Source organism: Malus sylvestris, chromosome 7, assembly GCF_916048215.2.
Source record: "Malus sylvestris chromosome 7, drMalSylv7.2, whole genome shotgun sequence".
Taxonomy (NCBI): domain Eukaryota; kingdom Viridiplantae; phylum Streptophyta; class Magnoliopsida; order Rosales; family Rosaceae; genus Malus; species Malus sylvestris.
In genome coordinates, this window is record NC_062266.1 from 10,040,442 (window position 1) to 10,112,530 (window position 72,089).

Sequence of the window (72,089 nt, forward strand, 5' to 3'; positions counted from 1 at the left end):
CATAATTAATTGGGTGGAGTCAATTGCATGTCATATGTTTGTACCATACTTGATCAATCCCGAAACTACTGAGTACCGGTCAACGTTATACCGTCAATAACCCAGAAGAGTTTCCCTCAAACCAGGAGGCCAATCATAGCGTGACACGTGTCGACATCAGAAGCCAATCATAGCGCGACACGTGTCAACATCAGAAGCTAATCACAACACGACATGTGTCAATGTCAGAATGAAACTAGAAACTCTCTTCTATAAATAGAGAACATTCTCTCACAATATTTCCTAATGTCATTTGTACTAAATCATTCAGTAGTACTCATTAAAGGAGAGCTTAAATCTATGTACTTATGTAAATCCTTCACAATTAATGAGAACTCCTTTACTCTGTGGACGTAGCCAATCTGGGTGAACCACGAACATCTTGTGTTTGCTTCCCTGTCCTTATCCATTTACATACTTATCTACACTAGTGACCAGAGTAATCTAGCGAAGGTCACAAACTTAACACTTTATGTTGTACCAAAGTCCCCACTGATTTTGTGCATCAACATCATATACTAGCCACGTTTTTTTCAAGACTAGTATTATGCAGATGCTTGCTTTTATCTATTATATACACAAAAGCTAAATGGGCTGCTTCGGTATAAAAGTTGAAATGACTATGCCATTTATAGTTCTTTTTGAATCAAAGTGATAATCTGTTCATAACATACATTTGATTTAAATGGTTGAGAATTATGATTCACTCATGGATTTCTAATTTCCCAATAGGCCAATACTACTTGCACAGATTAGGTTAATATGTTCAAAGAAGGGAATTGGTTTTAAGAGAAAGTATATACGATCCTGCTTGGTATATCCGCGATGGGGGACCTTACGCATTCTGGGGATGATAAGGATTTGATTGGATATCACTTGATTATATAATGTGAATCTATGTTTATTAGTCGTGATTTGACTTGTGTATGGATGATATCTGTGAAATGTGATTTGAAGGCTTGATGAATTGTTCGATGGAAAGTAATTTGATGTGCATATTTGAAATGAGATTTGATTTGCATGATTGGCCTGATGTGATGAAATGTGAGGGTTAGGAGTGGACCATAAACCCATTGTCATGGGGTTTGTTGCTTCGAGACTTATTTCACATATCGTATCATTATTTCATTTCTTGTTTCATTGAGCTTTTGTATTTTGAGTACTTGTTTCGTGTTTTCTTCTTTGAGCGCTGCTATATTTCTTGGACTTACGCTCGGTTTAGTTGAGTGGTCTGGAATCGTACCCACTTGGATCCTGTTAAGAGATGGTCCGGAATCCCTCCTACTTCACGATTTCGTTGAGAGATGGTCTGGGATCGTGTTCACCTTGGGGTTATTGAATTTGGATTGAGATAGCTTCAGAGATGTAAACTTCGGCCAAACTGTGTCGCCTTAACCTTACTTTTCATTGTGTTGTATGAGAGTATGATTGTGTGCTGTTATGATTTGTTTCAAATGAACCGTTGGATGTCTGAATGACTCATTTGGAGTTACAAAGGCTTGGTATTGATTCCTTATGAATGATTTATATTAAAGAGATGTAAATTGTGATTAATGGTTGACTTTATCATTATTATCACATCCTTGTATTATTGTCACTCACCCAAGCTTTGCAGCATATTTGAATTCTTGATGCCGATGCACCATTTCCATGGTGTAGGCATTGATTGTACAAATGTCAGGTCTGAAGAGATTACAAGAGGTCGCTTAGTATTTTGGTTAGATTCTGTTGAGTGGTCTGGAATCCCTACTATTGCTCATTTCTGTAAAGGTAGTTCGACCTTAGAGTCGAGTGAATATGAATTGTTCACAGTAGACATTGTGTATAAATTAGACTTATCATGTTAGTACTTGGAATCCAGGTGGGGAATTATGTATGGAACCTTTATTAAAATTTGTGAATTGATATGGGACCTTGTTGATTGAATAACATAGTAATTGTAGATATCATGCATCTGTGATTTTAGGATTGATTAAGTAGAACGATTGCATAATGATGTGGGATATGATTGTTATTATTATGATTAGTCTCGTTACTTGAAATGGCTTGAGAATAATATTGTGCTTTGTTGGTTCTTGGATATGTTACATGCGGTAGATTAAGGTTTCATGTTGAAAACATAGTGACTTATATGATGGGTGGAATGGAAACCTTGATTGTCATATTGGATTGTTATGTAGCCTTGAATCTAGTACTTCCATACTTGTCAAGTTCTAATGATTGATTGATTGAAGAATGTTATATCTTTCGGCTTGAATGTACATTGGTAAATGTAGATGGGTAGTGATAGATGAACTACAAATGGCTTGATCCCTGTTTAGGGTACGTAGGCAGTCTAACGAGGAGGTTAGATGCAGCCATAAAGCTTACGAAAAATTATTACGCAGTTGGATCTTGAGTTATGCCTTGTACATATATCGGAGGCGGGATCTGTTAGATATACGGATGCTGGATGACGTCACGCGTCGATCCTGGACGTACCATATCAATATTTTATATTTTTTTATAGAGATAATAAGACAAAAATGAATAGTAATATAAAATATTAACGTGGCTTAACCGTGACTACACAAACAGGAGGGCACATGAAGTGGGAGGGCAGACAATCCTTGTCCATCAGTGATAAGTGCAAAAGAAACCCTACTGGTGCTGATAGATCAGGAAATCAGGGCAAAATGAATAGGCAACAATTATTCCTACCAAACTCTGACAAGGGAAAGAGAAAGGAAGACCTCATGTTATTTAATTCGTAAAATACAAAGGGCAACTACTTAGTTACCATGAAAGCGGACATTAATGGCAAGGTATGTTTCAAATTGGGAATTAATGGAGGTATACAACTTCTTACTAATATGTTTGTGATCCTTGTGTACTTACAATTAGGGTCGAAAAGCTGTGAGGTGCGAATGATAGAAAAGGAAAAACAGAGTGAAAATTTAGGTAGAGCCTCAACGGTCTACCTCGGATACATATATGTTTAAGGTGTTGGTGAAACAACTCATAAATAGAGACAAATGGCAGGAGTATAAATGGAGGAATTGATGGTCCACTTGGAGAAGAATATGGATCTATCCACACTAGAGTAAGGGGTCAAATTAGGGGGTACTGCGTTGGTTAACAAAACTCTTAACAAATTGCTTGGGGGGGGGGAGGAGTAGAAATGGAGGAATTGATGGTCCACCGGAGAAGAATATGGATCTATCCACATTGGAGCAAGGGGTCAAATTAAGGGGTACTGCGTTGGTTAACAAAGCTTTCAACAATTTTTTTTTTTGGGAGGGGGGGTTAGAAATATCATGGATCTATCCACACTGGAGCAAGGGGGGTCAAATTCGGGGTACTGCGTTGGTTAACAAAACTTTATACAATTTTTTTTTGGGGGGGGGGGGGGAGGTTAGAAATATCCTTAGATCATTTTGGAAGGAGATGGTGGAAGTTGAAGTCAAGTGGATCAGAGAAAATACCTTCATTATCACTGTCCAAGATGAAAGTATGACTTCTAAAATTCTAAAACGGGTGCCGTGGGCAGTCATGAAACATATTTTTTCTATTAAAAGATGGCCACATGAGCTAATATGGAAGTTGTCTCCTTTTGGGTACAAATTAGGGGGTACCACCATATCTAAACTAGAGGAAGTTAATATGGAAGTTGTCTCCTTTTGGGTACAATTAGGGGGGGTACCACCATATCTCAACTCGGAAGAAAATGTGCGGTGTCTGGCTTAAAAAATTGGGGAGTTTGAGGAATTAGAAGCCCCAAGGAAAGCTCGGGGATTTTTGAGATTAAAAGTAGCTGTGAACACCTCAAACCCTCTGACCACTGGGTGTTGGCTTCCAAGGGACAATAATAATGACACTTGGATTGAATTTCGGTATGAAAGACTGCAAGACTTTTGTTATCGATGTGGTAGAATTGGACACTCTAATACTGAGTGTTCCTTTAAACCCATGAGGGGTGGTACGGCTGGGTACAAAGAATGGACAAGAGCTGCACCAATTCGAGATTTCATTAAACCTCCAAGACTTGTAGCTATTGCCTCGAGGGAAAGAAGGGATGCTGGTGCAATAAAAGTGGGATCCAGGCCCCCCAACTAGAGACGCATGGAGGACATTATTAGGGAGGCCAACACGAAATAAGCACATGACACAGTGGACCCTAACTTAGCGATACTGCATTAGGACAAAGGAAGAGGGAAAAAAAAGGTGGCATAGAATGCAAAGAATGAGTGAAGGACAAAATCTCAACCCAACCCAGTGGATAATGGAAGGTTGTGGGCTTCTGTTGAACCATCGCTTTGTTATGGGCTTTGAGCCCGTGGAGATGCATAGCGAGCAAGGAAGAAATCCTAACGGTCATGATTGAGGAAATAGAGGAAAAGACTTACACTCAGACTGAGGGAGGAGTTGTTAGGTCACAAACTCAAAACCAAATTCTACAGATGAAACAGAGGGCAGAGACAAGTATGAAATTGAGCTTAAGAGAGGTGGTATTCTTCGGGAGGAGGCGAGTGGCATCATCAATAAGAGGGAGTTGGAAAATAAGAGCAAAGAGATGGTGCACTCCCCAAAGAAAAAAGCAAAAACAGAGGAGAGTAGACGAATAAAAGAGAGGAAAAAGAAGGCTCCAGAAAAACTAAGGAATATAAGCATAAGAGAAAGATGCCTAATGATGAAGATAACGATCTACGAGGAGGAGGAGCTTCAAAAAGTCCCGGTAGAGTATCAGATATGTGGGAATACATGGAAGAGATCTCTATGGGGGAGAAACATGCCCAATTGGCAAAGAAAGCGGGAAATTCATCTCTAGGTGGTGACGGTTGGCCTTCAATAGGCACACGGTCACCATAATTGATCTATTTTGGAACTACTAAGGTCTTGGGTCAGACACAGTAATTTATACCCTTCATGGGCAAATTAGGAAAAACAGACCCTCTATGATCTTTCTTTTGGAAACTAAAATTAGATATCATAGAATACAAGGTATTAGGCGGCGTATGGGTTACTTTAATGGGTTCAATGTCGCTCCGGTAGGGAGAGCTGGTGGTCTAAGCCTTTGGTGGGATGATTCAGTGAAGGTGGAAATAGTGGTGTCCTTGAAACACTTTATTGATGATAGATGCAGCTATGTTGACTCTCAGTATGTGTTCCGATTCACAGGAGTCTATGGAACTGCATACCGCGCGGAGAAGTTGGACTTTTGGAGGGGAATGATTCAGAAATTTAGCTCAGATAACATTGCATGGCTTTGTGGCGATGATTTTAATGAATTCTTGTGGGACCATGAAAAGTTGAACGGTGCAGAGGTTAGATATAACAGGCTAAAATACCTGGAGGAATTTATGACCAAGTTAGAGGTTATGAACTTGGGTTTTAACGACCCTAAATTCACCTGGAGGGGCATTAGAAATGGAGAGATTTTTCAGTGTGACTGGTACACAGGGTGGTACACCACGTGTTATTATACAAATGGTGGGATATGTGTGCTAAAAAGTTAATAACTTAAAAAATAAAATTTCCCACAATTTCTATTGAAACACGTGATGTACCACTTGTGTACCCGTCATAATTAAAAATTTCTCCTAGAAATGGACAATTGGTGAAGGCTCGGCTCGATCGAGGATTAATTAATGGGTGTTGGCAGGTGCTTTGGCCAAACACTACAGTCACCTATGGTACTATCTTGGGGTCTGACCATTGCCCTGTTTTAGTTTGATGTGAACCAAATGATGGGAAAGGAAAAAAAAAACTATTTGATTTGAGGCCTGCTGGTGAAGGAAGCTGATTGCCGAGAGGTTGTGAAAAGAATATGGGAAAATCCATGTGAGAGAAACACCTTGGAGCGATGGAATTTGAAGATTGTTGATGCACAACATCTGGTGGATCTTGGACCAACATAAATCCGACCGTGAATCACATAAACGCACAAGAACACAAAGATGTATCGTGGTTCACCCCAATGTTTGGGCTACGTCCACACTGATGTTAATTCCATTTCACTGTATGAATGTATGGATTACAATAGATCGGTAATGGAGCTCTCTGTGGATGCAGCCCTTGCCATTTTACTCTCTGTTTGGCTGATATGGTATTTCCTTCTATTGTTGTGAGGAGAATTGTATGAGAGTGATGTTGTGTCTTTGGATGCGAGACCCTCCGAATGAGGGTGAGGGAGAGTCCATTTTATAGAATAAGGGTTTTTTCCCCTCTTTCATGGGTTATGGGCTCAGTAATGAGGCCCAAAGACGAGGCCCAATATATGGTACCAACAAAGATAAATGAGTGTTGTTCTAAATTGATAAGTTGGAGTATAGACAAATTCAAACAGTGAGGTTGGCATATCAAGGAGATGATGAACCAATTGGGAAGCCTCTAAGAAGATTGGAGAGGTAATTTTCAGGAAATTGAAGCACTGTCGAAAAAGTGGACCACCTATGCAGTCAAGAGGATATTTTTTGGTAGCAAAGATCAATAGTTAAATGACTTAAGGAGGAGGATGCTAACACCACGTTCTTCCATCAATCTACTCTACATAGGCGAATGAGGAACAAACTGGCATCGTTAAAAAATGATGATGAGGAGTGGGTGGATAATCCAAGTCAGGTTTGTCGTATAATTGACATGCACTTCATTGATCTGTTCACTCAATGGGGCAGCGGGATTGGGGAGCCATCCTAAATTGTATCACCCCAACAGTTAGTGATGAAATGAATGTTTCCCTCATAAACTTGGTTTCAGTGGATGAGATAAAGGATGCGGCAATGCAGATGGGGGGACTAAAGGCCTCGGGTCCAGATGGTTTTCAAGGTATATTCTATCACTCCTATTGGGACACCATTGATGAGGATGTGAATGATCTAATTGGGAACCTGATGTATGGAGCTCATAATCCTAATCGGATTAATGTTACTCACGTAGTGTTGATTTTGAAAGTGCAAAATCCCGAGTCTGTTTAGCAGTTTCGCCCCATTAGCTTATGTAATTACTCATATAAGGTTATTTTGAAGGTTTTAGCAAATTGCCTCAAACCTCTTCTACTAGACTTGATCTCCCCTACCCAAAATGCATTTGTGGCCGGAAGAAAAATACAAGATAATATCAAAATCGCGCATGAAATCTTCCATTTCCTCAAAATGGGAAGGACAAAAAAGTAAATTTGAGCTTGGAATCAAGTTGGATATGCACAAGGCTTATGACAGAGTAGAGTGAGATTTCTTAATGGCGCTGATGGAGCAGATGGATTTTGACAACCGGTGGAGAAGTCTCATAATGAGATGTATTTCTTCAGTGAATTTTGCCATTCTCCTGAACGGACGGCCTGGGAAAAAAATCGCTCCCTCACGTGGTCTTAGATAGGGGGACCCATTATCCCTATACTTGTTTCTCTTGGTTAATGAAGTATTGTCACTTCTTATTCAATAGGCCAGTGATCGGAAGTGGATTGAAGGGGTGAAAATGAACCCAACCGGTCTAACCATCTCCCACATCTTTTTTGCAGATGACACTCTTATCTTCCTGAAAGCAGAAAAGGAAAATTGTTGACACTTAGTCCAGTTAATTGATGCCTACTGCTCGGCATCAGGGCAACAAGTCAACAAGCTCAAATCAAGTGTTTTTTTTTTTTTGGAACATCCTAGCAATCTTGTCGGCAGAGTTGGTCGGCATTCTCGGCATGGAGATGGTTGAGGACCTGAGTCTATACTTAGGTGTTCCCGCCATCTGGGGCTGCTTGAAGAAATGTGGATTGGGATATGTAAAAGGAAGACTATTGGGGAAAATACAAGGGTGGAAGCAATCTACCTTCTCACAAGCTGGACATAAGGTTCTGATAAAGGCTGTGACGCAAGCAATTCCGGCATACCCGATTAATCTATTTAAATTCCCTATGTCTATGTGTAACTAGTTAGATTCAATGATCTCAAAGTTTTGGTGGGGGGGAAAAAGGAGGTGAGAATCGAATTCACTGGGTATCAAAGGAAAAATTGGGTAAACGAAAAGCTGAAGGAGGCTTAGGTTTGAGGAGTTTTGTGGATTTCAATGATGCCCTACTAGCTAAACAATGTTGGAGATTGATAAAGCTCGCTATTTCCCTAATTGTTCATTCCTCGAGGCTAAGCAGAGTGGAAGAGCTTCTTAGGCTTGGTCCAACCTTCTTGTCAGAAGTCGATGGCTTCTGTCCATTCCCTCAAGTAGACCTTCTCATTTGGGATCGATGCAAGTCACATATAATACTCTAGTGGAATCTTTGATCTGCCCAGAAACTGAGGTATGGGATATTGATTTTCTAAAACCATTTGTGTTGGATTGGGAGTTTGATGCGATCTTGAAGACTCATATTGGGAATTTGATGCTCAGGGACATATTGGTTTGGCCTTTCAAGAAACAGGGACATACTCGGTCAAATCCGGATACCATTGAGCCTATGCGAGGAACCGACCCCAAAGGATGCTGAGGTCTTCCACATCTACTTCCATACCCAACTCGCTGTGGAATTTGGAGACCACACCAAAAATTAGGTGCTTTATGTGGAAAACTCTTCATGCAGCTATTGCTATTATGGTGAACTTATTTAAAAGACGATCATCTCCATCACCTCTATGCCCCTTATGTAGTTCACATAAGGAATCCATTGAGCACTTATATGTCCGTTGGTGGAGTTGATTTGGTTTGGTAATGCTTTGAACCTCAGGATAAAGAGAGAGGATGTAATGACATGGGCAAATTGGCTTCTTGCTATCTTTGCTTCTGCTAACAGATCAAAGCGTGAGTTGAGGAGATTGATGTCTTATGTTGCCTTTACGTGTTGGCATATTTGGAAAAAAAGATGCAATTTTGTCTTCAACCACCAACCAATCAACCCAAGACAGGTAATTACGGCATTATCCATCTCGGTTGGAGCTTTCACCGAGGCTTCCTGTTCTCAGTTAATCGTCCTTTGCCCAACAATCCTATCTCGGATAATCCGGCTCGTTGGATCCCACTTGGCCCGGGGTTTATAAAAATCAATGTGGATGCGAGTTGGGTGGTGAGTACGGGTGTGGGGTTTGCAGGTGTCGTGGCGTGGGATTCGGAGGGCAATTTCTTGGCTACCAATCCTGCATGGATAAGAGTTGGGTATCTATATGGGGTGGACTTCAGTTATCATTGAGTCTGACTCGATGGAATCTATTTCTTGTCTCAGAGATAAGCCAACAATGGGCAGGTGGGAAGCTTTTCCCGTTCTAGTGAAGAGCAAAAGGAGGGGGGGAGACTTTCCATGACTGTCACTGGTCTTAGATTCCAAGACTAGCCAACTCGGCTGCGGACTACTTGGCATCGCGACAATGTAGGGAAATGTGTGATTTCATCTGGGTCAATTGACCTCCATCTTCCCCAGTCCATGTTTTGTGTAATGATGGTTTTCCTTGCCCTCCCTAGGTCTTGTTCCGGTAGTATGAGGGGTGACGCTTTTAGCATTAGATGCAGTGTCGTGGAATCACTTACCTTTTTACACTACTTGGTCTGTTTGCCTTATTAGGCTACTTGCCTCTGTGTAGGCCTTCTATGTATCAATTTGTCATTTTTGTCCAGATAATGAAGCATCCTGTTCACCAAAAAAAAAAAAAAAAAAAAACTCCACTTGATAATATTAAATAGAACTTTAGACTCCAAACTGCAGATGTTCCTACTTTATTATTACTCTCAATTTTGTCCTATCCCTACTTAATAATATATATACACACACCATTAATTATGTTTCATTCTCTCTTTTTCCCTTTAATATGATTTGCTTGATCTCTTTCTTGTTTGTTTGCAATTTTCTCTTTGTTTTTTGTCTCTTCGTCATCTCTGAATTTCTTGCAGTCTCATGTCTTTTGTTGAAATTCTTCAAGAACTCGTTGCTATTTGATTGTACTAGTTCACCTAATTGTGTTGTCCTTAATCATCATATGTGGTTGTTTAGAGTTGCAGCCTAGTAATCATTTTCAGTTTTAAGAAACAAACCCACCACTTTACATGGTAGCAGCGGTGGTAAGAATTGTTCTTCTTTTCTCATAATATTGTTCAAACATACATGATATCCATTTTTTTTTAGGAAAACTAATGAAAAGGGCTTGAAAACTTTGAGTTTTAATGATAAGGACAAAATAAAGGGTAAAGTGAATAGTACCAGGATTGACTTTTTAGTGTAAAAATGTGGTTTTTCGTTAAAGTGAACAGTACCGGGTGCTTTTCGTTAAAGTTCCCTTTTTTTTTTTGGTCAAAATGATATATTTTCATTTCATTAAGTTGAATAGAGAGATTTACATATTCCACAAGAATATTAAACGAAAAAAAATAAGGAAATGAAAAACCCCATAGCAATTCCCCCCACCCCTAGCTGCCACCGTAGCCACTTCACCGAGGAACACTCGTTGGAAATTGACTCAAACTACAGAACCATCTTCCTAATATCTAAAAGGATACTCCCAATCTCCGTGTCAGGTTCCTTGCCATGTTTGAGGGTTTGTAGAAGAATAGATGAGTCCGACTCGATGATTAAGTATAGAAGAGCATATGACGATTGACAGAGAAGAGGAAAAAATGGAAGGTAAGGGGAGTATGACAGAGTCAAAACACAATTAACTAATGAAGAGACAAAATTAAAGTCATAATAATTTAAAATTTTCAGATTTTAATTTCTAATGTATATTTGTTTAAACACTTAAAGAAAACTAATTGTCATGACATCTCAACCATTAAAAGTGGGTTAATCTAATGATCTAAAATTTGTGTCAAATCTTGTGTATGGTGTCAAGGATCCGCCCCATATAATATATATAGATATGTGTGTGTGTGTGTGAAAGAGAGAGCTAGCCTAGCGTGTCACGGATTGTAAAGTTCTTGGAGTTTTGCCCATAACACAGTTTTCAGCTGCTTCTAGAATGCTTCCTACTACTATTTTCTGTGATATAAGATCCACACCAGGATGGGCCTGGGGAATCACATTTGTTGTCAACTACCAATGATTTAACTTTTCTGCATGTAATTTCTTGGCTCTGTTTACTGGGCAATAGATGTCGCAATGTTTCTGTTCAGTTTTGTACAGAAGGGATTGAACTCTCCTTTTACATGCATTGTCGACTTGTGGTTTGGTTTGATTTTTTTTTTTTTTTTAACCAACGATATTATCTATAATAAAAGAGTTAGGCTTAGTTTTTTCACAATGAGCTATTAATGATGTGGTCAAATTCACATTTGGCGAAAATTGAAGACTCTTAACTTATAAGTGAAAAATTGTTTTGGTTTGATTTTGTTTTTTTTTTTTAACAAACGATATTATCTATACTAAAAGGGCTAGGCTTAGTTTTTTCACAATAAGCTATTAATGATGTGGTCAAATTCACATTTGGCGAGAATTGAAGACTCTAACTTATAAGTGAAAAATTGTTTTTTGCGAGAATTTAATAGATTTATAAATCCATGGATTTTTATGGAGTTTAATTGATTTATAGAGATTCCATATAAAATTTTAATTTAATTATCTCGAAATCTAATGAGAAGATGTAAGATTTGTAGATGCTTAAAATATACTACGAAATCTTTCTAATTCCCTATAATTCCTCATCTTTATCAAATTGTTTAAAATCAATCTTTAAAATTCTAATTGAATACATCCGCATTTCTAGCGATTTTAATAAACTATTTTAAAATTATAATTGAATACATCTTGAATTTTAGATAATCACTTAAAATCTTAATTGAATATCCTTAAATTTATTAAAAGATTTAAAATTCTTGAAAATCTCAATTGAATTCGGAAAAGAGATACCGAGCGGAAAAGAAAGAGAGGACAACGTCCCCTTTTTTTAAAAAAGAAACGAGAAAAAAAAAAGCAGAAAACAAGGAAAGAAAGAAAGAAAGAAAGAGAGAGAGAGAGAAAGAAAGAGAGAAGAGGCAACAATGGCAGCAGCAAAGATAATGCTATCTATGTTGTTGGGTGGATTTGTGATATTGCTTTTGTATCTCTACGAGTCTTTGGTTTTAAAGCAAAGGAGGCAGAGATCAAAGCTTGAAAAGCAAGGAATCAGAGGACCTCCCTCTTCATCAATTATCTTTGGAAATATCCCGGACATGAAAAGGTTCAAGCTCGAGGTGACGAAGAAGTCAACAGCTGCAGCACCCAGCAGGAGTCCGATCTCGAAAGACCATCGTGTTTCCATTAATCATGATTGGCCTTCAACCCTTTTCCCTCATCTGGTGCAATGGCGAAACGAATATGGTAGATCCCATTTCTGTCAATATCTTAAAGTTTACACTCTCAATTGTTGGTCATTGGTCGGAGAAAATTGGAGTACTCCTTTTCAACTTTGACTCAATTTGAGCTTTGGTCCTGAACTAAAAATCCATGAGTATTAGTTTACTTTACGAGCTTGTAACAATGCAAGGCAATGGTCCTTTTGAAAAACACCGTTAGAACTTTTGTCCACAATAATGGATTTAAGGAGTAAATAAGGGACGAAAGTTCGAACTGAGTCATCCAAAATGACCATTGCTTCATATTCGGGAACCAACACTTTTTAGTTCAGGACCAAAGCCCCAATTCACCTACAGTTCAATACCAATGCTCAATATGGTTGGTAAGAAAGAAAAGAATGAAAAATTGGAGAATCTGCTCTTTACAGCTTTAGGCAGTGAGAAATGCTTTTCATTAATCATGGAGGTAACTCTCCAACCGTACATGCTCTAATTTGACAATTTAGACTAGAGCAAGTCTCTAACTGATATGTAGATATTCATACACAAGACCAGAAGACTAGAGAATGTAGCACAAAAGACTTTGCAACTATCCAATGTATCTCATTGTGCACACATTAATTTGTCAAAGCTCGTATTTATTTATCCTAAGTTACAAGAAAATAATCAATTACAAGACATTAACAAAAACATTTCAGAGTTTACAAGGATCAAAGGCAATCCAAAATTACAACTTGAAATATAAGAAGTCCTGCTAAAATTAACCAGAATTTTTTTTCCTTTTCTTTGGACCAAATAGTAGTACACATATATGTACTTTGATTGTCAGATGATCATTGAAATATAACAAGGACTCTTATAGATGTAATTTGATTTAATAGAGTTCTCTTTCTTACTATTATCTTTTAGTTTAAGCAGATAATAAGAAAGCTACCCAAATCTTCATCATATATTCAAATCTTGTATATATGTATTGGTTGCAGGGCCAATCTTCATGTATTCAACTGGAATCATTCAGCATGTAAGTGTTTCAGATGTAGAGATGGTGAAGGAACTTAGCCTGGCATCTTTGAACTTAGGGCAGCCTGCTTACAAATTGTCTAAGGATCGCAAGCCTCTGTTAGGCCAAGGCATTCTATCTTCAAACGGCCCGATTTGGTCACACCAAAGAAAGATTATTGCTCCTGAGTTCTACTCCGACAAGGTTAAGGTGAATCACTAAGTCTCATACTAGAAGAAGTAATTGTAAATGTAAGATATCACTTGGATGTATGCTTTTTATGATGCATTTTTGCGTATTTTATTTATAGATCCAACTTCACTGTTTAATTTCAAGGGTATGGTGGATTTGATGGTGGACTCGACAACAATGATGGTAAGAAACTGGGAGCATAAAATCGAAAGTGAGGGAGGAAGTTCAGTCTTTAGAGTGGATGATGATTTGAGAAGCTTGTCAGCAGATATCATATCTAGAGCATCCTTTGGAAGTAATTATTTACAAGGGAAAGAAATTTTTTTAAAGCTCAGAACTCTTCAGAAAATCATGTCGAATGGAAACATTGGGGTTCCCGGTGCAAGGTATATCTATTTGTTACAAGAAATCTAATGTTCATGATACTGCATATTGGCATGATCTCATCTGTGTGCTAGATCTCATCAGTCGAAGCATCTAGTTCAAATAGTTTTACTATGTACATGGGGCATACATATTCATGACTATATCTGCATTCTGCATTCGATCCTTGTCATACTAATCTTTCATAATTAATTAAATGTCTCAAAAAATGCTAGATACCTGCCAACGCAAAACAACAGACAGATAGGGAGATTAGAGAAAGAGATCCACTCAATGATCTTAAAGGCTGCGAAGCAACGCAGTACTGAAGCTACTCATGAGAAGGACCTTATGCAAATGATACTAGAGGGGGCAAAAAATTATGATGATGCTGATAACCTATTTTCAGGTTACTCCCGTGATAGTTTCATAGTGGATAATTGCAAAAGTATTTACTTTGCTGGCCATGAAACCATCGCCATCACAGCAACATGGAGCTTGATGTTGTTAGCTACACATCCAGAGTGGCAAGCTCATGTCCGTGCTGAGGTGCTTGAAATTTTCAGGGATGGTATTCCAGATGCTGATATGTTTCGAAGCATGAAAACAGTATGTTACTTTACACACACAATACATCTTTATGTATTTTAATCACTGCAGATGCTCTTTTAATGATCCTGTTTCAAACTCTTTTCGCAGTGCTGCTAAATGCGCTCTTTATAGGGTTTGATATAAAAATAGATAAACGTTGGGATGACAATCATGACATTAGCTCAAGTGCTTCTTGAAGAAGCACATGTTAGGTGCTTCTCAGGATGTGGTTATAGGCGGTGAATATGTGTTGAATATTTGTCAAAAAAGTATTTATAGGGACTAGTTCTAGTAATAAAAGGAATACTCAATAAAACATATATACTTGGGTAATGAAAGCATGCAGTATGTTACTATATGTGTACAGATTCATAATAAGTTTTTACTGAGGCGATTGCTTGAGTCTATAGGCTACCAAGTACTGATTTCATGTTAAACCCATTTATATATGTTGGCAGTTGAATATGGTGATTCAAGAAACCTTACGGTTGTACCCACCAGCTGTGTTTGTTGTAAGACAAGCCCTCAAAGATATCGAGTTCAACAAAATCGTAGTTCCCAAGGGAACAAACATTCAGATTCCAGTTCCAATATTGCAGCAACTGCCTGATGTCTGGGGCCCTGACGCCCTTCAATTTAATCCAAAAAGATTTAGGCATGGAATTGTTGCTGCCTGCAAGTCTCCTGAGGCTTATATGCCATTTGGATTTGGTCCTCGGATTTGTGTTGGCAAAAACTTAGCAATGACAGAATTGAAGGTGATTCTATCTCTTATTCTTTCCAAGTTTTGCTTCTCACTCTCCCCGGCATACCAGCACTCGCCAGCTTGTAGGTTGGTCATTGAACCTGAGCATGGAGTAATTCTCCATCTGAAGAGAGTGTGACAGCAGTTGTGTTTCTGTATTTCACTGTAAACGTTGAAACAAGAAGTTATCTAGATGTCTTTCAATTTGGATGAATTCAAGTTATTAAGGTATTACTTTATTTTGGTGTATGTTCTATGATGTTTTGTTGGCAGAATAATAACAGAACTTGTTCAGTGAAAAAGCTTGTTTTGTTCATAATATAGGTAAGACGTCTTTCCATCGGCTTGCAATTATAAGGACAGAAATTATGAGATCATAAGATTACACGCATTCATATGGATCATAGGTTAGATAAGTTTAGATGGGTCACAGTATTTATATTTGCTAGGAAAGTATGACTCCTCTAAGATGTGCCACATGCCAAAGTATGTTGGCAACGACATTATATATTTTTTACCAACACCAAAAAAAGTGGAGACTAAACATGTCACCGTGCCAAATAGTCAGAGAGAATGGCACCCATCCTCCATTGTTGTAACTAACTAAGGTCTTATTAATAATTACTTTTTAAAATTATTTATCTTTTTTAAATCTAACAAAAATATATGTAGGGTTGTTTAGGGAATATTGGTGGGTGAGGAAGAGTTTATGTGTTTTTTAACTTTTTATGGAGGGTGGGAATATAAGGTGGGGGTATAACACCACTCTATAAGAAAAACTATCAGATGCATGTTTCCTGGTATTTCTTTTTGGTCAATGAACACTAAAAAAATAAAAGACAGATAAATTATTCAAGGACGTGGAGTACAAACGATCCCTATGCTTTTCTATAAAGACATCTTCAAGCTCTCTCTTTCTGGCAAACTTCTTCCTCATAATTAATTTTCTACCTTAGCACTCTGGAGCACCAAACTATGGTGATTTTTCTTTCAAAGTTTCAGAGGATAGTAACCACCTACAGAAGAAGTCTCCATCCCATTAGACATGGAATATTATTCAGTTGTAATATCCATTCACTGGTAGAAATCACCTCAAGAAAGATCATCAAACCATCATCTCCAACTCCTCATCACAATAGATTTCTTAAGCTCTCTCTTCTGGACCAACTTATTCCTTCTACTGTAACTGCAACTATCATATGGTTATACAAAAACCCCAACGGTTCTAATTTTGCTGCCGAAACTTCAGAGACAAAATCTGAACGGTTGCAAGAGTCTTTATCAAAAGCTTTAGTTTACTTCTATCCACTGGCTGGCCGGCTCAAAAGCCCTGCATTGGTGGAGTGCAACGATGAAGGGGCTCATTTTCTTGAAGCCCGGGTTAGCTGCCAGCTTTCAGACTTTCTCAAACAACCTGATATCAAGTTACTCGCCAACTTTATCCCCGACAATGATCCTAAAACCGCCCAAGAAGCCTTGGGATCTGTACTTTTGTTTATTCAAATCAGCGTTTTCAACTGTGGAGGAATTGTTGTTGCTGCATCACCTTCACACAAGCTTGCAGATGGAACATCACTCCACACATTCATGCGAACATGGGCAGCGATAAATCGCGAAGATAGAGTGCTCAGAGCTCAATTGGTGCCACCGGAGTTTACTGGAGGGTCTTTGTTGCCTCCTAGAGAGTTGTCCCTGCCATCCATCAACGCCAGCATGGAAATTCAAAGTTTAACTACAAGAAGGCTTGTATTCGATATTTCGAAGATAGCCAGCCTCAAGTCGAATAATGGGGGTGTGGTCCAGACCTTCATCCCATCAAACATAAATCTAGTTTTGGCTATCATATTGAAATGTTCTATTGCTGCTTCCCGTCAATTGAAGCCTGAGAGTTGGATGAGACCAATGGTGCTGACCCAGATGATAAGCTTGCGAAGAAGTATTGTCCCGGAGATATTGGAAAATGTCATGGGGAATTGGTTTTGGTCACATCCAATGTTATTCAAAGAAAATGAGACCGAACTACACGAGTTAGTGAGCAAAATGAGGCAAGGATTGACAGACTTTCGGGCCAAGAAGGCCAACAGATTTAAAGGCGAGGAGGGATTCTTGGTGGTATCTGAGTCTCAGAGAGAAAGGGCTGATCTTTATAAGAGAAATAAAGGCTTATATGGATATTGGGCCACCAGTCTGTGCAGGCTTCCTCTGTATGAAATCGATTTTGGTTGGGGGAAACCTGCTTGGGTCACCAGCCCAGGTGTCAGAAAGAACCTAATTCTGTTGGCTGACACAAAACAGCACGATGGTATCGAAGCATGGGTGACCTTGGATGAACAAGAAATGGCCATATTTGAGTCTGATCCGGAGCTTCTTGCATTTGGTTCCGTGAACCCCAGCATTTCCCTTGGTTAATCACTGATAGATACATGGATTCTCACTCCAGTATGTTGATTGATATCTTCCGAGTTATCAATAAAGCTATCCTCTTTGTTAAAATATATATATATTCAAATGCAAATAAATTTGAAAACAGTGATGTGGAGTATTGTGGGTTTCCTGTTGGTTCATTTTTAATATTAAATAAATTATATTGATTATAAATTGTCATTATCTGGTTGTTAGTGGGAAAGTAATTTTTTTTGTCATTATTTGTGGTTGGTGGAAAATACAGATGGAGTCTTTAGCCCTTCATCTTTTGTAACTCTTGAAATCATTGTTCTTTGTTAAGTTGTGTATATTACCCTATTCACTAAGATCATCTCCAACTCTTGGGCTAAAAGTCAAATTTTTTAGCCCGAAAAATTTGACTTTTAGCCCAGAAACATCTTTTCTGCTCCAACCCTTCTGCCCTAAAATTTTAGCCTGAAATTATTAAAGAATGAACTTAGGCTAATTTTTTTTCTTAAGTCAATTTAAAAAATAAAAAATAAATATGTAGATTATTGTAAATTAATTTTATGAACATTTTAATCTAAAAAAATTTAAATTTCGATAAACATTTGGCATTTAGCCCAGGGGAAAGCTGGGGGGAATTTGGCCCAGAAATAACATTTGGCATTTAGCCTAAAATTTTAGCATGGGTTGGAGAGTGTTTGGGGGGGGTAATTTCTCTAAACCTGGGCTAAAAGCCAAATTACTCCCCCCAAACACTCTCCAACCCATGCTAAAATTTTAGGTTAAATGCCAAATGTTATTTCTGGGCCAAATTCCCCACAGCTTTCTTCCCGGGCTAAATGCCAAATGTTTATCGGAATTTAAATTTTTTTAGATTAAAATGTTCATAAAATTAATTTACAATAATCTACATATTTTTTTTTTTTTAAAAATTGATTTAAGAAAAAAATTAGCCTAAGTTCATTTTTTAATAATTCCGGGCTAAAATTTTAGGGCAGAAGGGTTGGAGCAGAAAAGATGTTTCTGGGCTAAAAACCAAATTTTCCGGGCTAAAAAATTTGGCTTTTAGCCCAAGGGTTGGAGATGGTCTAAGGGTGATAATAAACATATAATTCTTTATTGTGAATAATATGTGGATGGCCTACATGAATAGTTTGTTACTATTTATGTACAGTATTTTCACTATTCATTTGTGGAAAATTTGTAAAGTGAATAGTGTTCTCTTTTGTTTATAAAATGAATGAGATGTGAAGAAGGTTGAGAGACTCACGGAAGAGGAAGAGAGAAAAGAGATAAAGAGGAAGAGAGAAAAGAGAGGAAGGCGAGAGGAGACAATAGAGAGAGTTATTTTTGTACTCTTATTACTTCAGATTATAATGAAAGCATCACTGTTGCCCCGAGGACGTACTCCAGTCATACTGACTGTAGAGGAACCTCGTAAATTTTGTGTCTTGTTTGTTTATTTCACTGCACACACCGTCGATTTTACAACACGTTATCAGCACGAGAAGCTCTCATGTTAGTGGAAAGCACAACGCCATAAATCCGGTGAATCATTACCTACCTCTCACCTCTGCTAACCAAAATATCACAGAATAAAAGAAAGAAAAAAGGGCAAAAACAATGGAATGATGCATCATCACATTTTGAAAAGGCATAAGACAAAATAATAAAATAAAAGGAAAAATGATGGTGCATTAGGCATCATGTGGAAACCAAGGAAGAAAACAAATATATAAAAAAAAAAAAAAAGCAAAAGTTTTTGGAATGATAGCATGTGAATGAATAAGAAGAAATAATAAAACAAAAAAGGGACAAAAAGGTTGTTGTGACAGCCAAGGAAGAAAATATCGGTAATATCGGAAATATCGGTAGTCCGAAAACACGGAAATATCGATGGAAATATCGGGATAATATCGATATCGATAAAAATTACATGGAAACCACGGAAATTGTAAGAAAAACTTGGAAATTTTTATTGAAACTTTGCAGGATGTTTATTTAGTCAATTATCTATTAGTTTATCACAAAAAATTAGAATGAAATGCATTGCATGATGGATTTAACTGATTTAAGTTGATTATATAGCGAGCTGTCAAATATTGTGAGTGTAGAAAATATGTAGTAATTAATGAAAGAAGTTTAAACACACCATAATCATTTATATATAATGAATTAGTACAATATTTTACACTTTATACATTGCATGGTAAGATACATGAGTGACTAAGTACCACATAGAGTTCCTATGAGATTCAAAATTTTCACTATCTTCATCATCTCTATGTGTAGAGTAAGTGTATTGTGAAGAGTAGTCAGCAACCATGACAATGACTTTCAAGAACCGAAACCCAAAAGTCAATAGGAAACCGAATACTTCGGTATTTTTCGGGATTTCGGGATTACCAAACAAATGGGATTTGGAAACCAATCCCATATCGAAAATTTCGGTATTTTTCGGGATGGTTTTGGTTTGGGACTTTTTCGGTTTGGTTTGGGATTTTTGAGAATTTTTTCCAACCATACATGTAAGTGACCAAATAAAAAATAGAAAAATTAAAAACCACATGCCATTGACTAAGTAATTAATTGACACAATTTAAAATATAATACCACAAAAAATTTGGAATATGTGCAAATTTGTTTCTTGCAAAAAGAATTCAAAAACAAACCATATATATAAATAGTTTAGCATGTTTTCACAAAAACATAAGTGGTATACTGGTCAAGGCACTGAAGGAGTTAGATGGGAGGAGTTCGAATCCCTTTATGTGCATGTTTGAGACTTTTCAGAAATTTTCAAATATTTTTTTGTTCATCTCGCGATATTATCTATAATATCGCGATACTATCGATATTTTCGCGATATTATCGATAATATCGATATTATCGCGATATTATAGCGATAATTAAAGAAATACTCGCGAAATATCGTTATATGAAAAAAACGATAATATCTCCACCAACCACAACATTACAAGCTCTTTACTGCAATTTATTTATGTGAATGGTGTTGGTTTAAAACACTTTCATAAGTTTTATTTACTTTAAAGCAATTTATTTACCATGGACAGTTTTATCGCCTACTGCTTTAAGTTTTGATTTATGTGAATGGTGCTGAATTAAAGCCCTTGTCACAAGCTTTATTTACTTAAATGCAATTTATTTACTATGACTGGAATTACCCCCTATTGCTTTAATTTATTTATTGTACTTATCTTTTGTTATGATGAGTGTAACAAGGACCCGAAGTTTCTTGATTAGATCATAATCTGCAGTTTCTTGATCCTTATCATATAAAAATGATTGGACCTGAAGTTTCATCATGCAAAAAGATCGGGCATGAAGTCCTTTGATCCTCAAGATCAAGACATGAAGTTCCTTGATGAGTATTGTAAGTTTGAAGTGCCACAGTGCCTCAACTTAATTGTAATAAAGGACATAAGTGTCTCAGTGACATAAGAGTCTTAGTCTACAAACTATTAAATAAGGACTAGAAGTTCTTCATGTCTATACTCAAAATGGTTTAGCAGAAGTATTTATTAAGCGAATGAAATTGATTACCTGTGCTCTGCTCATGAAAATGAAATTGCCAGTTTTCTACATGGGGACATGTAAACTTTACATGATGCATTATTAATTCGATTGAGACATGTTACCAACCATCAATACTTCTCAGTACAACTCGTGTTTGGGAACTAAGCAAGCATTATACATTTACGAATTTTTGGTTGTGTTATAATTGTGCCTATTGCACTGCCACAACGTATTGAAATGAGGCATCATCGCAGATGATGTTGAACACCATCTATCATTCAATATTTAGAACTCTTGACTGGGGATACATTTACCGCGTGGTTTGCGGACTGTCATTTTGATAAGACAATATTCTCGCCGTTAAGGGGATAAAATAACATCGTTCCAGAAGAACGATGAGAAAATATCATTCCAGAAGAATGATAAGAAAATAACGTTCCATAAGATATCATTCCAGAAGAACGATGAGAAAATAACATCGTTCCATGTGAAAATGATTTATCTGTTGCACGCCTGAAGCGTGGCAGACCCATAGACTCAAAAGGTTCAATCATTCGAAAAGAAGAAGAATATGGCATTACTGAACTATTGCATTCCCGAAGCATAACTGTTGCATGCCAGAAGTATGACAGTTGCCACATGGATATACGTCCCACAAAAAACAATCCGCGGACATGAGAATGTTGATGTCTCATGCATAAAGCATGATAAACGTATAGGTTCCAAATGACTCAACTCCCTGAAGTGGAGATTAAAATTCAAGCTCTATAACGCTCTAGATGAGGTTATAATCCACATTCTCTAAATTACGACTATCCTAGAAGAGATAGTGTAATGCCTTTGAAGAGGCAATGGATATCCAAAGGAAATGAAAAGTTTTATGCATGCGTATGCACATGATAATATGGGATCACAAATTGATGATAACCAATGGTAATTTTGGTTTTTACAACTAGCTACTAAATTCATCAATGAGCTGTGTTGATATTTAGTCCCGTTCTTTTTCGTCAACAAAATTATTGGCCAAAATGGAGAAGGGCAATTCCATTACAATTTTGTAAGAACGTGGAAAAATGGACCTATATATTTGAATATAATACAAATAGCCAAAAGATGTTGAACCAAGGAGGTTACATTGGGCATTTGTAATACAGTGAAATACACTCACATGATATGACACAAGGTATTGAAACCTAAAATTATACTCTTGTAAACAAGTTCATATGAATGGAGAATTATATACGAAGGGTTGTCAGTCGCCTGCATCATATCTCCATAAGTAAATCCCTCAAGTATACATGGGAGCAAATTGCTCTATATAAATTCCAAAGGAAAATGTGTCATGAAGTGTAGAAAATCCCTGAATGATTCAAATTGCTTGAAGTAAGCCCCCGAAGGGTAAGGCATGAAATATGTATTCAATACCAATGAATGGTATAAATTGCCTTAGTGAGTACTATTATTATAATATTGTTGCAACATACTAAAATCTCTTGCAAGAAGTCAATGACATTAGATTAGAACTCCTAAAGAGTTGATGATATTAAATTGAGACTCCTGAAGAGTCAAGAAAAATTATAAAGTGTTGAGAGAAATATTGTCTCGAGCTGCAGATCGAACAATCTACCAACACGAATCTTATCCATGATGTTTATGATATTAAAGAAACATATGGATTGAAGATTATGAGTTGAATACTCAAATGTTGTAGACACTAAGAATGATCATTTATCTTCGTGAGGGTAAAGATAAATTGATATTTGGTCAAGAAGTACCATATCTTAGTGAAGTATATGCTTTATTGCATTTGGCACAATACATTGAATGAAATAAAGCTTATCTATTAATATCTCCGAGAAATTACAAATATGTGCATACACATAAGTTAAAACAAACAAACAGGATGAATCATTCACAAATGTTGCTCATGTGAAGCCTCAGTGCTCGGCAGTACCCTAGAAGGGGGAGGCATTAGAGATTGATCATGTGGCACCCCAGTACTTGGCAAAACACCAGAAGGGGAAGACATCAGTTGCTTTCGGAATCTAGCAACGAACTTTTGGTGATCACTTTGAATCTGACTTTTAGATTCCTGCAGCTGGTCAAGCTTTCTTTTCATGCTCGTCTAGTAATTATTTGCAAGCACGTGTAACACTCTATTCTCGTGCTTGAGCCCTTTGATCTCTTGTTTAAGACTTGCCACCTCAGCCATCAATGATTCAACTTAGCGAGTTTGAGCAAGTAGGCGTTGGCCAATATTGGATACAGAGCTCGCACACTGAATACTGAGAGCTAAGGAGTCTTGAATGGCCAACTCGTCAGACCGTTTTGAAAGGATTCTATTATCCTTTGGAGTGAGAAGATTCCTAGCTACCACAGTAGCGGTTATGTTATTCTTCATCACATAGTCCCCAACTGTAAGAGGGCCATTAGAAGATAAGAAGGACGGACGTCATATATTATCTTGACGCTGCTCTTCTGTATCACTCTTAAGACTCAAATCTAAACAAATGTTAGATGGGCAAGCCATTTTCAGAAATGATGAAGGAAAAAATGAGGTCAAATAAAATCTCAGAAGTACAATAAGGGGAAAATTTGTACAGGCAACAACTTTCTGAGCATACTTTTGAACACAATGGATGTCTCTATAAAAGAAGAGACAACATAGCCACTTGTTCAGAGATCGAAGAGGCACAACTCTCCGAAATTCAAAAGCTAGATTTTCATGAATAAAGTTTGTTGGCTTCAGATGCAATCTCAGCTTTTTCTGCTATCGCGTGAAACTTTGTCAAAGATTTCTGACAAAGTTGAAAACGCGTAAATCTTACTATTCTAACTACAACACTGTTGCCGACAAGCGTGGATGACAAAGCCACATCCACACCATTACCTGCTATTGGGGAAATCTCTATATATGTCGACCTCCGTTCTCCATAAGAAGGCAGACCTGCAAGAATACCTAACTCTTCCTCATCACCCAGAATGCATCTTTAACAGAGCATCTCGAAATACTCAGTTTTCTTCCTCTCCGAGAATACCTTTTCAAAACAAGTCATGCTAGAGCAAGAGTACCTTAAATCATCAAGGACGAGAGCAAGAGTATCTCATATCATGCAATCTCCCTGTCTTTTCCTTTGTCCTTGTTCTTACCTGCAAAGATAAGGATAAAGAAAGCGATATGTCGGAACCTCCACTCAAACTCCCGGTGAGGGACCGACTGCTTGGAACCTTTCCTGATTGCTTACCTAATATTGCTCTCGAGTAGCCATCTTCAACTGTTGTTGGAGCTGGGTCTCCAGTCACCAAGAAGTGATGAACCATCCAAATGCAAGGGTTGCATTCCACTCCTGCATCAGAAGGAAAATACTGCAAAAGAATATGCCACACATGCATGAGGGAAAACCAGGGAAAATACTACTTAGGCAAAGGGAACAAGTAAGGCAAGTGAAAATGATACATTAAAGTATATGGAGACAAGCGCAACAAACATGTGCTGATTCATCCCCGACAAAGCCGAAGATCACTTGCCACGTGAAGCTCTTCACGGTACAACTTCATTCAAGATCAAGCTTTAAAAGTCCTTGAAAAAATCACAAGTTTGATTCAAGATCAAGTGTCCACCACCCTTGAATTAAATTTAGCTCCAGATAAAAGAAGTAAATTCAGATCTTTAGAGGAAGTCTAACAGAAGGCCCTCCAGCTCAGTTCAAGAACAAGCCAGTGAAAAGTTAACAATAAGTAAAGCACCTCTTTCGGCGACTCTTCTTACTAAGAGACTAAAGCAGAATGATCAACGATCAACCTAAATGATTTGAAATTAGGGGGAAATTCTCATCAGGGGGAGCATCCAAAATAGATCAAGATTTTAACGAGTCAATCAAAGACTTATGACCATCCAAGGGGGAGTGTTGTGAATAATAGGTACCCTACATGAATAGTTTGTTACTATTTATGTACAGTATTTTCACTATTCATTTGTGGAAAATTTGTAAAGTGAATAGTGTTCTCTTTTGTTTATAAAATGAATGAGAGGTGAAGAAGGTTGAGAGACTCACGGAAGAGGAAGAGAGAAAAGAGATGAAGAGGAAGGCGAGAGGAGATAATAGAGAGAGTTATCTTTGTACTCTTAGAATTTCAGATTATAATGAAAGCATCACTGCTGCCCTGAGGATGTACTCTAGTCATACTGACTATAGAGGAACCTCATAAATTTTGTGTCTTGTTTGTTTATTTCACTGCACACACCGTCGATTTTACAACATTCTTAGCATTTTTCCCATTATCTTTTTCTTTATTATCCCACTACCCAATTCTAACAACTACAATCTTTATTCCTCCATATATATATATATATATATTTTTTTTTTTTTGTGGAGAAATGTTATACAATTTAGTTGGAATGTTGCATTCTAGAGGGGACAAGTCAAAAGGTATACTGCTCCACCTGTTTGTGACTTTTGTAAAATCGTAATGGGCTTGAATCCCTTTAAAGGGAGCGAAATACCAGCACCTCAGCCTATTTCTTAATGTGCTTCTTAGAATTTTCTTGTAATTTTCCCAACATTTCCTCTTGATAATCAAGTGAAAGTGTTGTTCATAGAGTTGATCCATTTAGAATAGTCGTTGGAAAACAATTTGAAATATTGTAAGAACTAAGTTAGAGTGTACAACTTGCTATATTTTCATTAAGGATTGTTGATGAGTAGATTTTATATTATATATTTTACCCTATTCTTAGTATATTTTGGTTAATATTTTGGAAGAATTTTGATACTTTGAATTGTCTTTTCAATATAGGACTTTTGACTTCCTCTTAAGAAAAACAAGACCAAATGGACGAATTTTGGAGTAATTCTAATTGGAGGATGTTTGTGAATCACTCAAATTGATCGTGTCAAAATTTAGGATTTTTCCACCAAGCGGTTATTTTCTGGCGATAAAATAAAGGAGCGATGTGCGGTGCTGGAAAATGATGTTTTTGGGATTAAATTGCGTTTTTGGAGCTCAAGATGACCTCGGATAGTTTCGTGGCCTTTTGGAGAAGTGTTCAGAATATTCCAAACATTAAATCCAGCTATATTGGGTCAGTTTTGGAGCAACTTATGAGTCCAAAACGTGGCTGTTCAGATTTTAGGCGAATTTTATCATTTAATTTAGGGTTATGTTTCCTATTTTATTGGAATATTATTTTTAGTTTCCTAGTGGGAATAAAGGACCTGTTTTTAGGGTTTGTGAGGGGGCTTAGTAGATATATTGTTTGGCCGTCTACAGTTTTTTTGTACGCTTTCTTTTATGCAACTTTGGAGACTTGCTAGGGTTCTTGGAGATTTTCTACTTTAAGGTGTTTTCAATCATTTTCTTAATAATATTTTCTATGATTTCAATTATAAATATGCGTAACTAATTCCTTTTGTTAGGGCGAAGCCTTGAGCCTTAGCGTGAATATGTGATTTTTATTTAATTACTTATGATTGATTGCATGCATACTTTGAATTGTTAATCACCGGAATAAAAAATATCTAATTGTCTTAATGCCTGATCACCATTAGGATCTTTAGAAAAGTAATTTGATGCAATTTTGGTCGGAAGGTTCCTTGAAATTGACGTTGGTTTCTTGTGATTAATAATTGTAATTTCACTTAGGATGAACACCATGTCTTAAGGATTGCATGGTTTTTTCAAAGGGTTTTCATAAATCATAATGAGTCTTTCATGTTCAGATTTGATCCGAACGTCTGAACGGGTTGCAAGTTAGATATACGTTCTATGTTGGAGGTTCCAAGTAGAATATAAATTAGGAAAACCTAACCTTCAAAGTGGCATGTGTAGATCATAAATAATTGGTAAAAGTTCATAGGATTGCTAGGTGATGGTGGAACCCTAGTGTTTTCTTAATTTGATTTCTCCCAAAACTGTTTTCTTTTCCTTCTAGTTTTAATATTGCAGATTGTCTTATTTTTATTAGTTAAATTCGTTTTATTAAATTAGGCCATAAAAATCAATCATCTCAAGTTCTACTTTACAATCATTAATTGGAATTTGATTTGTTTCGAATTATTCAATAATCTCTGTGGAGAATGACCTTGCGAGATCTGTTTATACTACAACAACCTTGTGATTCTTGGAAGTATAATAGGAGTTTTTAGCCGGTTCACATGTGTAGTAAAATCCCTATCAATTGTCAAAATCACTTTCGACATTTGATGGAAGAGCTCCTCTTTTCTTGTTTACCGTGTGTTTAATTCATGATCTTAGTGTAAAATACGATTTTTTGGGAATATTTATACGACTTTTTTGAAATATGAGAATATATATCGTGTACAATATAAATGAAAGTATGATTAATTTCAACACGCTTATTTATTATGACCCATTATTATAAAACCATCATCTCCAATTCCTCATCACAAGCTCTCTTTTTTCCTTCTACTTTAAGTGCAACTATCTTATGGTTATACAAAAACCCCAAGGTTTTAATTTTGCTTCCGAAACTTCAGAGACTACAAAATCTGTATTAGTGTTTGTAGGTATTAAATCTTAAAACAGGAAATTTATTTTTTAAGAAATGAAATATGAGGGAACTGAGAATTAGAGGAGTTCGTTGCTCATTGGATTCTATTGCATAATCATTCACACGAAGTGTGTTATTTTACAAAGAACAAAAGTGGCCGTTGTGACTCCACACGAGCCAACGGGAAAAAAAATACCCCACGTGAGCTACACATGACTCACTTAAACAGTTTAACTGAAATGACAGGTGGCAAAATACAAGGCATTGGGATGTTCTAATCTGAGCTGTACATTGAACTAAGAATAATACATTCCTTGAGAACAAATTCATATAAAACCAGAAGAAACCTTCAACTCCAAGCAATGTGATATGCGGACAAGTTTATTCTTCAACACTCCCTTCTAAGGTTGTTGCAGATTTGACTCCAAGCAAGCTCTTGAGCATATAAGAACTGTTATTTGGAAAAGCTTTTGTAAAGATATCAGCCAGTTATTCCTCAGACTTGTAAAAAACAAGATTGAATATGTTGTTTTGCAAAGTATCCCAGATGTAATGGTATTTTGTGATATTGATTATTGATGGAAGACATGATTCTTTTGTCATTGCAATGGCATATGTGTTGTCATAGTACAAGGGAGTTGCATCAGTTTTCGCTTTTCTAACATCCTCAAGAACAAACCTTAGCCAAACAGCCTAAGTTGCAGCTTCTGAAGCACTAACATACTCAGCTTCAGCAATTGACAATGCAACACTGTGGTGCTTCACAAATGCATAAGAGAAATGCCACTGCCAAACATTATATCAGGCCTTGTTGCAATAAGATCTAACAAACTCCCAACAATTTGCCTATATATTGCTTTATATGCAAGTTCACTCCCATCATCATTGTTCAACTTCTCATTCGCTGCTAAAGGAATACTCACATGTTTGCAATTGATGAGTAGATTTTATATTATATATTTTACCCTATTCTTAGTATATTTTGGTTAATATTTTGGAAGAATTTTGATACTTTGAATTGTCTTTTCAATATATGACTTCCGATTTCCTCTGGAGCAAAACAGAACCAAATGGATGAATTTTGGAGTAATTCCAGTTGGAGGACGTTCGTGAGTCACTCAGATTGATCGTACCAAAATTTGGGATGTTTCCACCAAGCGGTTATTTTATGGTGTTAAAATAAATGAGCGATGTGCGGTACTGAAAAATGATGTTTCTGGGCTTAAATTGCGTTTTTGGAGCCTTAGATGACCTCGAATAGTTTTGTGGCCTTCTGGAGAAGTGTTCAAAATATTCCAAACATTAAATCCAGCTATATTGGGCCAGTTTTGGAGCAGGTTATGGGTCCAAAACGTGGCTGTTCAGATTTCAGGCGAATTTTACCATTTAATTTAGGGTTATGTTTCCTATTTTATTGGATTATTATTTTTAGTTTCCTAGTGGGAATAAAGAACCTGTTTTTAGGGTTTGTGAGGGGGCTTAGTAGATATATTGTTTGGCTGTTTACAGTTTTTCTGTACGCTTTCTTTTATGCAACTTTGGAGACAAAGAGAATTGCTAGGGTTCTTGGAGATTTTCTACTTTAAGGTGTTTTCAATCCATTTCTTAATAATATTTTCTATGATTTCAATTATGAATATGCGTAACTAATTCCTTTTGCTAGGGCGAATCCTTGAGTCTTAGCATGAATATGTAATTAATGTTTAATTGCTTATGATTGATTGCATGCATACTTTGAATTGTTAATCACCGGGATACAAACTATCTAATTGTCTTAATGCCTGATCACCATTAGGATCTTTAGAAAAGTAATTTGATGCAATTTTGGCCGGAAGTTCCCTGAAATTGACGCTGGCTTCTTGTGATTAATAATTGTAATTTCACTTAGGATGAACACCACGTCTTAAGGATTGCATGGTTTTTCAAAGGGTTTTCATAAAACATAATGAGTCTTTCATGTTCAGATTTGATCTGAACGTTCGGACGGGTTGCAAATTAGATATACGTTCTATGTTGGAGGTTCCAAGTAGAATATAAATTAGGAAAACCTAATCTTCAAAGTGGCATGTGTAGATCATAAATAATTGGTAAAAGTTCATAGGATTGCTAGGTGATGGTGGAACCCTAGTGTTTTCTTAATTTGATTTCTCCCAAAACTGTTTTCTTTTCCTTCTAGTTTTAATATTGCATGTTGTCTTATTTTTATTAGTTAAATTCGTTTTATTAAATTAGGCCATAAAAATCAATCATCTCAAGTTCTACTTTACAATCATTAATTGGAATTTGATTTGTTTCGAATTATTTAATAATCCTTGTGGAGAACGACCTTGCGAGATTCATTTATACTACAACAACCTTGTGATTCTTGGAAGTATAATAGGAGTTTTTAGGCCGTTCACATGTGTAGTAAAATCCCTATGAAGAAAATGGCGTCATTGCCAGGGATTATTTAAAATAATTCGTTCTAATCAGATTTTCAGTTAGTTATTGTTGTTTATACATACAAAAAAAAAAAATTTCGTTTTTATTTTATTTTTACAAATCACAATAGGGCAGTGCAAATTGCAATCTGTGCATGGGCAACACCTGTTCAACAATGTAGAAATTGTTTCCTTTTGATCTAGAACTCGAGCAGACTTTAAAGAGACGCAGGGAGAAAAATTTGCAGTGGGTTCCTTCTTTGTAGGGGACTTTTCTGCAGTCTTTAATTTCTGGGGATCTGCACAGTAAAGAAAAAATGGCATTCGTTATTCCAGAGGTGGGTCGGCCTTTGGGTGATTCTTTAACAGCTCATACCACTAACATACCAAGTTGCATTACTTATCCGACAGTGGAGGAAGGGTCTACATTCGAAATAAAGCAGCACATGTTGAATATTCTACCTACATTTCATGGGTTATCAACCGACGTTCCAAAAATGCATATTGCAGAATTTTTAATGGGATGCAAGAATTTTTTGGAGAGAGGATTTTCAGCTGAATCTATTAAACTCTGTTTGTTTCCATACACTCTAAAAGATCAAGCAAGGAGATGGCTCCTCACACTCCCATCTGGAAGCATTAGTACTTGGGCCTAACTCAATGAATTTTTTTTAAACAAGTATTATCCAGCTTCAAAGACTCTTGACATGAACTCAGATTTCATATTTTGCCCAAAAACCAAATGAAGAGTTTCATGAGGCGTGGGAATGGTTCAAAGAGTTGATTAGAAAATGTCCACATTCCGGTATTAACATTACTGATCAAATGCATATATTTTTCAAAGGGTTAAATATGACTACAAAAACTCTTGTCAATGCTTCATGCAGTGGTTTGTACAAAGATAAAAATGCACAAGAGGCTTGATTGTTATTTGAAAAAATGGCAGCAGATACACAACAGTGGGCAGTTGAGCAGCCACAATCTAGGTCCGTTTTTTAGATGTCCAATGGTTCACCATATGTGTCAGCACAAATTGAAAAAATGGAGAAAAAACTTGAAAGATTTGATGCAAAATTTGACATGTTATTACAAAGAATTTCGGGTTCACAGGTTACTGTACAGCAGCCTTTACAAGCTGCCTGCAACATTTGCAGCATGACAAATCATGATTTTTTGAGTTGTCCACATAAAGATGCTTATTCAGAGTTTACAGCGGAACAGGTTAATTCATTTAATAATTTTCAGCGTCCCCGAAATGACCGTTATTCAAATATTTACAACTCGGGTTGGAGAGATCATCCTAATTTAAAGCGGGATAGAGATCAGCATGCTAAACCACAATTTCAACAATAGATATAGCAACTTGCTGCACCTAAAGCTACTTGGGAGAGAGCAATTAGAAAATTAGCTAATATTACCAGTCAAGAAATCCAAAATCTGAATGCATTAATAAAAAATATGGAAAAACAAATTGAGCAGATTGTGTTGTAGGTTTCAGAAAAAGCACCGGGTACATTTCCTAGTTAAACAGTATCTAATCTAAGAGGATGAGAAGAATGCAATGTTGTACGGACTTTATGGTCAGCAAAATAGCCCCAAACTAAATCTGCAATTTTTGCAGATTCTGCAATTTATGCAGATTATGGGCTTCCACTAGATAAATCCGAAAATACTACAGAAGCTACCACAAAAACTACATAACGCATTTATGTGCCTCCAATTCCTTATCCCGAAAGGTTGAAGCCTAAAGCTAAAGATCAACAGTTAACAGATTTTATGAAGACCTTGTCTAAAGTTCAGATTAATCTACCGTTAATTGATGCAATCAAGAACATTCCATCTTATGCCAAATTTTTTAAGGATGTTTGCACAAAGAAAAAGAAGCTCGTTGATTTTGAAAAAGTGATTCTAACAGAATAGTGCATTGTGGTCCTATTGCATAAATTGCATCCAAAGAAAAAAAGATCCAATGAGTTTTACTATCTCTTGCACCATTGGAAATTGTGATTTTAGTAGTGCTTTAATTGATTTAGGTGCTAGTGTAAACTTAATGCCTTATTCTGTTTTTAAACGTTTAGGTGAAGGAGAGCTAAAACCAACTTCCAACATTATTCAATTGGCTGACCGTTCAATTACCTATCCTAGAGGGATCATTGAAGATGTTATTGTGAAGGTTAACAATTTGTATTTACCAGCTGATTTTATGGTGTTGGACATGGATGAGGATTTGACAACACCCATCATTTTGGGCAGCCCATTCCTAGCAACAGCCCAGACTCTTATTGATGTTAAAGCCGGAACACTAACAATTCGGGTCGAGATCAAACAGTTGTTTTTAGGTTGTTTGAAGCAAGCATACATTTCGGTGATAAGCACGAATGCATGCGTGTTGATGCATTAGATGATTTACCTCAAGCCAAATTTATGAGCAAATCATCAACTGACCATCTGTCCATAAAACATCCGAATTTGACTCATGATTGCATAAGTCCTAAACCACAGCAGAAAAGGGTGCTACATGATGACCAGCCAATTAACATTAAGAAAAAACATGAAAATTTGCTAGGCATACCAAATTTTAAGAAAATACAGCCTAGTAGGAAAGTATGGTTGTTAAGTTCCTATTTCAAATCATCTTAAAGGAAACAAGAGTCTCGATGGAAAGGTCATTTTCTAGTTACTAAAGTTTTTCAAAATGGTAATGTGGACATCACGGCTGAGGGCAAAGATTTCCCATTTAAGGTTACCAAACATCAACTTAAATCATGCATAGGGAAATTTGGTGCAAGCGAGTCTTTGACTCTGAAGGAACTAGTAATCTAGCCACCGGACTTCTGCGACGTCGAACTACAGACTTAAAATAAAGCGCTTATTGGGAGGCAACCCAATTTTTCTGAACTCTTTCCTTATTTTATTTCTTGTTTGATTTTTTTTATTATTAGTTAAATTTCTAGATGCATTTACATACCTAAGTTTTAATAAATAAAAAATACAAATTATAAAAATAAATAAATAAATAAAAAATAAAAAAAACTTGAAAAATCCAAAAATATTTTGCTTTCTTTATTTACACAGTTGATTTTAGCTTCGTTTTTAATATTCACATATATTGGTTAATTGCAAGTTGCACTCATGGAAACGAAGGGAAAATAGAGACAGATTATCCTATACTGGAATCATGCACTCAGCAGCAAGTCTATATTAACATCAACCACATCTATCCTATGCTGAAATTAAAGTAATTAACATGTAGTCATTCACAGACGCAAGTTTGGGGGTGATTGTTGCAAATCCAGTTTCATGGCATAAATTTTGAGGAGTTATTTTCTTCAGCTTAATTTTGTGATGCATGGATGCAGAGCACGGTAAATCACATGTCCAAACACCACAAAACTGAGTACAGCTTTTATTACCATATCTACAACAATTACACTTGCAGGGATTTTAATTTTACCTCTCATATGCACCAATCAGGCCTCTTGGATGCTCTTACTGTTCTTGTTCACTGAAGCGGGTGTATTCCTTTTCTTCCCCTCGGATCTATTATGGATATGCCTATCCTGCACAAAGAACACCACAATGAAACCATGCAGGGATATAAAACATCATCTTTACAGATCAAGACTCAAACATAACCCAGGATTAGTTTAACCTTAGGATGGGAGGCGGATTCGGGATGTCCAGGCTGTCATGTCTTTTTCCTTTGTCCTGAAGCCAGCTTGTCGCCTTACACAGCTCACAACAGCAAACTTGCTGACATTATGACTTTTATGATCCAGGTTATGTATCATTTAAAACACACAATATTGTGAAAGTCATATTTTTTGTAGGTCTTATCCATTTTGTTTTATGTTCATCAGATCTGGGATCCTTTACATTTTAGGGTCCATATTTTTTGCGGTCATTTAGTCTTCGTTAAGTCTCACGCATTTCAAGTCCACTTTCATCATATACATGTTAGTCCGTATGTTGTTAGTTCGATTCATGTTCAACCCGCATATACATATGGTTTTTGTTAACATTTTTCAAAGATCCATGGACGAAATTACTCATGACATTTAAACAAGAGCAGGGATGAGTTTATACCTTCATAATCGATAGATCAAGACTTTCAAGATGTGTCATGCTTTATGTCCAGTGGATTTTCAGTTTCAGAGTTCTTTCTCTTGGATCTGTCACGGATTCGAGTGTTCTGCACAAATACCACACCATTATAATTACATGCAGAGGTAATGAAGTTATTTTCTCACGACATAGGGTTCATTGACCTACGAAGTACAAGATTTTTACTTTTTGCAGGAATCGGATCTACATTGTAGCTGGTTTTCATTTTTCTTGTCATTGTTAAGGTTCCAGACCGAGGACCTGTGCCCACAAATGAAATAAACATAAGTATACACATGCAATATGGAGTATCTGAGACATAAAAACAACCGTATTGAGCTGCACGAGTAAAGTTAAATAGATGCACATATCTTACCTTCACATTTCCATTGCAGAAGCTGAAGGGTTTCAGGTTTCAGCAGAGACAAGCGAGTGGTGTAGATCGGCTCAGATTTGCAATCATTAAAGGTCCTCACACCGATAAAACCATATGCATGTGTTAGTTGTTGTTCCAGTTCTCTAAAACAAATAAATTAGACAATGAAACCAAAAGATTGGAGGATGATTTTACCTTTGGGTTTCAGTTTTTTCGATTTTCCACCACGGCTAGGTACTCATGGAGATGTGTTTGTTGCTGGGTTATGGAAGGCTATGGATGCAGCGCTTAGAGAGGATGAAGGAGCTGCTGCGAGATGGAAGGGTTGTAATAATGGACGCTGGTGCGAACGTGCTATGAGAGAGGAGGGGGCTGATTTTCTAAAGAGACCGAAGGCTCTTGCGTTTTTTGAGAGCAAGGAAAAAGAGAGAGAGAGCAGAGATGGGTGGGTTTGAAATGAGAGTAATAATTTCTAATTTTCTAGACACAGAGAGTGGCTTCGGTTTCTACAAACAACATCATTGTTATTCAGAAAGGGATGGGAATGGACAGAAAAAAGCCGTTCGGCTCTTGGCTCTAGGCAAATGTATCAAGAGCATCCAATGCTTATTTCAGAGAGAGAGCGTTTCTGGTGCTCGTGTGTGTAATGCGTGTGAACAGCACACTGGGCTGCTTTGTCCCTATTTTCATGGGCTTTTCTTCATGTTTTCCTTGGTTTTTCACGGCCCAATGTGCGACTCCTCATGAATTTGGATCCCTTCATGTCATTAGTCACACCAGGTGCATGTTTTCCTTTCTTTACTTATTTATTTATTTTGTTACTTTTCCTTGGTTTTTCTTTAGTTTTTTTTATTTGTTATGTTTAGTCAGGTTTCGTTTTTGTCTTTAATTTTATTTTCTTTTATTTTGTTGTCTTTTATATTTTATTTTATTTTCCACACCTTGAGGACAATGTGTGATTTAAGTTTGGGGGTGGGAAAGTAAATTTTAGGCTTCCAATTATTGTGTCAGTATAAAAATTTTCATTCTTTTTAAGTTAATATCCAAGATTATTTTAAACATTAGAACAAATGGACAAGGTGAAGGTTAATCCCACATTAGAGTCTTTTCTATTTATCATTGCTTAGACACTAATTCATGAATTATACTTTGACATTTGCACTTCACACCAACATGGTTTGTGGGGAGTGAGATTGAAACACTTACTTTTAGTCTAAGTTTATTTTTAATTTTTGTTTTAAGTAAAGTCAGTTATTATTGTGAATAAAGTAATAATTGTCTCACCCGAGACTTTGCCTAGTAACCAAGCCAATCCTGCCTAATCAGCAGTGATTCTCGCGTCAAACGGTAGAGTTTTGGCATGGGGCATGGTGGTTAGTTGGTTTCGTAGCCTTTTCAACTCGGGTTAATATTTCCTTAGGGGTGTTCTACACCTAGTTCCCTAAAGCCCTAGTGGTTTGGGAGTCATTGACCTAAAACTTGCTACATGGGTTGGATCGAAAGTTTAAGTGAACCGACATTGCACGACCACTACTGTTATTGAAAAAAAAAAGGGAAAAAAAATTGAAAAAGAAAAAAGAAAGAGAGTTATATTTAAAGTTAGTATGTGTGAAATAAAAAAGGACGAGAGGTAAGGGTTTTAGTCGGGTCTCTTTAACTATGTTGGTTCACTTTATACCAAAGGAAGTTTGTGAATTCTTTTCTAATTGATTCTAAATGGCTTAGACTCTATGGTGGGATTGGTTGGAACATTTGAAAAGATGTTTTGATTTTTAACGTGTTCTATGGATTGCAACTTTGAAGGTGAAAATTTTTGTTAGTTAGTTTCGGTTAAGTCTTTAGTGTGTTAGTTTTTATTTTTGTTTTCTAGTTTTATTTTGCTTGAGGACAAGCAAAAAGCTAAGTTTGGGGATATTTTGATGAGTAGATTTTATATTATATATTTTACCCTATTCTTAGTATATTTTGGTTAATATTTTGGAAGAATTTTGATACTTTAAATTGTCTTTTCAATATAGGACTTTCGACTTCCTCTGGAGCAAAACGGGACCAAATGGACGAATTTTGGAGTAATTCTAGTAGGAAGACGTTCGTGAGTCACTCAAATTGATCCTATCAAAATTTGGAATTTTGCCACCAAGCGGTTATTTTCTGGTGATAAAATAAAGGAGCAATGCGTGGTGCTGGAAAATGACGTTTCTGGGCTTAAATTGCATTTTTGGAGCTCAAGATGACCTTGAATAGTTTCGTGGCCTTCTGGAGAAGTGTTCAGAATATTCCAAAGATTAAATTCTGCTATATTGGGCCACTTTTGGAGCAGCTTATGGGTCCAAAACGTGGCTGTTCATATTTTAGGCGAATTTTACCATTTAATTTAGGGTTATGTTTCCGATTTTATTGAATTATTATTTTTAGTTTCCTAGTGGGAATAAAGGACCTGTTTTTAGGGTTTGTGTGGGGGCTTAGCAGATATTTTGTTTGGCCTTCTACATTTTTTCTGTACGCTTTCTTTTATGCAACTTTGGAGACAAAGAGAATTGCTAGGGTTCTTGGAGATTTTCTACTTTAAGGTGTTTTCAATCCTTTTCTTAATAATATTTTCTATGATTTCAATTATGAATATGCGTAACTGATTCCTTTTGCTAGGCCGAAGCCTTGAGCCTTAGCATGAATATGATATTTTTATTTAATTGCTTATGATTGATTGCATGCATACTTTGAATTGTTAATCACCGGGATAAAAACTATCTAATTGTCTTAATGCTTGATCACCATTAGGATCTTTAGAAAAGTAATTTGATGCAATTTTGGTCAGAAGGTTCCCTGAAATTGACACTGGCTTCTTGTGATTAATAATTGTAATTTCACTTAAGATGAACACCACGTTTTAAGGATTGCATGGTTTTTCAAAGGGTTTTCATAAAGCATAATGAGTCTTTCATGTTCAGATTTGATCCGAACGTTCGGACGGGTTGCAAGTTAGATATACGTTCTATGTTGGAGGTTCCAAGTAGAATATAAATTAGGAAAACCTAACCTTCAAAGTGGCATGTGTAGATCATAAGTAATTGGTAAAAGTTCATAGGATTGCTAGGTGATGGTGGAACCCTAGTGTTTTCTTAATTTGATTTCTCCCAAAATTGTTTTCTTTTCCTTCTAGTTTTAATATTGCAGATTGTCTTATTTTTATTAGTTAAATTCATTTTATTAAATTAGGCCATAAAAATCAATCATCTCAAGTTCTACTTTACAATCATTAATTGGAATTTGGTTTGATTCGAATTATTCAATAATCCTTGTGGAGAACGACCTTGTGAGATCCGTTTATACTACTACAACCTTGTGATTCTTGGAAGTATAATAGGAGTTTTTAGCCTGTTCACATGTGTAGTAAAATCCCTATCATCAATCTTTCAAACCAAACTTTTCAAGAAGAACCAATGCATATTTCTTTTGATTTATGAAGATTTCCATGCTCAAATTGAATGATTATCATTCCTAGGAAGTGATCTAGCAATCCAAGGTCTGTCATCTCATACTTTTTCATCATGTCAACATTGAATTCATCGATCAGTTCATAGTACTTCTAGGATACACAATGTCATCAACCTAGCTGGAGACAATGAGTTATTACCTCCTTGTTTGAATTTGATGTACAAAGTGGTATCACTGGGACTTATTTGAAAGCCACATTTAAGCAAGTAAGGGTTGATCCCTTCATACCAAACTCTAGGAGCTTGTTTCAAACAATATAAGGCTTTTATGAGCTTATACACTTTATGTTCAGAACCTGGAACAATGAATCCTTTAAGATGATCCACATATATTTCTTCATTTAGCACTCCATTTAAGAAGGCTGACTTAACATTAAGTTGATATAATTTCCAACTTTTCTAATTTGCAAGTGCAATGAGGGTCCTTATAGTGTGCAATCTAGTAAGAGGAGTACAAGTCTCATTGTAATCCACTCTAGCTTTTAAGACTAACTGCATACCACGTAGTCGCACACGATATTACATTGAGGGTGAATATTTTGATGGAGATTCACCACCATCGTCGTCCGTGTGTGGAGGAGATGGAGAAGCCTGGAGACGAAGAATTCATAAGGAAACCTCATTATCTCGAAAGGACTGGACATCAGTACATGTTTTGCACAAGGTGTCAGGCGATAAGAGAATGGGTGATGGGGTATCCCAGTGAGATTTCAAACACTCGAACCACATGATGAACATATGGGCAAGTGTTACTTTCGTCACAATCAGCAAACATCAGATGAGGAATAAAGTGGTGACAGAGGAGCCCTTCATTGGGTCCCCACACTTTATGCTGATCAAACCCCTTCGTATAGACCACATGAAAGCCTTATGAGGGGATGGATGTTATAAGACAAGTTACAGCAAGCGTGCGAAGTTATAGAACGGGTTGCAAGAAGAAAGGTAGCATTTTTTAAGGTTTATAAAGGGTGATGCGGTTTTCTAGGATTGCATTTTTTTCTGAACATGAACTTAGAAAAGGATTAAAAGTTAGGCGAATAAGGCACAAGAATCATGGTAGAAAAATGGGAAATGTTTGAAGGAAACAGTTGCTTGATGAGGCTATATAAAGGAAAACACCAAGAGATATCATCGTTGAAAGTGAAGAGACGCGTATCTCGGGGTTGATATACACGAAAATTGATGATAATTAATAAAATGCATGGAAAAAAGTTACCACGCAAAACAAAGGTGTTCGCCATCATGACAGTGGATCTTTTTTCATAATTCCAAAGATTATGCGATGGTAATCGAAGTGACTCAACTACCCATCTTTAAATGATGATCCAAACTTGATGATAGGAATTTAAAGACCAAACGGTATATTTTACAGCTTACTTCGAAAGGCATGGTCTTAAGTAACAATCCATTCTTAAATGGAATAGGTTGCCTCTCAGATGAATAGTTAGGGGTAATTGTGGGACCATAATTTCTTGGGGTGGAGTAAGGCTGATTTGAATACTACTAGCTCAGAAGTCCAGTCATGGACTCACCAGCTCTGAGCGAAATTGTAACAGATGAAGCAGAATGCCATCATCGTTATGCTCCGGGGCACTAGGAGGAGCCCAAATGACTCCGTTTGATGACTATGCTTGTTCCGAAAGACACGTAATTTGATCCTTATATGGACTTAATCAAATCCTATAATTCTTAGAAATCTTACAATCTAGGGATAGGCATGCGCCGCAAGTAATCACACTCCTAAGAGGATGCAATATCTATTTACTAGATATCCTCTCGGATTCTCCTGGTTGAGAACAAGGATTCTATCCTAAAAACGTCTTTCTCCCATAGTATAAATACACTCATCTAGAGTTCATATACGGTAACATAATCTATACACTTGAGTTTTCTTACCCACTGCTTGAGTCTCAAATCATCCACTATCTTGACCGTTCGAGAGCCTTTCGCTGATACACATACCCCTGAGACAATTTTTGGCTTAGGGTTGTTTATTGTTTTGCAGATTGTTCCAAACTACACGGATTTGTGCTCAACCACCACTTACAGAGGTATGCAGATTCAATGCCAACACAGCAGAGTCCTAGTGACTCTATCTGATACAGCTCCACTCAGAGCTGGTAAGTCCATAATCGGACTTATGAGGTAACTGTAAAAATCACGGTGCCATAATTTCCCCTAACGATCCATTTGAGAGGCAACCCATTCCTCTTGAGAATGGATTGTTATCCAAAGATCATGTCTTTCAGAGTAAGCTGGAATACGTACCGTTTGGTCTTCAAATTCTCGAAATTTGGTATGACCTATTAAAGGGAGGTAGTTAAGTCGTTCACAATTCCCATCCTTTATTAACCTTCATGATGATGCACACATCCGTTTTGACAACACATCTCTCAAAAAGGAAATTGTATATCTCATTGATTAACCTTGATCCCCATTGATGTTGATCTGATGATGACCTTTTGTCTCATGCGATGAGATCTTCTCCTGGTCTGCCTTTAAATAGCCTCCCCAAATCACAATTCTCTTCACCTTATGCCATTTGTGCCATAATGTTTGTTTTTCTTTTCTTCAACCCTAGTTTTCCCTTTAGTTCTTTGCCAAAGAAAATTTAATCCCAAAAAATCATATTGCCTACTACAAGTCCCTACACATTCTCAAAGATACCTCTTTATTTCCTACAACTCGCTTTATAATTTTCCAAGCTTATTGCAACTCATTCTATAACATCCATCCCGATGTGGTATTCACGATGCAAAACTTGCATCGGAGTTAATCCTCTGGATTGGCTTATCACTCTTATGGGGATGATTCGTCACCGCTTTCTTCCCCGTTAGACGCTTGCTGACGGTGTGATGCTTCTTTGTTTAAACACTCACCCGTGTGGCACTCATGTGGTTTGAGCGTTGAAGTTACACGGGGTGTCCCTTCTCCAACCTTATTCTTTTCTTGACTCCTGGTGCAAAATCTACATTGGAGTCAAATTCCTTTTAAGGTGGTGGGATGTTCTTATGAATTCTTCGTCTCCATCTTTTTCCATTTCCTCTATTTGTGGACGGCGATGGTGGTGGATCTCCATTTGAGTACTAGCCCTCAATGTAGTGTCGTGCTTGGAATGCAGCAAGGCGGGCATAGCATGCCGTTGGCTTAACGGTGGTATTCTATATTGGATTGGTGATATTGCTTTGACTCTCAAGCATTTCTTTCGCTAGGGGTGAGGTCTTGTCTTCCTCAAACTGTTTGTACAAGTTTGATCTTCTTTGTAATTTTAACAACAATGAACCATTTGTATGAGAATCCTCTTGTCTTATGTATATATCTTATGGCATAAAAAACTTTCAATCCGATAAATGTTCCAAAGTAAACGAACTTCGAGAAATAAAATAAGCAATGGAGCAAAACACTTTTGTAAGTGATGTACAAAAATATTTGCATGCACATAAATTAAATCACAAAAATTATAAAAAATTAAATTACTTAAATTACTTAAATTAATAAAAATTAAATTAGTGAAGAAAACACCTTCAAATTCGTTCTTCATCGATAATCATATACAACAACCCTATAGAAAACAAATTTAATTTTGTTAGTTTGAATTCACTATTGAAAATTTTTAATACAAAATCAAATCGCTTACTAGATAGAGCAGGATAGATCGAGCAAAAGAGATGAGATCGAGATGGAGGTGGATTTGGACGTGGACGTGGACGTGCACTACTAGAATTATGCTCATTACACACCATTTTTTGCCCACCCTTTGCAATTGGTGGCCATAAATATAAAGTTGCTACTCTAACTTTTTTTTGGTGGCTTTACAGTGGGATGCCACTGATATAGTGGCCTTAAGAAATCAGCCACCAATGATTGGTGTCTGTTAACTAACTTTATTTCTTAAAGTTACACCAAAGACTTTTTACATGTTTTTTCAACTTTGGGACTTGTTTTTTTTTATAGGAAAACTAATGAAAAAGACTTAAAAACTTTGAGTTTTAATGATAAGAAAAAAATAAAGGGTAAAATGAATAGTACCAGGATTGACTTTTTAGTGTAAAAATGTGATTTTTCGTTAAAATGTGATTTTTCGTTAAAATGAACAATACGGATGCTTTTCGTTAAAGTTTTATTTTTTTATTTCTTTTTCAGTCTTCTCCTTTTTATCTGTCAAAAATAATTGTTTTTTCATTTAATAATCCTATTCTACAGTAGTTTCACCCCCAAATAAATACGAAGTTAGACAACCCTAATTTTCAACCCAGCCGTTCTCTCTCTCTCTCTCTCTCGTCCCTGAGCTCAACTCCTCGCCTCCTCCCTAACCCTTTCGATGGGATCCACGGCTCGGTGTGGGATTTGGTGAGGGGAAGGTATGCGGATTATAGAGAGAGAGAGAGAGAGAGAGAGAGAGAGAAAGAGAGAGAGAGCGGGGGATTCGGTGAAGGGAAGGCATGCGGCTTGCAGAGAGGAGGGAGGGAGGAGAAGACGAAAAGCAACTGCAGCAAGTTCATGGACAGGGTCACAGCAATGAAGACCCCTCGGCAGCAGATTCAAGTCAATCTGGGTAAAGTCATGGCCTTCAACCCTCATTAAAGCTTCCCTTTCAGCCCCTTCTCCAGGTTTTTTTTTACTTATATTATTCAATTTATCTCTATGTTTTGTGGTTGAATTCGGCTTCTGGGATTGCGAAATTCTTCGATTCCAAGTTTGAATTCTTCAATTTTGATTTATGGCGGCAGTTTTTATTTTCTATTGGGGCACTCAATATCTTTGTGATATTAGATTAACATAATTAAACTATATTTTCTTTTGGTGGGCATGTCTAAATTTCTGTATATGCGCTGTAGGGATGTCTTATATGGTGAAGTGTTCAAAATCCTTCTGCTAATTGATTTAATAGGTTGAATCTGTATCCAAGGATTCCTTCCAATATGGTCTAAACTATTTTGTTTAATTAACGAAAACAGTTCACTTCTCTCTATGGTGTTCCCTTAGAGTTTATGTTTATCGTGGAAAGCACAGAAGACCCTGCTTATCGGGCTGTATCTATGCTACTATCAGAGCTTAAGGTATACGCAACAATCCTCTCCTTATGGCTGTACCCTAGTGGAAGTGATTTCTCAAAATAAAAACTTTCAGTTTTTGGATCGATTCTGGATTTCAAATATTAATTCCATTTTCTGTATGCATGTCGAAGATTGGGGACGAGGAAGATGAATCAAGGTTGTTTCCAACCTGGGCCGAGAAGAATGGAAGCCTTGCAAGGTTGTGGGTGAAACTAAGGTGAAGAGGGTTCTTCTAAAAAATATATATGCCCTGAAACTAAGTAAAAAACATATATGCCCTGAATATAGCTGCTTGTTCAGTAGTTGTAGTTATAGGCATATTTGTTTCTTTGTTCTCAATGGATATGGAATGCGTTTTCTGCTGTGTACCGTGTGCATATACGCAGTGGTTCAGATGTATTACTCTTTTATCTGTTTTTTCCTTTTCCTTTCCTTAGTTTCTTCCTGTCTTATTACCGTCTAATCTTTATTAGATTGAGATCTACAACTCTTATTTTGACCAAATATTTATGCATTTTTATTTAGTTCTTAAACTTTTAATTTACTTTTTGTTGTCATTTTATTTTCCTTTACAGGTGTGTACGAAAAAGTTTATATGTTTTGTATTTTGAGCCTTGCATGTTGGCCTTCGTCGAGATGATTATAGTTTCTAACAGCACAAAAATGTAATTCCTTTTTAGTTTCTATTTTGACTTGAGTATTTTGCAGTGGGAAAACTATCAAGCTCGACGATGTTACTTTCCATCAATGTGTAAACTTGACGAGGTTTAACTCAGAGAAGACAGTTAGTTTTGTGCCACCTGATGGTGAATTTGAATTGATGAAGTAAGCTCATACTTCCATTAATGTCTTAATTTATTGGTTTGAATTTAATTTAATTTTTGTTAATCTCAGGTCTGCTCACTTCATGGTAATGTTTTGTCCTTGCTCATTTTTGTGTTTCATTAGGATTTAGTGGGATGCCACAACGTGGGAAAACTTGTTTTTATAATGAGGCTCGCCATTTAACCGTGTCCGTGATTGCAAAGAGCTTCAATATGCAAATCTCATATCATATGATGTTCGGATTATACTTCTATGTTGTTGGTGGACCAGTTGGTTTTATGACGCATGACTCCGCTCCATCATTTTTTCATCTTTTGACACAAGAACTTTGTTGGTTGATGAAGTTATCAACCAACAATAAGTCCTAAACAGCTGTTATAGTGTTCTACTCAACCTTATGAACTCTTCACCACTACCATCTCTGCAGTAACCAATCTTGTACATGTGTAATGTATGCAAAATTTCTAGTATTAAACTACGACATACAGATAACACTCTTATAATTCTTTATCATAGGTTGAATTCTTTTGATACAGAGATCTGTTTTTGGGTCATTGCTGATGGTTGTAGATGATTTCAGGCTCCCAACAACACGGAGCTTCTGGGAGCGCGAAGTTTGTTATTAAGGTAAAAACCAACTGTTTGGTTTGGCCATTGTATCACTGTTTTCTGGCATGTATACAAGCTAATTTATTGACTCGTGACAATGGTGAGCAGGCCACAGGTGGTGGGGGATTCAAGTACGCATATCTTTTTAAATAAAAGCTTGGGATTTCTCTTGACAAGGCAGATGAAATGGACTGTCTTGTGGCCGGAGCAAATTTTCTGCTTAAGGTGGGATCCTAATACCACTTACATTCAGTCTAATCCTGTTATATTCAGTACTTACTATAAGCATTTGGGTCTACTTACTAGTTGTACAGCTACTTGTTTATGAAGTGACTTTCTTGTGTATGAAGTGTCTTTATATGTATGTTTTACATTCAGTTTAATCCTGCAAGTGTTAAAGATATAACATTCAGTACTTAATGTAAGCATTTGTCCGATGCCTTAGCAATTGTTGTTAGTGCACTTTAATTCTTGTGGACTAATGATCTAGCATATGCTTTGCATACTTCACTTATAGTTTTCTTTTACTGTTATATTCTGCAATATCAATTCATGGTCTAGGGCGAAACAGAGAGGAAAGATTTTCAAAAACGAAATTTTGTATTTTTATTTAATTGCAAGTTTGCACCCTTATGTGATTCCTCATTTAATGGTTCAGTTCAGTGGTGGTTATCTTTTTGGGCTACCTGTTGGCTTTGTTGCTGATTCAATTGGAGCCACTTTAGGTGCAGGGGCTGCTTTTCTTCTCGGAAGAACTGTATGTTTCTATCCTAAACTCTTGTATTGGAATTTCCTGGTTTTTTGAGTTTCTGAAAAAAGAGAAAATATTAATGAATTTATGTGTGGGAGCTATAGCTTTCCTTTTTAAGTTATCTGATTTTGATATTTTGGTTTTTCAAGTTGATGTTTAGACCTTCTAATTCTATGTTCGCATTTTACCTGTTTTCTTCTGAAAGAAGGAAATTTATTAATAACACACTACAAAGCAGTCCCCAAAGTACAACAAACAGAGCTAGAGTCCTAACTAGCCAGGCCAAATAGCAGCAGCAACATGAGAGTCTTCATGGCTGATATTATGACTGCAAACCTCTTGAAATACTACATTTCCCAGGTATTTATTTGATCATATCTCAGTGATACATGTCTTCAACTCTAATTGCTTTAATCCTTCAAAAAAAAAAACTCTAATTGCTTTAATAGTTGAAGTTGAGTTAACATTATTCTTATGAATTTTGTGGATTTGACTTTGGGCGCAGCAAATGATCACATTGAAGTTATTGACATGATTAAGCTCTTTGGAAACAAAGTGTTCAAACACTTTTCAAAGTTTGAGTCCCAACATTTGTTCAAAATTGTATAAAAGATCAGTTATGCAAATTTGTAGTATATTCTTATATCAAAGATATTACAATTTGTTTCCTCACCCAAAAAAAAAAAAGGAAATATTATATTCAAATCTGGGTGCCATCTGAGGCATCTTTTTTTTTTTTAATATTATTTTGCAACTTTGCCACCAATGTGAATTAAGGTGGCATTGCACATACCACCAATGCAATATTGGTAGCCATTGTTACAATAGAGTCCTTTACATAGCCCACACTAGTTTAGTGGGTGCTTGGTGGCCAAAGAGGTTAGCCACGAATGTGAGTGGCAACACTTGACAATAGCCACCAAATGAAAGGGTGGTTTATAGCCAAATTTCTAGTAGTGGTGGATGTGGACGTGGAGGTGGAGGTGGAGGTGGAGATGGTGATGTAGAGAGATGGTGGGAGATGGACGGAGTGGAGGATGAATTTAAGAAAGAAGGGAGATGGAGGGAGTGGAAGGTGAATTTGAAAGAGATTGAGGGTGTGGAGGACAAATTTGAGAGATGATGGGAATTGGAGATGAGGCAGCTGCTGCAAATAAAAGTATGCAGTTTCTGTCTCTCACGGCTGGGTACTCTAATTATAACCACTTTGTGCAACAAAGGCTTTGTCACGCATACATAAATTGTCGATAAAAAATCTTAACCTAATTCAATTTATGCAATGAAGGATTTGTCGCGCAAATCATCTTCACGTGACTAATGTCCAATTCGTCCTGCGAAAACCTTTGCATGATCAAACAGACTTCTATCGCTCAGTCTGCCTTTACGCGACAACAGACCTTCGTTATGTGTTATTTATTTATTTTTTAATTTAATTAACATGGACTGAATTTTTACTAAATTAAAGGCAAAAAATGAGATAGTTAAATCCCCCATATAAGGTAAATCAAATTAAACAAATAAAAACTTAAAGTAAATACTTAATCCAAATACAAATTAAGAAAATATTTAAAGCTACCATCCACGAATGTTAATACAATCCGACTACATACTAGAAAATTAATTAATTCATCCATAACTTCTAAATAAAACACCTACTGTGATGGTGGTTTTTGTCCATTTCGGTTGGCGTCACGGTTCCACTCTCGGTAACGCCTCTGGAATATGTCATCAATGAAATTTAATGAAATCAACTTGTTATGGACAAATAATTATTAAATTACTAATTGGCACTTACTGATAACTCATCCAACAAAGACTTCTTCAGGTTCTCCGACACTTTTTTCCAAGACGCCCACCCCATAGGACAATAATGCCTTCATGTCGTGCACAAGCATGGCATGCGTTTCCCACTCATATTCCTTAAGCTACATATCATAGTGGGATTCTCGCGCGGTCTAATGTTTTCAATAATTTTTATGGCCCTCGTTTTCACGCGACGATACCCTTATTTTGTCTCGCAAAGGACATTTGAGTGATGAAAACTGCTTCATCGCTTAAAGTTTTGTCACGTGAGTAGTTTTTTCTACTAGTGTAATGGATTTTCTCAAGTGCCTTGACGTTTTATCGATTGATTGAGTAAATTGTTGTACCATTCTCTCTTCCATGCATGTTCGGTTTTCTCACATTTCTTGTCTGTTGTGTGCAGTTGCGGCCTTTGCTCATAATCTTTTGAGACTTCCATTTCTCTTAGGAGTTGTATTAGTTGTTTTTTGTTTCTAATAATTTTCTAGTTCTTGTTAGGGTTTAGCTTCATGTCTCCTCTAACTTATTCTACATTTATTTATTTTCTTTTTCAATATATTCACAGTAATGTCTTTCTATGATAGCAATGCTGGAGAAAGTGACATTATTGTTTTAATTTAAAAATAAAGAACATCATGACAACATGGAGTTTTTGGATCATCAACCGTGTTTGTAGCAGTTGAGTGGCCCTTCTCTTGGATGATACTATCCATTGCAGTGAGATCTCCTAACACAAACGAAGAAGGAGGACCTAGAATTCCTTGCTTTAAAAGATTTGAACGTATCCCTTTAGGCCTCAACATCAGACTTTCAAAGAGATATATCAACACCAGATTTTCAAAGAGAAATATCAACAAGACCAAAAGCCCGCCCAGCATTACTGATGGTACCACTTTTGCTGCTAATGCACCAAAAGGCAATCTTTTTTACGTAAGCTTACACGCCAACCCTTATTTCTTAAACAAAGTACCCCAAATGTGGGCAAAAAAATAAGGAGTCAGACTCTCTCTCTTCTTATTCACTTTCTTTTCCCTTCTCTTTTCTCACACTTTGTGTTTTGTCTTATTATCTTTATAAAAAAAAATTAATTTAAGATGTTGACGTGATTTATTCATAATCGTTCAAGTAAGAATGAGAAAAGAGGAGAAAGATTAGGAGGAGAGGAAAGTCTCCTCCAAAAAATAATCCACACGCCACATTTTCTACTGCAGAAGGAGGCATCCTATGACAACATTTTTTTTTTTTTTTTGTTAAACAGTACATCGCCTGCCGTGGTAAGCAATCATAACGACTATAGTCATAAGGTCCTTGCATTATCTAATGTTAAATTTTAATTCCAAATCTCACAAGACCATATAAAATACCAATACTTTGGGAGGGTCAACGCTTGTTTACAAGGAAAGATTTTTCAGCGTGACTGATACACGGGATGGTACACCACGTGTCACTATACAAATTGTGAAATATGTGTGTTAAAAAGTTAATAACTTAAAAAATAAAATTTCATAGCATTTACATAAAAACATATGGTGTACAACTCGTGTTCATGTCACAATAAAAATTTTCTTGCTTACAAGAGCCTAAAACAAAAACAAATCCAATTGTCAGATGCTTGTTTCTAGTTTATTTTTTGGGTCTATATATTTTTTTCTAGTTAATTTAATTATTCAGACGCAGATCTACATGAGGGGAAATATTTAAAGGGAAAATTGGTCAGCGGATGTTAAACCATCTCTTGGGCCTTTTTTTTTTTTTTTTATAAATTATCTATATATTTAAAGGGAAAAATGGTCAGCGGATGTTAAACCATTTCTACGGCTTTTTTTTATAAATTATCTATATATTTAAAGGGAAAAATGGTCAGTGGATGTTAAACCATCTCTACGCCTTTTTTTTATTTTATAAATTATCTATATATTTAAAGGGAAAAATGGTCAGCGGATGTTAAACCATCTCTACGGCTGTTAAACCATCTCTACGGCTTTTTTTATTATAAATTATCTATATATTTAAAGGGAAAAATGGTCAACGGATGTTAAACCATCTCTACGGCTTTTTTTATAAATTATCTATATCTATTTTTATATCTATATATATAAAGTCAACACACCAAAATGGTGAAGTTTTCAATATACCAAAAATGTCCCTCTCTAAGAGTGCTACTAAAATCACTTTATTGTCTTATTTTTTCACACACATTTTAACGAAAATGTTAATCACATATTTATCCTTTTAGCAAAAGACTTTTAAATCCATATTTATAAATTCGTTATAAGTCTTTTAATTTTAATTAAATAAATTAAAAGAGAATAAAGAAAAACTAAAATAAAACTAACTAAAACTAAAACAATACATTAGAGGTTGGTAGAGAAATAATTTTTTAATTTTTTAATTTTTCATGGCGGGTGAAATTATAACGTGGGTGTAGAAATATAACATTGGGTTGAGTTTATCAGCACTCCTCTCTGATTAGAATGTTAAAATGAACTTAAAATGGTGAAGCTTTCAATTTACCAAGAATGCCCCTCTCTAATTAGAATGTTAAAATGACAATTAATTAAAAATTTTCAAAAATAAAAGATTCTTACTTAGTGGGCATTTTTATGGTTTCTTTCTCTGAATTTTTAAAATAATTATAAAATTAGTATTTTAAATAAATTAATTAAAAATTCTGAAAAATAAAAGATTCTTACTAAGTGGGCATTATTTATTGTTTCATTCTCTGAATTTTTAAAATAACTATAAAATCAGTATTTTAAATAAAATTAAAAAAATAAATTTTAAAAAAAAAGCTAAATTTGGCAAGGGTTAGGTTTGACAATTTTTGACACGATCTGTTAACTTGAAACAAAACGGCACAAAACTAACAGATTATCGGGTCGACATGATAGCGAATCAAGTCGTTATCGGGTAACCCGATAAGCACCTGTTAAGATAATGGGTTGGTCCGGGTATACACATGGGTAACCCGATACACGATAAGCAAAATATTAATTTAATATTTTTATACTCCTAAAAATACTATAATAATTATATATATAAATTAAATTAAATTTAGAAAATTTGAAAAATGAGGTAATATATTTTTATAGGTATAGTACGTTATTTTATTTATTTTCATAATTATTTTGGTAAATTTCTCATAATTTGAATGGTTTATAATGTTTGGTTTTTCTATACTTAGTTTATGCGGATGAGAGTTCTGATGTGGAAACCTTACTGAAAACATCATCAACATAACTTTTGAAGACAATAAATCAAGCCAAAGTACCAATACAATTCTCCCATGGTGATCGATGAAAATTGAAGGATTTTGTAAACAAAATAACATGCAAGCTTTGAGTTTCATTAGCAAGATTTTAACTTCTAAGAAAGACTTTACAACCTTGAAAAGAAAAACTCCTTCACTTTACATATCCTTGCACATTTGATATTTTGTAGTAGACTAGTAGTGTATTGGTGCTTTTTTATTAGGCTCTTATTTTGGAGTGTAAATGTAGTACATAACGACAAATGTGTTTTTATGCTTTGAAGTAATATTTATGTGGTAATGTGGTATGTGCAAATTTAAGGAAAAAAGTATTTTTCTTAACTGGTCATAACAGGTCAGGTCTTTTACCTGTTGGTTAAAGTGACCCGACCTGTTAAGGACCCGTTAAGATAATGGGTGTGATACGACATGACTCGTTAAGATAACAGGTGTTACACGAAAAACAGCAAACACGACCTGTTTCCCAAGCCTAGCAAGGGGCTAGTCTATATATATAAATCCAGCATCCTAAAATGGTGAAGCTTTCTAAACCCCAAAAATACCAGCACAACTTGTAAATGAGAGGTTTTAAGTTCGATTCTCGCTTTGTTAGCCTATTGTGAGGCTTAGCCCCATTCCTCCACCCCTTTAGTATACGTAATATCGTTTGTTAAAAAAAGAAAAATAGAGACAGTTAGCCACTTTCAGCATCGAAGAGACGGAAATAAAAACTACCTAAAGTACCTAACCCCCAACGGGAGCCCCCCCCCCGGATAAAACTCTACTCCTCCATGCATCTCCTTCCATTAGCAGGAATGATTATTTGGTGCAGATTTTTCTCCTTATGTTGTAAGTCAAAGAATGCCGATGAAGGAAGGAGGAAATTTTCCAAATTGGACTGCAATTTCATATTGCAAATGATTCCTGAGTTTGTTAACGCTATATCTTACAGGCAATGACTTTTTTTTTTTAAATTTAATAGGGGTGCAATGACTAATGAAATTGGATAGTGTAGGACAATATAAATATTAGAATCATTGTTCAATCAATTCGAGAATATCCAAATCCATCTGACACAAATATCAATAAACAAAACAGTAAATCGAAAATGTAAAGAATAATTTGTCCTATATATCAAGAGAGACGTGTTTTTCATTGTTCTAAAGTCGTAGACGTCTCGCTATGCGCCGATTATAACGGTTATCTACAATATCAAGATACAACCCTCGAATCTTACAGAGTATCTTATCCATAAGCACAATTATGATAGATAGGTGCCAAGTGGTGATTGGACAAGGATTGTCTGCCCTCCTAGTTGTGATGCTCTTCCATGCCCTCCTATTTTGTGCGGTCACGGTTAAGCCACGTCAATATTTTATATTAATTTTTTAATGAGATAATAAGATAAAAAACAATAAAAATATAAAATATTGATGTGGCTTAACCGTGACCGCACAAAATAGGAGGGCATGGAAGGGCACCACAACTAGGAGGGCAGACAATCCTTGTCCGTGGTGATTGATTGTTGATGATAAAGATGAATAGGAGGATAATTGGGAATATAGAGGAGGAGTACAGTAGGGAGAGAAGGAAAATAATTGAACGTATCTTTTTATGTTTGAGGAATTCTTTATTTATTAAACTTTTTGTTAAAAAAAAAAAAAAAAACTCTGTACACTGACACTTCATATTTATTGTTTTAAATAAATAAATAAAGATTTGAATTTTTAGTAAAATAAATTAATTAAATAACCAACAGTTTTTCTCCTTAGAATCCAATAAGCCCAAACCATTTCTCACTCGAGTAATAAAGTTCTCTTTTCTCCTTCATACAAGTGAAGGAGAAAACAATTGTTGTGAGATATGCATTTAGTCTTTTTCAATCTCATGAATAGAAAATTGTATTTAGTCTTAAACATCAACAAAACAAAAATAAAATCTCATGCATTATTATAAAGAGCTATCAAATGTTGAATTTTCATTATTTGCAAGATGTTGGATTCTATGAGCGTCTGAATGAGACTCTGAGTAGGAGAAAAGGTTCTTGACTGCAGGCTACACCATGTTGGACATTTGTTGATGAGTTGCATGTATATTGTTTGTTCAGGTTTTAATTACTTTCCTTTGCTATGATTTTTCATCAACTTGATATGACATATGTTCAGTTTTGTATTCTATGGCCATAATGTGTAATGTTGTTTTTTTTTAATAAGAATGTTGTTGCAGAAGTGTAATGCAAGTTGTAAAGTGTGATGTTGTTGCAAAATTATCTTCACAAATGAAAATATCAAAAATAAAGTAAAAATTTGTAAATCAAACCTAACGTGTGATTAGAAAGGTGTAAGTCGCGGGTAGCGAGCGGAATTAATAAATGTCTCTTACGTGTGCGTTAGCGTGTGTGGATAGACTAGTATTAATTAATCAAACGCACATCTACAAGAGGGGAACTATTTAAAGGGAAAAAATGGTCAATGGATGTTAAACAATCTCTACAGTCGTCTATAAATTATCTCCAAATCGCTCTGACAAACTACTTCCTCCTAATTAATTTTCAACCTTAATCTAGACCCCCAGACCTCTCAAACCCTCATCTCCAACTCGATCAAGAATGGCAATTAGACATGGAACAATACTCAGTAGTTGTGATATCAGTTCACTGGTGGAAATAACCTCAAGAAAGACCATCAAACCATCATCTCCAACTCCTCCTCACAATAGAATTCTTAAACTCTCTCTTCTGGACCAAATTATGCCTCCTACTTTATATGGAACTATCCTATGGTTCTTCCCAAACCACAATGCTTCTGATTTTGCTTCCAAAACTTCGGAGAGTACTACAACAAAATCTAAGCGCTTGCAGGATTCTTTATCCAAAGCTTTAGTTCAATTCTATCCAATGGCTGGCCGAGTCAAAAGCCCCGCGTTCATTGAGTGCAACGATGAAGGGGCTCATTTTCTTGAAGCCCGAGTTAACTGCCAGCTTTTGGACCTTCTCATGCAACCCAATCCCGAGTTACTCAACCATTTAATGGCCCAAAATGATCCTAGAACAGCCAACGAAGCTTTGGGATCTACACTTTTGCTTGTTCAAATCAGTGTTTTCAACTGTGGAGGAATTGTTGTTTCTGTGTCCGCTTCACACAAGATTGCAGATGCAGCATCACTTGTCACGTTTGTGCGAGCATGGGCAGCGATAAATCGTGATAGAGTCCTCGAACTGCAATTGGGGACACCGGAGTTTACTGGAGGGTCTTTATTGCCGCCTAGAGAGCTATCCTTGCCGTCCAGCATGGTAAATTTGGAAATCCCAATTCAAAGTTTAGTTACAAGAAGGTTTGTATTCAATCTCTCGAAGATGGTCAGTCTCAAGGAAAAAATTGGAAGTGTCCAAGCCTTCATCCCATCAAACGGCCATCTTGTTTTGGCTATCATTTTGAAATGTTCTATTGCTGCTTCCCGTCAGTGCAAGCCCGAGAGTTCAATCAAGCCAACGGTGCTGTCCCAAATGGTGAGCTTCCGCAAAAGCATCGTCCCGGAGATATCAGAAAATGTCATGGGGAATTGGTTTTGGCCAATGCAAGTGTTGTTCAAAGAAAATGAGATTGAATTACCCGATTTGGTGAGCAAAATGAGGCAAGGATTGACAGAATTTCGCAATGAGAAGGCCAGCAGATTTAAGGGTGAGGATGGATTGTTGGTGGTATCTGAGTCTCTTAGAGAGAGGAATGATATTAACAGCGTAAATGTTTATAGAACCTCAAGTTTGTGCAAACTTCCTCTGTATGAAATGGATTTTGGATGGGGGAAACCTGCGTGGGTCACCAGCCTAACTGTCTTCAAGAACATAATTTTGTTGGTTGACACAAAAGAGCAAGATGGTATCGAAGCTTGGGTGACCCTTGATGAACAAGAAATGGCCATATTTGAGTCTGATCAGGAGCTTCTTGCATTTTGCTCCGTCAACCCCAGCATTTGCCATTCAGGGTTGGTCCTGGGTATTCCAAGGCCCATGGCGAAGATCTAAATTATGCTCTTTAGGAATTTGGTCTATTTTTAAGTTAATGTTGTGAATATATTTTATATGATATTGGTTGTCTAAATCTATTGTAGATTCGTACAAAATCCTATGAGATTTAGAATATTTTCCTTGTACAAGTTGTATTACTTTGAGAGCAAGTTTCTCTCTCTCTATTGTTTACTATAAATAAAGGCACAAGTCATTGGGGAATATAATTCCTCAAGCCATTCTTCATCTCTCTCTATTTCTCTCTTTGTCGTTGAGTCTTGAGAATGTTCTAAAGAACGTGTACAACATAGAATTATGTGTTCTATCGATAGAATTCTGAGATGGGACTTATGATTTGTTTTAGGCAACCATCGTACGTGCACGCCTTGATCGTTGTTCGAGGGTGCATTAGTGCAGATTCCAGGTGAGGACTTTAATATATGTGATATGTGACTACCAATGAAATTCTCATGTTAGTATCCTTAGTGGATATGGCATGGTTTTCTACTAAATATTGTATTTATATTCAGCCATCGATACATTTTATAAACTGTGATTTGAAATGCATATTCGAGATGTTTGAGAAACATGAGGGCTAGTAGAGGGCCGATAGCCCATCATGATAGGGAGTTGTTACATTGAATTTGTGGCATGCCTTGTTTTGTTGAGCCATTGTAAACTATGTTCTTGGGATTCTGTGGTTCTGTTGAGTGGTCTGGAACTAGGTTCCGTTGGATTTCCGTTGAGTGGTCCAGTTCCCTACTCTGTATGGATTCCGTTGAGTGGTCCAGAATCCATTTATCTTCGTTTGGATTCCGTTTAGTGGTTTGGAATCCTTCCTACTTCACGATTCCGTTGAGTAGTCCATAATTGTATTTTTTCGGTTCCGTTGAGTGGTCTGGAACCTTGTCTTGTTGGATTCTGTTTAGTGGTCTGGGATCCCTCTCCTATTCAGTTTCGTAGAGTGGTCCGGATCGTTGGATTTCGTTAAGTATCCTTTGTCTTCATTGGTTCTTTGGTTCCTTAGAATTGGTTTAGAACATGGAAGCGTATGAGATGTAGTCTTCGGTCAAACTGTGTCACTCTAGCCTTAGTTTTCAACGTATTTATGAACGATATATTTGAGAACCTTTGTGATTTGATTTAGCAAGGCTGATGGATATATGGTTGACTCATTTGGAATTTTCAATGGTTTGATTTTGATTATATGATTTTATGAAGAATTGATTTGTATTTGTTATTTATAAATTGTGATCGATGAATCTGTTTTATGATTATCCATATACGTCAGATTATTGTCATTGACATGAGTTTTGCAGCTTATCCGGGTTATTACTTTGCTCAGTGCATTGCAGGGGCAATTGTGTAGGTGATAGGGCTTAGTTGATACGAGTAGCCCTTGGGGTAGTAGACTGATGTCAGAGAGCTTGGAGTGCTTAGGTTAACCCTGTATCTTTCATTGTATTTTGTTTGGACTTTCTTATGAAAGCCTACGAACATGTAGCTTTGATGTACAATTGTATATTTGCGATAAAGACCCCACCACTTTGTAAGATTGGGAATTCCAGTTCAGTATTTCTTGCTTATATTTCTTAGCACCCCTATAGTAGAGCGTCACATGTAAATCCTGGACGTATGTCGGGATCGAAGCGTGATATTTAAACGGCTTTTTAGCTAAAATGGTCCCTAAGATTTGCATAACACATCACTTTGGTTCTTGAGATTGAAAATCAATAGAAATGGTCCCTGAGATTATCCACCATCCATTATTTTGGTCATTCCGTTAAAAACTCCGTAAAAGCTCGGCTGAAAGCTTGGGCAATTTTCAAAGCTTCGTAACTCAATCATTTCTTAACCAAATTCGACCCATAATATATCAAAATGAAGATAGGAAAGTTTAGAACATGATTTTACCATTTGGAAGCCCAATAGTTGCTGAAGATGGCCGGAAAATAGCCTGAAAGGTGACTAGTCCGCGAGAAAACTGGAAAACTTGCCGGAAACTGGGTAAACTTTAAACGTTCATAACTTCTTCAATACTCAACGAAATCGAGTGATTCAAAATAAAAATCAATGTTCTTAACAAGAAGAAGAAAATAATACCTTTCTAGATGGCTAGCTCACCGTGTTTTGGCCAAAAAAGGGCTTGAAAGTGGCTGTCTTGGTCTCGAGTTAGCCACTTTCGAGCCGTTTTCCGGCCAAACCATGGCGAATTAGCCATTAATAAAGCCACTATTCTCTTAGTCTCGTTGAGAAGTATGATGTTTTTTTAATCACTCAATTTCGTTGAGTATTAAAAAAGTTATGAACGTTTAAAGTTTACCTAGTTTCCGAAGAGTTTTCCAATTTTCCCACGAAGCAGTCACACGAAGTAGTCACCTTTTAGGCTATTGTCTAGCCATCTCTGGCCACTATTGGGCTTCCAAATACTTATAATATTTTTCTACACTTTCCTATCTTCATTTTGATATATTATGGGTTGAATTTGGTTAAGAAACGATTGAGTTACGAAGCTTTGAAAATTGCCCAAACTTCCAGCCAAAAGTTTCGGGACACTTAATGAAGTTTTTAAGGGAAGGACCAACATAATGGATGGTGGACAATCTCAGGGACCATTTCTATTGATTTTAAATCTCAGGAACCAAAGTGATGTGTGATGCAAATCTCAAGGAGCATTTTGGCTATATAGCATATTTAAACACTTAGGGGGGAGTGTTGTGAATGTATTTTGTATGATTGTGTATCCCTTGATACATATATTCATTTGATTAATTAATTTGATTTTGATGTTTTATTTCTCTTTTTCTTCCTAACTTTAATGTATTTATTACATTTAATCTGTTATAGGCCTAATTTACTGAACTGTATAAAGGACAGAGGGAGAGAAGGTGCGGCACATAGAAAGAAGAGAGAGATGTGTAATTATGAGGTGTGTGTTGTATTGCCCCATTGTGTCTTTATTTATAGTAGTACGGAAGGTTAAATTCTTACCCTATTAGGATTACAACTCTAATACATTACTACGAAACCATTTATTACTGTCACTATGATAACCGACAAGAAACGTATATTACTGTCGGATGCCAGTGTCAAGAAATGAAAATTTTCCAACAGAATACTCTAAAACCGATAGAAATTGTGTCGGATATAACCGACAGAGAACATATTAATAATGAATAAATAAGAGCATTCTCTGTTGGATAAAACTGACAGAAAATACTCTAAAACCGATAGAACTTGTGTCAGATATAACTGACAGAGAATTTATCAATAATGAATAAATAAGAGCATTCTTTGTCAGATAAAACCGACAGCAAATATATTAATAATAAAAAAAATGTAAAAAGGACAATTTAAATAAACATAAACAAAACTAATAATTGAATAAATAATACTAACAAAGCAAATTCGCATTGTAGCATGCATAACCTCACATCAATAATCAAGCCATGCCATATTGGTAACAACTACAACTAGATTAAAATCGACAAAAATCGTATTCAAACAGAGGATTTCAGTCAACTATACTCGCTAAAAAATTGATGGAAAAAGAAAAAAGATCGGAGCTGGAGAACTCCTAAAGAAGCTAGTAAATCAAATAAAGAATATGGAAGAACCTGAAAATTTTCTAGGGATGCCACATATTACAACCCATTGAATGGGAGTTTTGCTAGGGACTACCTGCGAAAAGTGAAGGATGGACGGGTGAGGGTGGGAAACCAAAAAGGACAACCCAGAAAAACATATTAACTCAGGGAACACGAAAACTAATTTTCAGTTGAAGCCCACCTAAGGGTTGGTATGAGCTCTTATCCTTCCTTCCCCTTCCATGAGGGTTGGTATCAGCATCCAAGTCCATAACCCTAAGCCGCATCTACTTGTGCTAAGTCAGACAACACGTTACAAATACAACTCCATGCTTCACATCTCCAACAATACTCACACAATCAATTTGCTATTTAATGCTAATTCTTAAGCTTCTTAAGCATAGACTAGGAATCCACGTAATACAAATAATTTAAAACGTACTGGTTTCAGAATGTTGCTCCTCGAATTGTTCAACCATTGGTGACTGAAGTGAGAAGGAGAGGGGGAGAAGAGAAGGAGAAGGAAATGAGGTGAGTAAAAAGGGGGAGGGAAGGGGGAAGGGAGACGGCACCGACACAAGGAAGAGATTGAGGAGTTTTATTTTAGAAAATTTTCATTAATGTCAGTTAAAACCGACAAAAACATTTTTTAAAATATAAACCAACAGAAAATTTTCATTACTGTCGGTTATAATTGACAGAAACAAAATGGCGGCAAAAATCCCCCCAAAATTTTGTTACGATTTTAAAAAATAAAATAATAATTGTTTGGTTTAATAAATAAATAAATAATATGTATTTAAATAGAATACGTTTTTAAAAATTAAATAAATAATTGTTTGGTTTAATAGATAATAATAAGGAACAAAAAGATACAAAAAGATAATTGTACAATGAAAATGTCATCACACAAACTAAATATTGTCTAATCAATACTTGAAAAACATAAATAAAAATTTAGCACAAATTACTTTTCCCACTTCAAAATTTAGGCAAATTTAAGGGAGATATGTATTTTACGAAATTAGTTTCAATGATCTATGACACACCCCGACCCGGAAAGTCCATTAGGACTCCGAATCGAGCTGTGCTGGCTGACACTTGAAAGGTGACGAAGCCATAAAATGTGATGATGTAGAAAAATTGTGAATAAATTTAAACCTAAGAGTGCCTAAATACTAGAGTGCACTGGTGAGCGGGAATAACCCACTGCACACGTGATGTTAGAGCATAAGTAAGTACATAAGAGTGAATTGGGAATCATACCCTTGAAATAATTTCCAGTACTAAGGATCGCCATGAACCTTCGACGATAAGAAAGCTCAGCTAAGAAGACCTGGAGGGTGAAGACAAGACAAAGGTGAGTGGCCTAGTAGATAAAATTTTAATATAAACCATATAAATTTCTATAACCCCTCGTTACAACGCCTGTGTAATTTCCAGAATTAGAATATATATATATATATATATATATATATATATCAATTCAAGTCATGCTTCACCTATTTATAATCATATGCTAACTTATCACATATTCATCACGTTTGCTAGCTTATCACGTATTCACCACATATGCTAGCTCATCATGTATATTCATTATATATGCTAGCATTTCATCACATATAGGCTAGCATCTAAGTCGGAGTCAACTTTAGTGAACTATATGACATATTCATATCTCATCACATATCTCATCAATCATGACTAGCATATAAGTAGGAGTCACCTCTAGTGACCTATACGACATATTCATATCTCATCACATATCTCAGCAATCATGGCTAGCATATAAGTCAGAGTCACCTCTAGTGACCTATACGACATATTCATATCTCATCACATATCTCAGCAATCATAACTAGCATATAAGTCGGAGTCACCTTTAATGACCTATACGACATATTCATATCTCATCACTGATACGAGCATATTTATGCGACTTAGTTGACTTGTTCTTGTGCATTTATGTCGTGTTTCCTTAGTTATTTTAATGTTTAAAGTCATTTTCGTGTGTTTTCAGATTTTATGGACAAAGTAGGCAAGAAGATGCATTTTGGAGCATTTTGGAGCAAAATGGAGCTTGGAATGCATGTCACATATTTGGGCCAAAGTGGATGGACGAATTTGAGAACTAAAGAGGCCAAGAATGTGAAGAATTATGGTCCAAAAGATGAAGAACTCAGCCCAAAAATTTGTCACCCCAACTTGCCTTCATTGCCATGCAAAACAACATAGAATTCCCTTTGGATTCCCATGCCATGCTTGATCACTCTTGTCCCCTACATAATTTCTGATTTCATGCTTCAATTCATTTAATTATTACACTTAATTGCTTGATACCTCTTGTTCCCTTCACCCACAAAATTTTATACAACTTTCACAACCATAACATGCACCAATTGATGCTCCATCATTCACATTTGGAATCCCATGCCTTGTGTACCACATGTTGCTGCACCTTTGACCCATTTATTGACACATTTTCACCTCCCTTTCCATCTCTATGCAATGTACACAATCATTCATGCCCCCTAGCTACAAGACCACTCCATTTTACCCTTCACACTTTGCATCATCACTTCATTTTCACCCTTGGACCATTGCACACCACATACACTCTTTGCCGTGCATTCTCCCTAGCCTAACCTGATTCTCTAAGGTTTTTGGGGCCTATATATACATGTTTACACCCCTTGGCAAAGGGTTCACACTCTCATATTCATCATTCATCACAGAAAATTCGTCCATACAACCTCTAGGTAGCAAAACACCCCAAAAACACCATTCTAGTGCCTAGAAAACATAACAGCCACTCCACCTTCTTCCACCCTCTTTGCCTAGTTCTCCACCACCCTCCAACCCTCAAACACTCCTCCACACTTACCCTAAACCTTTCCATACCATTCCCCATCCATTCTACACCATAAAAACCACCCAAAACCGTCCAAAACCTCTATTGCCGCTGCTTGCAAGGAAGGAAAGAGAAGGAACATCTTGTGCCGTGCCTATGCCCAAGCCTTGGGAGTGTTGGAGCGTTTCTAGGTGTTTTCTATCTTTGTTTTTAATGTCTAAATTTATGCATCTTTGCTTTGTAAGTATGAGGAACTAAACCCCTCTTAGTTAGGGGGTGATTCGAAACTATGTTCATGCTTGCAATATGATTTGATTACATCCAGTTGTGATTCATAAGTTGTGAATTCAATTTACTTATCCGTTCGTATAAAAACTGATTTGTGTATGTTGGTTGAAAGTGCACGCTTAATTTTCATGCATGAATTTGACGCTAGAATATAAGGGAGTTTCACCTAATCGTTATGAACTTATATTCACAAGTAGTGAAGGTTGCTAGTCACAATCACGTTAAGTAAATTCTTGGCATAAGTTTCATGCAAATCATAGTAACGAGTGCCTCGTCAATGCTTATGTTTTTCATAGAACTTAATGATTCTTGCTTGTATCTCTATTATGCAATTCATGTAGGGAACTTGTAGGGAATGTTTTGGGTTTTCGTATGCAATCATCCAACCTAATAACTTGTGGAAAAACTGAGGGTTAATTAGTGCAATTCACGGTTAATTTGGGGCGTTGAGTATTCATAGTTTATTGAAAAGCAACTGGAAATCGTTTTGTATGCAAGTGTGACATGTGTGGAGAAGAACCTCCTAGCTAGCCTTCCATCCATAAGTTTCATTCAAATTCATTTACAATCTGTTTTGTTTTACAAAGTGTGTTTTGTTTTCAAATTCGTCAAGAACCAATCTCCCATTTATTTCAAAGTGTTAGATTAGTTAGTAATCACTTTAGTTTGTGTTTTTAAGTGTCTTGAGTCAAGTCATAACCCAATTTTGTCCAATTTAGTGTTAGGTGTTCAAAACTGCCCAGAAAGTGTTTTTAAGGCAGTTTTGAGTGTTTATTTGCTGTTTTGAATCTTTTTGTTTATCTTAGTATTTTAAAGTATAGTTTTGCATTCTTTGAGTCTAGTTTAGCGTTTTAAACTTTGTTTTTACGTTTTCAAGTCAGTTTTCAAGTGATTTAGCAATCCCTCCTAATCCCCAGCCTAGAACGATCCCTACTTACATACTTTACTACATTTGATAAAAAGAAGGTTTAATTTGTGTGCTTATATATTTCGCATCAAATTTTTGGCTCCGTTGCCGGGGATTAGCAACTTTGCTAATCTCTTGGATTGTTTTCTTTCGAATTATTGTATTTTGTTTAAGTTTCTGTTTAAGTTGCTGATTTGTTTTGTTTTCTTTGTTTTTAGGTACTAGTTTATGACCCGTAGCTCACAACCTGTTCGTGAGTATATCTCCGACTTTGACGGTGATTTTGAGAGGACTTTGAGAAGGAAAAAGAAATTGCAAGAGTCTAATCCTCCTAGTCCCGAGCCTGAATTAGAAGAGCAAGAAGTTGAGGTTGAAGAGAAGGCCACGGCACAAGTGGGTGGAGAAGAGCAAGGTATAGCCATGGACAACCGTACGCTCAAGGAGCTTGCCGCCTCGGGTTTGGATAATGCCGCACCATTGTGTATCCAATATCCCATGGCTGCTCAAGGTAAAACTGAAGAGTTCGAGTTAAAGTCAAGTTTGCTCCACCAAATTCCAAAGTTCCATGGGCTATCCATGGAGGATCCGAACAAACATTTGAAAGAATTTGAAATGGTGTGCTCAAGTATGACTCCGGTTACCGTTGACGGAAGTATTTTAAAGATGAAGGCTTTTCCATTCTCTTTAATGGACAAAGCCAAGGATTGGTTATACGAGTTGGCTCCCGGTACAGTTACATCTTGGGAGAGTATGAAGAGGGCGTTTCTGGAGAAGTTTTTTCCCAACTTCTCGCATCATTCTTCTTCGTAAAAAAATAAGTGGAATTCAACAAGATGAAGGTGAGTCTTTTCCTACATATTATGAACGATTTAAATCACTTGTTGCTTCTTGTCCACAGCATCAGATGAAGGAGGAATTGCTTTTGCAATACTTCTACGAAGGGCTCCTACCACTAGAACGTCAAATGCTCGATGCCTCGGCGGGTGGAGCATTGGTAGACAAAACGCCCATGGCTGCAAAAATCTTGATTGCTAATCGAGCATTGAACGCTCAACAATACGAGGGTGTAGGCCAAAGAGGACCCCCACGGCAACAAGTGCATGAGGTAAGTTCCACTTCCAATATTCAATCTCAGTTAGCTAATCTTACTTCTCTTGTTTCACAGATGGCCGAGAGAATGAAGATTCAAGGACCCATGGTGTGTGGCGTATGTTCTATCCAAGGATATGCATCTGAAAAGTGTCCTCAACTCATTGAGAATGGTGGATGGGAGAGCGCTAATGCCATTGGGTTTCAAAGCCAAAATCAGCCAAGACATGATCCATATTCCAACACGTATAATCCGGGGTGGAGAGACCATCCAAACTTCAAATGGAGAGAGCCACAACAAGCCCAACCACAAGGAGGCTTTAGGCAACAACCCCCGGGCTTCTACAACAAACCATACGCACCCCCTCAAGTCCAACCACAATCTGCCCCAAATAATTCAGGTAATGCTTTGGATAATGATACACTTGTTAAGTTACTAACCACTTTGACTAATGGGCAGGAAAATCAAAACAAAAGAGTGGACCAACTAGAGAAACAAATGGGGCAGATTGCCGACGTTTGTGGGCAGATTAGAGACCAAGGAAGGCTTCCTAGTTCTACCATTCCAAACCCGAAGGGAGGCTTTGAAAGTGCAAAGACCATACTCTTGAGAAGTGGAAAAGAGATTGGGGCAGGTTCTTCATCAAAAACAGGTCACAAAGAGGATGAAAAACTTCAATTTGAGGAGGAGGAAGCATGCCCACCCACGGCAAAGGTGGACACACCTATGCCGCAAGCCCCCATGGCTCCAAATCTGTCCAATTCATCCAATAAGGGTAAGAATGTGTTAAATTCAATTCCGACTAATGTTTTTCCTTTGAATGTCCCCTTTCCTAGCAGATTTTTGCAATCAAAGAAAGAAGAGGAGGAAAAAGATGTTCTAGAGACATTTAGAAAGGTGCATGTCAACATTCCCCTCCTTGATGCCATAAAGCAAATCCCGAAGTATGCCAAGTGTTTAAAGAAGCTTTGTACAACAAAGAAACGTGTCCAGGAGAAAGAGGTGGTACATGTAAGTGAGAATGTCTCCGCCATCTTGCAACATAAACTACCCCCCAAATGCAAAGATCCGGGGAGTTTTACAATTCCGTGTGTCATTGGTAATACCCGTTTCAAATCGGCCATGCTTGATTTAGGTGCTTCTATAAATGGTATGCCATATTCCATTTATGCATCTATGAACTTAGGAGCATTGAAAAATGATGGTGTAATCATACAATTGGCCGATAGATCTAACGCTTATCCAAAGGGAGTTTTGGAAGACGTTTTAGTGCAGGTTGATCATTTAATCTTCCCGGCAGATTTCTATGTCCTCGAAATGGATGAATCGGACCATGCCCCTTCATTGCCCATCCTCCTTGGAAGGCCATTCATGAAAACGGCTCAAACGAAGATTGATGTGGCCAAAGGATTAGTCACTATGGCATTTGGTGGTGACATGATTAGTTTTAAAATTTCTGAATCCATTGAGACTCCTAATGTTGTTCATTCTTGTTGTGCCATTGATAAAATTGAAAAGATAGGACTGGACCGTTCAGCACCAAGCACAAAGGATGCATCAACAACCATGCAAGACGAGGGAATTGGAGTGGAGTACAAGGACCATACGGCCACTGCCCTCATAATGCTCAAATTGGCCGAAAGCACCATGGGGAAGAATGTTCACATTGCTGCCACTTCATCACATCACATAGGTAAGCCACCTAATCCAAATCCAATTCCCATTAAAGTTGATAGGTGGTTCCCTTCTTTGGTGCAGATACCCAAGCAGATCCCCGACGGTGGGCACAGGAACGTGAACCTTAAGCAACACAACACACCCATCAACAAACATCACTATCCATTTCCGTTCAAGGATGCAATGTACGAGAGCTTTGTAGAACAAGATGTGGAGGAGACAACCCACTATGCCATGGGTTCCCATGAAGGTTGATCAAGGTGTTCATCGTCCGGCTGGAAGACGTTAAAGCAAGCGCTTTAAGGGAGGCAACCCATTTATTCTGCTTTATTGTCAATTTTATTACTTGTTTAATTATTTTTGGTTGTGACTTTCTATTTTGAAACATTAACAAATATGCAAAGGATTTTAACATTAAACTTCGTGGAAATGAACAGCAAACTGGGAAATAAAGAAACATAGCATAATACAAGATGGAGCCTTCACAAAGGCTGCTTGGGAGAGGTCGCAGTAGTCGGCGGAGTTGCAGTAGTCGGCGGAGTCTCAGCAGTCGGTGGGGCCACGGAAGGAGGAGGTATCGGAGGTTGATCAGTTGGAGCTTCACTACGCAGGGCCGCCCCAGAAGACGAAGGCAAATGCTGTTGGAACAAACCCACAAACCTCCGGTGATCAAGTAAAATCTGACCGTCAGTTTCCTGCAGCTGGTCAATTTTCCTCTTCATGTTTGTGGCATAATTGTGTGCAAGCTTGTGCAATTGTTTATTTTCATGCTTGAGTCCTCTAATCTCCTCTTTGAGACTCTGTATTTCAGCCACCAACGATTCAACGTGACGGGTTCGAGCAAATAGGCGTTGGGCCATGTTGGACACAGAACCCGCACACTGCATGCTAAGAGCCAGAGACTCCTTAACCGCCAATTCATCAGACCGTCTAGCGAGCAGTCTGTTATCTCTAGGGGTGACAAGGTTTCGGGCCACCACCGCAGCGGTCATGTCATTTTTCATCACCGAATCCCCAACGGTAAGAGGACCAGTAGGGGATATGAGGGACGGGCGCCATATGTTGTCTGGAGAAGGAGGGGCTGCTCCTTCACCAAGGTTCAAGTCAAAACGACGGTCGGAAGGGCCAGATATTTTTCAGAGGTGTTAAAGAAAGAGGAGATCGGACAAGTCAAGATCGTAGAAGTGCAAAACAGGAGTTTTTACAGGCAGAAATTCAAGAGTGCTTTGAACGTCCTGCATACCTCTATAAAAATCAGCACGCGATGGGATTTCAGAGATCGAAGAGGTGAGCTCAGAAATCGAAGAAGCCATTCGGAGATCGAAGAGGCGCCAGCTTTCTCAAAAGTTGGGCTTGCTCACAAACCACCAATTCCAGATACCGAAGAGTGTCAACTGTCTCAGCCTCGTCAGCACCCATCACACGTAACTCAGCTTTGCGAAAATTACGGGTAGTCTGTCGAAGCACCGATTCCAACCATCTGTCTCTCTCAGCCTCGTCAGCACTTGTCACATGCAATCTCTGCCCTCAACGAAGCTCAGAACTCGAAGCGTAAATTCCGGATATTAAAGAGGCCTCTGCTTTATCGAGACGTGTCAGCATCTGTCAATTTGCACATCTGCGTTGCGTAAATCACGCGCAATCTGTCAAAAATTTTTGGAGAAGCGGAATGCACGTGAAAACTACTGTTAAATTATCCCAGGCTTGCCGACACGAGTAATGGAACAATGCCTTCCCAGCCATTAAGAAAATTCTATAAATGCTGAACTTCAAAGTGAAGCAGTTTCACCCAACTTTCAGCCTCACTTAACCCTTCATCCTCTCTAAAATGGCTTTCTAACAAACCCTCTCGAGTCACTCTGTATTTTTCATCCCCTGGGATACCCTTGCAAACAACCCGTCCAGAGCACAAGTATTTCATATCATAAGGGTTGAGAGCACGAGTATCTCATATCATGTTTTCTCCCTGTCCTTTCTCCAACCAGCACCTGCTCTCGAGTACTCATCATCTTATGTTTCCTCTTCGTCTCTCACGTATAAAGGAAGTGAAGATGATACCTCGAAGCATGTGGAGACAACGTGCTGATTCATCCTCAACTAGGGACAAGGAGAAAGAAAGCAAGAGGTGGGCACTTGGAAAGATTGAAGAAAGAAACAGACCAACACCTCTCCCTCGTGCCTGCCCGCCGTGCAGAAGAAACAAGCAGAGAAGAATGCAGACTGCACTCTGATATTCCCTGCTCAAAATTCCAAACCAGTTCAAGATCAATGCTGTGGAAAGTCACCAAGATCATCTATCTCAAAAACCAGATTTGCGTTCTTAACCTCTACTCTGTCTAATTTGTTTTTTGTTTACTTTGCTATATTTGTTCTGTTATTCGTTGCTTGTTTTTGTGTGAGTATATGCTTGAAACATTGAGGACAATGTTTGATTTAAGTGTGGGGGGGTAACCAGTGTTTTGCATAAAATTCGTAGAAAATTATCACCCATTACTTCTAGTGTTGTTCCTTGCTGTTTTAAGTATTTTTAAGCTGTTTTGGAGTGTTTCAGTGTGTTTTGACATAAAAATCCGAAAATTCATAAAAATTTGAAAAATTGTTTTTGAAAATCCCAAAAAGAGTTGTTTTTGTGTGCTTATTTGTGTCTTAGGGTACCTTCCAACACAATGATGAGGATTCGGTTTGTAATTGCATGACTGATAAAGAGAGTTATAAACATGGATGAAAGTTTGATTTACTCTTAATTTATGCGTGGTTGTGGTTATAACTTATGAAATCACATGTAATCATAAAAGAAAAAATTAGTTTTTGTAACATGCTTGAAGGAAAGAACTCAAACTAACGCTACAACCTTGTGAGACTTGAGCCTAAATGTTTATTTGGAGAGTTAAAATCTGTGCATTCTTGTTTTCTAAAGTCGTTGCATGATCTCATTATTCTTTGCTTGGTTATTACTTAGAAGGCGTTTCATCATTTAGTTCCAAATGCTAGAACTCATGCCTATTTCATTCAAAGCATGCTATTGATTTGCATAAAACATATTCAAGATGAAGTTGTGTAGTTACCACCACCAAAGCCAAACTGCCATGTATCCCATATCGTTATATGTTTAAGTTAACCCCATTGAGCCTTGATAGCCTACATTCTTTGTTAAACCACATTATCCTTACCTAGCCTAGTTTAGGACCATCCATACTCTTATTCTTGAAGCATAGTAAAGCATGATTCAAATTGAATTTCTTTTGATTAATGTATGGCAGAAAACAAGTGTGGGGGAAGTGTGAGTTATTATGCTTGTTGAAAAGAAAAGAAGAGTTGAAAAAAAAAAAAAAGGAGTTGAAAAATATGCGAAAAAGAGTTTTAAAGTGCTGTTTGTTGAAGAAAGGGTCCAAAACATAGAATTCGGCCCTAAATATTGCTTGAATTTTCCCTTCGTGTCTAAAAGCTGATTTCTGCAATCTAAGTGAATTCTAAGTTTCAATTTCATTACTTTACTTGCTATTGCTTTAAGAACGATTGTTATCCTTATCCTTCATTTGTTAGCCATCACCTCAAGCCCCGTTACAACCCTTAACTTCATCTTGAGTGTCATGCATTTCAATATGTGGAGTTTGAAATTGATATGAGCATATGGTGTCACTGGTTCTCGCATCTAAGTAGTAGCATTCCATTCATGAGATCATATCTAAACATGCTTATTAACTCCAGAAATTGCTTTCTTTGTGATACATATATGTGAGCGTTCGTTTTCATATCTACATGAATCTTCTCACATATAACTAGTATAGGGTGTGTAGTTAGAAAATCTGAGTGAAAATTGAGTGCATATCTTGTAAGGAATTGAGTGATTTCTCTAAGGCATGTTACTACATCAAAAACATTATTTTAATTGATTAATTGTGAACAAGTAAGTGGTGACTATGATTAAGTACATGCTTAAATGTGAAGATGACTCAAATCTGTGGGGATAATAATTTTTAACATGTCATGTGAATTGGAAATCCTTGAGGCAAATGTTGGAAGGTTTAGGTTGTGTTTTTTTTTTTACTTTGTTTCGTTTTATCTCTTTGTTTTGCTCGAGGACTAGCAAAAGCTAAGTGTGGGGGAATTTGATAGGAGCATATTTATGCGACTTAGTTGGCTTGTTCTTGTGCATTTATGTCATGTTTCCTTAGTTATTTTAATGTTTAAAGTCATTTTCGTGTGTTTTCAGATTTTATGGACAAAGTAGGCAAGAAGATGCATTTTGGAGCGTTTTGGAGCAAAATGGAGCTTGGAATGCATGTCACATATTTGGGCCAAAGTGGATGGACGAATTTGAGAACTAAAGAGGCCAAGAATGTGAAGAATTATGGTCCAAAAGATGAAGAACTCAGCCCAAAAATTTGTCACCCCAACTTGCCTTCATTGCCATGCAAAACAACATAGAATTCCCTTTGGATTCCCATGCCATGCTTGATCACTCTTGTCCCCTACATAATTTCTGATTTCATGCTTCAATTCATTTAATTATTACACTTAATTGCTTGATACCTCTTGTTCCCTTCACCCACAAAATTTTATACAACTTTCACAACCATAACATCACCAATTGATGCTCCATCATTCACATTTGGAATCCCATGCCTTGTGTACCACATGTTGCTGCACCTTTGACCCATTTATTGACACATTTTCACCTCCCTTTCCATCTCTATGCAATGTACACAATCATTCATGCCCCCTAGCTACAAGACCACTCCATTTTACCCTTCACACTTTGCATCATCACTTCATTTTCACCCTTGGACCATTGCACACCACATACACTCTTTGCCGTGCATTCTCCCTAGCCTAACCTGATTCTCTAAGGTTTTTGGGGCCTATATATACATGTTTACACCCCTTGGCAAAGGGTTCACACTCTCATATTCATCATTCATCACAGAAAATTCGTCCATACAACCTCTAGGTAGCAAAACACCCCAAAAACACCATTCTAGTGCCTAGAAAACATAACAGCCACTCCACCTTCTTCCACCCTCTTTGCCTAGTTCTCCACCACCCTCCAACCCTCAAACACTCCTCCACACTTACCCTAAACCTTTCCATACCATTCCCCATCCATTCTACACCATAAAAACCACCCAAAACCGTCCAAAACCTCTATTGCCGCTGCTTGCAAGGAAGGAAAGAGAAGGAACATCTTGTGCCGTGCCTATGCCCAAGCCTTGGGAGTGTTGGAGCGTTTCTAGGTGTTTTCTATCTTTGTTTTTAATGTCTAAATTTATGCATCTTTGCTTTGTAAGTATGAGGAACTAAACCCCTCTTAGTTAGGGGGTGATTCGAAACTATGTTCATGCTTGCAATATGATTTGATTACATCCAGTTATGATTCATAAGTTGTGAATTCAATTTACTTATCCGTTCGTATAAAAACTGATTTGTGTATGTTGGTTGAGAGTGCACGCTTAATTTTCATGCATGAATTTGACGCTAGAATATAAGGGAGTTTCACCTAATCGTTATGAACTTATATTCACAAGTAGTGAAGGTTGCTAGTCACAATCACGTTAAGTAAATTCTTGGCATAAGTTTCATGCAAATCATAGTAACGAGTGCCTCGTCAATGCTTATGTTTTTCATAGAACTTAATGATTCTTGCTTGTATCTCTATTATGCAATTCATGTAGGGAACTTGTAGGGAATGTTTTGGGTTTTCGTATGCAATCATCCAACCTAATAACTTGTGGAAAAACTGAGGGTTAATTAGTGCAATTCACGGTTAATTTGGGACGTTGAGTATTCATAGTTTATTGAAAAGCAACTGGAAATCGTTTTGTATGTAAGTGTGACATGTGTGGAGAACAACCTCCTAGCTAGCCTTCCATCCATAAGTTTCATTCAAATTCATTTACAATCTGTTTTGTTTTACAAAGTTTGTTTTGTTTTCAAATTCGTCAAGAACCAATCTCCCATTTATTTCAAAGTGTTAGATTAGTTAGTAATCACTTTAGTTTGTGTTTTTAAGTGTCTTGAGTCAAGTCATAACCCAATTTTGTCCAATTTCGTGTTAGGTGTTCAAAACTGCCCAGAAAGTGTTTTTAAGGCAGTTTTGAGTGTTTATTTGCTGTTTTGAATCTTTTTGTTTATCTTAGTATTTTAAAGTATAGTTTTGCATTCTTTGAGTCTAGTTTAGCGTTTTAAACTTTGTTTTTATGTTTTCAAGTCAGTTTTCAAGTGATTTAGCAATCCCTCCTAATCCCCGGCCTAGAACGATCCCTACTTACATACTTTACTACATTTGATAAAAAGAGGGTTTAATTTGTGTGCTTATATATTTCGCATCAATCACATATCTCAGCAATCAACTAATACCGTATACTTACTTGAACTTACCTAAACTTACTTGAACTTACCTGTGTGTCCTGCGTTCACCTTTGCACTTCAGAGCGTTCATAATAATTATGTGCAAGGAATATACGTATGGATATGCCATGATGAAATCTAAACTTAACATATTTCATAATATTTTCAGATATATAAACTTATAAACAATTGGTCTAGAATGTGTAAACTGTAGTGCCCCATTCCCAAACTATTTACTTTTGAGAGTAATCATCGATGATAAGCCTAATTAAACACTAGTTAAATTAACTATCAATTAATTCCCTTTCCTTACTTCAATTTCTCGATTATTCGTTCTCATTTATTATATGGCTGCACCTAACGTCTTGTTAGACTGCCTACGTACCACAAACAGGGATCAAGCCATTCGTAGTTCGTATTAATCACTTATAGTAATACACATATGGATATATCACGATTAAATCTAAACTCAACCATCTCATAGTATTTTATAACATATAAATATATATATGTCATGGCATAAATTTCTCATTTTTATTTAAAAACATTTATAGAATTATCAATCATGAAAAATATGATAAGCAAGGAAAGATCCACTCACCTGGAGTATGCGCTACAACTTCCTAGCGTAAACATCGAGGCGTCACAAACAATCGGCACCTGTGACCAATTATCAAACCATATCTCAGAATTCTCGTTGATACAATACATAACTTACATCGCACATAAGTCTACGTAATTTGGTCTAGAAGATCTACAAATCAGATCTCTGATCCGTAACTTCCAAAGATCCACATTATGCTTCTAGAATAACATACTAAAGTTTTGGAACGATCCAACGGACGGATCTCCGCCAATTGCCAAAACCAAGTGGCGATTAACATTTTATTTTACGAACTTACAAATCCGATTCGAGAAGATCCGTACGTCGGATTCCAAATCCGTAAGTTCCTATATTCCTCAAATATTATTAATAATAACCTATTAAAGTTTGATGACGATCCAACGGCCAGATCGTTGATTCATATAATGGCCTATTAACGTATCTTAGAGAATTTTGGTTC

The 72,089-nt window shown here is 36.8% G+C and overlaps 4 protein-coding genes and 1 non-coding gene across 14 annotated transcripts; 4 read left to right on the forward strand and 1 right to left on the reverse strand.

Annotated features, from left to right (window-relative positions):
- Positions 1-11,861: 11,861 nt before the first annotated feature.
- On the forward strand, positions 11,862-15,445 carry LOC126627922 (cytochrome P450 714C2-like). Its single transcript, XM_050297488.1, has 5 exons — positions 11,862-12,277; positions 13,236-13,462; positions 13,589-13,830; positions 14,044-14,416; positions 14,857-15,445. Exons 1-5 carry the CDS (start codon positions 11,959-11,961, stop codon positions 15,280-15,282), a joined length of 1,587 nt encoding a protein of 528 aa, XP_050153445.1. The 5' UTR covers positions 11,862-11,958; the 3' UTR covers positions 15,283-15,445.
- A 556-nt stretch (positions 15,446-16,001) lies between these two features.
- Positions 16,002-17,720, forward strand: LOC126628204 (acyltransferase Pun1-like). The gene has a single exon (XM_050297816.1). The coding sequence runs from the start codon at positions 16,119-16,121 to the stop codon at positions 17,550-17,552; it is 1,434 nt and encodes a 477-aa protein (XP_050153773.1). The 5' UTR covers positions 16,002-16,118; the 3' UTR covers positions 17,553-17,720.
- Positions 17,721-30,711: 12,991 nt separating this feature from the next.
- LOC126630864 (small nucleolar RNA R71) lies at positions 30,712-30,811 on the reverse strand. The gene has a single exon (XR_007626143.1). It is a non-coding gene; the product is annotated as a small nucleolar RNA R71 (small nucleolar RNA).
- An 11,399-nt stretch (positions 30,812-42,210) lies between these two features.
- LOC126630331 (uncharacterized) lies at positions 42,211-45,923 on the forward strand. Of its 10 annotated transcripts, none has more exons than XR_007625951.1 (10): positions 42,212-42,586; positions 42,815-43,036; positions 43,165-43,250; positions 43,742-43,858; positions 43,982-44,309; positions 44,395-44,485; positions 44,576-44,692; positions 45,126-45,224; positions 45,424-45,578; positions 45,724-45,923. XR_007625951.1 is itself a non-coding variant. In XM_050300415.1 (5 exons), the coding sequence occupies exons 1-5, from the start codon at positions 42,477-42,479 to the stop codon at positions 43,986-43,988; spliced, it is 339 nt and encodes a 112-aa protein (XP_050156372.1). In that variant the 5' UTR covers positions 42,211-42,476; the 3' UTR covers positions 43,989-44,368. The 10 variants fall into 10 exon arrangements, 1 of the variants encoding a protein (XP_050156372.1); XR_007625953.1 differs by having other exon boundaries at positions 42,213-42,586; positions 42,963-43,036; XR_007625945.1 differs by having other exon boundaries at positions 42,213-42,531; positions 42,935-43,036.
- Positions 45,924-52,827: 6,904 nt separating this feature from the next.
- On the forward strand, positions 52,828-54,418 carry LOC126630006 (acyltransferase Pun1-like). Its single transcript, XM_050300185.1, has one exon. It carries the CDS (start codon positions 52,880-52,882, stop codon positions 54,293-54,295), a length of 1,416 nt encoding a protein of 471 aa, XP_050156142.1. The 5' UTR covers positions 52,828-52,879; the 3' UTR covers positions 54,296-54,418.
- Positions 54,419-72,089: the final 17,671 nt, after the last annotated feature.

What these genes read in the sequence shown, in the direction of transcription:
- LOC126627922 (XM_050297488.1), top strand. Translation starts at nt 11,959, where the DNA reads ATGGCAGCAGCAAAGATAATGCTATCTATGTTGTTGGGTGGATTTGTG. An exon ending in ATTGGGGTTCCCGGTGCAAG is followed by an intron (nt 13,831 to 14,043) that starts GTATATCTATTT and finishes AAAAAATGCTAG; the next exon opens with ATACCTGCCAACGCAAAACA. An exon ending in TGTTTCGAAGCATGAAAACA is followed by an intron (nt 14,417 to 14,856) that starts GTATGTTACTTT and finishes ATATGTTGGCAG; the next exon opens with TTGAATATGGTGATTCAAGA.
- LOC126628204 (XM_050297816.1), top strand. Translation starts at nt 16,119, where the DNA reads ATGGTGATTTTTCTTTCAAAGTTTCAGAGGATAGTAACCACCTACAGA.
- LOC126630331 (XM_050300415.1), top strand. Translation starts at nt 42,477, where the DNA reads ATGGACAGGGTCACAGCAATGAAGACCCCTCGGCAGCAGATTCAAGTC. An exon ending in GCAGATTCAAGTCAATCTGG is followed by an intron (nt 42,532 to 42,962) that starts GTAAAGTCATGG and finishes GTGTTCCCTTAG; the next exon opens with AGTTTATGTTTATCGTGGAA. An exon ending in TGCTACTATCAGAGCTTAAG is followed by an intron (nt 43,037 to 43,164) that starts GTATACGCAACA and finishes TGCATGTCGAAG; the next exon opens with ATTGGGGACGAGGAAGATGA.
- LOC126630006 (XM_050300185.1), top strand. Translation starts at nt 52,880, where the DNA reads ATGGCAATTAGACATGGAACAATACTCAGTAGTTGTGATATCAGTTCA.